Source organism: Pyxicephalus adspersus, chromosome 5 (genome assembly GCF_032062135.1).
Source record: "Pyxicephalus adspersus chromosome 5, UCB_Pads_2.0, whole genome shotgun sequence".
Taxonomy (NCBI): domain Eukaryota; kingdom Metazoa; phylum Chordata; class Amphibia; order Anura; family Pyxicephalidae; genus Pyxicephalus; species Pyxicephalus adspersus.
In genome coordinates this window covers 95,582,375-95,643,322 of record NC_092862.1, presented here as the reverse complement: position 1 = coordinate 95,643,322, position 60,948 = coordinate 95,582,375, and the positions used below count along the sequence as shown (strand labels likewise).

Here is a 60,948-nt window from a genome sequence, read left to right as displayed (position 1 = left end):
ATCAGTTTGTGAGTTATGAGGGTTTATATATGGGGATAATGACAGCTCCAGAGAAACAAACACAGCTCTCATGCTACTGCCACTAGACACGCCCACGCAAGGGTAGCATTATCTCACAGTACAAGTAGCACGATTTTGTGGGCGGAGAGCAGCAATACTTATTATAGACATCAATATTACACGCCCACTTCCAGCGCTAACACTGAGCATGCCCAGGAAGCTCTCTCTCCTTCTGGTTGCACAAGCTAATAAAGAAACAGAAGATGCGCGCGCAGACACAGCTGATCGTGAGTTCATTGTGCACGCCCCCAGCTGGTAGGAAAGATTTCAAAGGTAGGATTATCTCAAGACAACCTACGCCTGATATAGGGTGGGGATTAGGGTGACGTTATTCCGTTCTACAGCCCCTCCTTGTTTGTGCAGCTGTGTCCGGGGCAGAGACCCTCAGCTGACATTAGGAGGAGGCCGAGCAGTATTAGGAGACAATAAGAACAGCAGCCAGGTAACGGTGATGACGTAGTGGCACGAGCGCAGCACGGGAGGTCACATGACAGGTTTATTACCCAGACCCCAATACAAGATGTGAGGGGGTGGGGGCATTGTGTGTAAACAATAGGTGGGGGCTGATGGTAACACAGCCTGGGATCAGACCAATTATTTCACAATCCAGGCATTCAGTCTACAGATCACTTATCAATACACTGGGCAGCATTCCATTACATAGATCAGGTGATGGAGCTATACCTATATTAGGAAATGCCAAGTCTTGTATCAATGAACAATAGTGTGATCATAACCATTATTCAGATCCACATTTATAATATTTATTATTTAAATCATTCTATAATATTGATACCATGTTATACAAAAGCTCAGGTCATGTGTACTATTAAAGAGAACCTGTCATACAGCGGGAGTACTGTGACAAGCCTCAGATGTAACCTTCCATTCTCCATATCAGAAGTAGATAGTCCAGGTCAGTCTGAGATCTGTAGCTTCCACCCCCAAAAGGGTTCTTTTTTGCCTGATAAAAGGTTTCTAGTTAAATAAATAGACTCATAATAATCAAATAATAGACTGACTCATTTTTTTTAATGCTGTGGGTTCACCAAACACAAGAGACGTGTGAATTATTAGTTGAATAGTGGGGTTATTTTTGCAAATCTGTGCTGTAATTCAGCAGATGTAACTCAGCAGATGAGCTTCCTGTAATGAGGACCAGTCAGTGCTGCTCTCTTCTAGTGAATGCTTACTGGTCTTGTGTCTGCCCCTTTTAGTACTCGGGTCTGATGGGTCCCTCCCACTACTCTTCTCTCTGCTCAAGTTATAGGAGCACAGTGATGTTGTCACTGCTATTTTTATATGGTGATATCTGGGGCATTTGGTATAATGAAAGGGGATTTATATCCTTTGAGGTTTTGACGGACAGAATAGTTAAAACCTGCATCATTTTTTGTTATTAAGAGTGATTTCATTGTGTAGACAAAACAGGAGAGGAAAACTAAAGGTGCGTACACACTTCCAATTTTTATCGTTCCAATCGAACGACGAACGATCGATTGGGCAAAAAATCGTTCGTAAAAAAGTAACCAACGACGCCGACGAACGAGGAAAATTGTTGGAAACGAACGACCGGACCGGCGGATCGGATTGGGCGACGATCGTTGAACATCGTTCGTGTGTACGGTCGTTCATTGATCGTCCATGTTCAGAGCATGCGTGATGAACGAACGTCCGTTCACTTTCCTGTCGTGCACATAGTTCCTCTATCGTTCAAACGATCGTATCTATTGTGTGTACAATATCTACGAACGATCGTGTCGTTACCTATGTGCAGGATCGGTGCTATACGATCGTTCATATATATCGTGCAGGAACGTTCGTCGTTCGTTTTCCGACGATAATAATTGGAAGTGTGTACGTAGCTTAATTCCATCATTAGAATGGCGTCACTGTCTCATTGACAGCAATTCACATTCATTCTGGGGGACTGGTCATCAAGACAGAGTGAATCTTCATAACTTGAACAGTGGTAATAAAAACCTGACAATCCTCAGCGCTGTACCCAAAACAAACAAATCATGTTTTATCATCTTTAGATACATTTATTTTTTTTTTCATTATGAACGTTCATTATTCTCCAGTGAATGATGCTCTGCCCTTGGCCAATTTTTTTAAATCTTGTTGTTTGCCAAGAATCTGTTTATAAAACCTCCTCTGACTTTATGTATAACTTTAATATTATTGAGAGTGACAGGAGGAATGTGAGCCTCCAACACTGTACAAGGAGATGGCAGTTCGTGAAGTTTTGCTATCGCAATAGAAAATCAGTCCAAGTGAAACTAAATCAAAGAGAAGCACAGAAAAAGGTTTACATCATTATAGTAGTAATTGTTCTTTGCTTGATTATTCTCAACTGTTACAAGTTTCATATTTTAAGTGATATTGTTATAAATACAAAGCCACCCATCAGTTATTTCCCATTAGATCTGTCTGTTCCACATTATCATGAATAATAAATGTCCTTTGTAAGAAAGCTGTGTTTTCCTCTTACAAATGTGTTTCTCTGAATGTTTATTTACTTGACATTGAATATATAAGTAACCTGTATTTTATTCTTTTACAGGTCCACCAATATCGGTCTGAATGGGCAGCAATAAACTGCCCTGCTGTCACTTCAGAGCACTAACTGTGCTACATCGATCTGATTTTATTGCCGTTCATTGTGAGATGCATGGAACAACCACTGTGATGTGACAAAATCTGCTGAGCTCATACTATGCTGCCGGTTTGTTGAAGAACACGGCCGTTAATTTATAAGACTGGACTTGAAAGCTTTTTACTTTGTCATGGATCAAGCCATGATGGATAACCCTGTGACCTTGGTGATTAAAGCTCCAAATCAGAAATACGATGACCAAACCATTAACTGCTTTCTAGACTGGACAGTAGAGAAACTAAAGACACATCTCTCAAAGGTTTATCCAAGCAAACCAGTAAGTAGCCAGCAAAACTGTTATGTGTCATTACTATGACATCATAGTCAGTGTTCTCCCCAGCCCTCTTTTAACTGGGTGCACCACCCGACATTTTTCAGAAACCACCCAGCTGTTTTTGGGTGGCCACTAAAGCGCTAGGCCACAATACAGGGGCCACCACCTACCTATAGCTTTTTCCCACCCAGCTTAAAAATAATTCTGGGGAGATAACCGATCATAGCTATCATAAAGTAGAATTAAAGCGGATGTAAACCCAAAACAAAAAAAATCACACTTACCTTTAATCCAGCAGATCAGTCTATATGTCGGGAGGTTTCTTCCATCGGATACCGCGCTGTCCTGGTATCTTCTGCCTGGCGAAGAGGGAGGCAATTTTTTTCTATTAATGAAAGAGCAGCCAAGAGCCTCCTGGGATGCGTGACGTAGGTGTCCCCGAAGGCTCTGTGCCCCCATTCATTCTTGATCGCCTAGGTGATCAAGAATTAAGGGGCAGTGCTGCACCCCTGTTTTTGTTTTTTTAAAGGTGTTGTACTTGGCAAAAACCAAACAAAATTTTTACTTTGAGCTTACCCTTTGAGTATCGAAGACATATAAGCTAATTTTGGTGGACTGAACCGTGAATCCTTTAAATATGATTTTTTAAAAAATATTTTTGAGGTAGTCTTAATGCCTACAAATACCTGTTTTAGTTTTTGGATTAAATTACATGATCTTGGATCCTAGTCCAAAGCTGTACTTTGAACTTTGTTCAAGTCACTGTTATAGTAAATATATACTGCATTTTAAACCTTCAAAAGTAAAATTTCTCTATAATAACTAACAGGACAAGATGCCTTCAGCTACCTTTATTAGTTAGTAAAGCCTGTATTCCTTTCTGATTTACTTTGAGAGTGAGGCCAAATGTTCCCTGACAGCTTAGCTAAGGCTTGTCAATTTCCATTTAACATTCATAATAAAACAGGAAAGTGACAAGAAAAATTCCAAGGGGTCAATTTTGTTTGCCCACTATCGTGGTACATTGAGACTGCCCTAGTGGCTGGTAAAGAAAAAAAGATATCTGCCTATTTAGAGTTGAGTAAGGCAAAAAAAGTGTTAAATAATAAAAAAAAAAAAAACTTTCAGCTTTGGATTTACTGTAACTACAGCAGATTCTTCAAAATAAACCTAATCCCTGATTACAGGAACTTGTGTACAGGAACTTAAACATGTTGGTTGTCAGCTCTACTTACAGTTGAAGCTCCACTTCAAAAATTTGTAATAAGGCAGAGTTTTATTGCAGAAAGTGACAAGCTTGCCTGATATCTGATACCTGGCACATCCCGGGTTCCTCTGCAGCTGCTGGGACTAAATGTAAGAGTTCGATCAGCCTGGCTGGGCCAAACAATACGGTTTTATAAGATTTAAACAGGTAGAGAAGAGGGAAGATGGTGACATTCGGCACCGAAACAGGGACAAGTGACTATACACGTGGTTCAGTTCGCCTTTAAACACTTTTATTGTGACCAAAGGAAACGTATAACTGAATATATCGCTACAGCTTGGTTCTCTCTTAATTTTATGACATGTAAAGGCATTCAAACTTATAAAATAAAAAAATGGTAAATGCATGCTTTTACAGGTTAGGAACAATATTGTCATGCAGAATACTTTTTAATAGGAGGAAAGCAGATATGTCTCAAGTAAAACTATTTGGGTCAAGATTTTTTTCCAGTGTTGCTCAAGCCAACAGGCTGGCTTTGCTGTTGGCTTGTGGTGTTGGCACATTTTTTATGACTATGACTTTGGATGGAAAATGTTTAAAAAATGCCTACAACTGTTATAAACAGAAAACTGGTAAACTATATTGTTTTTGCATGTCATGTATTTGTGTAGTTTCAGCCCTTTATAAAGTTGATTTTATTTTTTTCTTAGTTAACCAAGGATCAGCGACTTGTATATTCTGGCAAACTCCTCCTCGATCACCTGCAATTGAAAGATGTTCTCAGGAAAGTAAGTATATGCTATGTGTGAGATCATTGCACAATGACTGTTTTTATTACTGTCTTGCTATAAATCTTTTGTGTATAGTACACTGCAGAAGCCTTGTGCTTGTGCCTTGTGTTTGGGCAGGTTGGACCTTGTTTCATGCAATCTCTTGCTTGAAGTGGAACTAAACCCGTTGGTGGGTGGTGAGATTCTGCCATAATCAGCAAGTATGTACAGCACACAACTGTGTAGTTCTGAGCTTTGACAAAAAGCCACCAGGAGCCAAGGAGTTGGTTATTTGACAAAGGAGGCATTGCATGTCTCTTTTGTTAAATAGTACGACTTCCTGGGTTTTTTTGTTTTTTCACTTTATGTCTGTTTAAGATAAGATTATTAGAAAAAACCCTGTGTTACTAATTATTGTACTCCATGCAGTAATGGGGAAAACTTCATAGAGCGCATAAAAAAATTCACAGCAATCCCAGGAAAACCTAGCCTGTTTGTGAAAATGTTTAAAAAAAAAAGCCCAGCCTGTGATTTTACCCTGTGAACCATACATTCCACTTTGTAAATTGTATGCTGCTTATGTTACCCTATTTTCCAGTTTCCTGAACAAGTCCATTACAAGTTCTTACAGCCTAAAGCTGATATGAAAGGCAGCAGAGTACTTTCACCCTTACCTTTCATCTCTGTGAAATCTTGCACATGAATATATTTTTCACCATGATTCCTTCCCTTTTCTTTATTTTTTCCAGCTTCATAGCTGTTAAAGTTGCGGTGGTTGCTGTCTGGTCACCATGATTAAAACAGAAACCCAGTTGAAACTTGTTCTGACACTGTGCCGCCATCTTCTTCCTACCCCCTGCCCATTCCAATCTTTAGCCTTTTGATTGGCTGAGTCATGATTATGTAAACCTGTGCAGGTGCATGGGGATTCACTCAGACCTGACACTTGCAAGTGAAGCCAGGTTTGCTGAGTATTCCTAGTAATAAATGCTGAGCTGGACATTAGTTCAGCAAAATATGACATCTGGATGGCGATCATCAGGTAAAAATAGTTATTGCAGAAAGAACATTACATTTCTGATCACCAGTTTTCAAAGTGGGAAGTAGTTCTACTTTAAAGCTGTGCTAGGCTGGCTGTCAGACAAACGTCTGTCTATTTTTTGTTGCAGGGGTGTCACAATTACCTTTTTTTTGTTAGTGTGACATCATGCCCCTATTTATTTTACAGTGCTGCATAAATTGTTTGTACTTGATAAATAAAATTCAACAACAACAATAATAATGGATGGAGGGTGGGGAGCTGGACTAAAATTACAGGAATGGCACCAGGTGCATCATTTCTGCTTGTGAGACTGATTTCCATTGGTGCTCATGAAATAGGGGGAGGAGCCAAATGTGTTCCTAGCATTTATTCAATATAAATGAACTTTAATACAAAATATAAATAGTTATCCTTCTATTATTTTGGTACTTATTTGCCATTGAAAGCATGTTAGAAGGTAGAGTATAAATCAGCTTTAATTATCGCAGGTATTAAAGCGAAACCCAGACACCACACACATTAGTCTGGTTGTAGATTTTTGTACAGTCTACTTTGTAACTAATACTAAATTTATGTGCGCACAATATGGTTTCAAACAGGCACCCAAAGGTGATGCTTTAATACCCTTTAAATCTCATCTAATCAGAATTAACTGTGAAGCATTGATCAAGAGGTATTCTTATCACTATGTTATGTGTAAATATTGTTTATGTATCTTTGTACACTATATGTGTGCGTTTGCACTCTCGTATGCGGGGAGAAGTTACTTAAAAAATATATATATATATTTTTTTTTCTAACTAAATTTTTATTTTACTTTATTGTTATCACAGATTGCTTGGGATGTCTGCTATATGAATAGTGTATATTGACATCTACTCTTTATGAAGGCATCATTTAGGAAATCTCTTGGACCCCCATGTCTTATCTATACTCCCCGCCACCAGAATGAGTACAGACTTGTGCATTTAGCTAAATATAATTGTACATGAAAACACCTCCCTAATTCATACAGTATATCCAAAAGCCTTGAGACTGCTGCTGATCACTGCTATCTTAGACATGGTGTCAGCATCACCAGCATACACAATAGTAATTCTCTAACCGGTAACCTCCAAGGCCTAGAGTCATCTCCAGATTATTTATGCTAATGTCCAAAAAAGGGAAGAATATGAACCACATATAAGACTTGATATTTTAATAAATATTCAGAGTCTTTCTAAAGCTCATTTCTTTAAAAAAACTAAATTTTACTTTTAAGTAATATGTGAGGGTATGACACAGATAATCCTATTAGAAGTCTTCTCAGGAGCAGGAAAGGATTATCTTTAGGTAATCTGGAGTGAAATAAAACATTGTCAGCTTGGTCTCCACCTTTTGTCACTTCTGTGTACATTTATGTCCTATATGTATTAGGAGTTGGTGGAAATTAATGGTTTACTGATTGATAAGTGCATCTACATTATACAGGTTTTAAGTACCTAAAAACTAAAGTCCCAGAAATAGGTATTGTGTAACAGATACAGATATTCTGTGCAATGTATTTTAATACTTTAAATCTAAAGTTTTACCTCCTCTTTTATGCTAAAGCAGAGTGTCTGAACATGACCAGAGTTTGACAATACTGCCCAATGTGCAATATAATATAACCAAACTAGTCAGACTCATTTATTTTCCTATGTACTACAAGGTAATGTAAGGTCTTAAAATCATGGATGTGGCTGTAATATATATATATATATATATATATATATATATATATATATATATATAGATAGATATATCGATATTTTATCTATACCAGCACAGGAAACTGAAGTGGACGCAAGAGGAAGGGAACACTAAATTATGAAGCATTTACAGTGAGAATAAGTTAAATATCATACCAGAACTTTAAAAAGAAAAAAAGAATGTGTGGGAGTTCCACGGGGCTTTTAATAAAGAATGTTACAAAGGTATATATTGGCTACTTTATTAAATGATTCTATTCAACTGCTTGTTAATGCAAATATCTGATCAGCCAATGACATGACAGCATTGTAATATAGACATTGTCAGGATGACCTGTTGAAGCTCAAACTGAGAATCACATCGGGGAAGAAAAGTAATTAGGAAGAAGAAAAGTAATTAATGAAACATGGCATGGTTGTTGGTGCCAAGAGTATTTCAGAATATTGCTATTTTGCTGGAGTTTACAGAGAATAGCTTGAAAAAGGGAAGATATCCGTAAGCAGTGGTTTTATGGGCAACCCCTTAGTATTGAGCATTGTTTAAATGCCACAGCCTAGTTTAGTATTGTTGCTGACTATGTCCATCTCTTTATGATCGCAATATATCAATTTTCTGATGGTTACTTCCAGCAGGATAACGCTGCATGTCACAAAGCTTAAATCATCTGAAACTTGTTTTTTGAATGTGACAAAACTGTACTCAAATGGCTTCCACAGAAACCAGATCTCAATCCAATAAAACAGGGATCTTATGGAACAGGGGATTTGCATTATGGATCTGCAGCAGACAAATCTGCTGAAACCGTGTAATACCGTCATGGGAGTTAATTAATTTCTGGCAACGGGGTATACAAGGATGCCCAGCATCATACACAGAGTTGTGAATGTGCAGTTCAGTGTACACTACAGAAAGGATTGTAAACAGGCAGCTAAATTTGTGTATTGAAGGACAAGTGTTATCTGCAAAAAAACAAACTGCAATTCTTCATTTTTTAATGTATACTTAAGCTTTGAGGTGATTAGCATAGTGTGTCTGTTCCCTGTTGATTTCTTTACTGTTAAAACCATTTTATTTATTATAATTAATGAATTATACTCCTGATTTTGAAGCAGCCTCACAGATCTGTTTTTCTTAAAAGAATATAAAGGTAAAATTGCAGTGTGCAGTTGTGGATTCTGTTCGAGACCAAACCACACAAGCTCATAGCTGTTATAGCACACAAAGGTGCATCTTCTAAATACTGACTTAAAAGGAATATGTGCCCATACAGTCTATTTTTCATTCTAATTAATTTATTTACTTTGCAAAAATATGTTTTGTTTTCTGTTGCTGTGTCTCCCAAAAACAAAATGAACTGTGGATCAGAATCTGTGTTCTATGGTAATGAAACACATCCAAAGGGTTCAATAGTTTTCTTTTTCAAGATGGAAATCAGTGGCATAGTATCAGATTGTTGTTTATGCATCCCCATACAAGCTGTTCTTTTGTTCTTTGTCTTGTAGCAAGATGAATATCACATGGTTCATTTAGTATGTGCCTCCCGGACGCCTCCTAACTCCCCTAAACCGAGCACCAGCAGAGAAAATGCTAGAGCTGCAAGCACCAGCAGTAAATCAGTAAGTATGGAGGTAGTGTGTATGATTTTACAGTATCTGTTGACATCACCCTAGTTTATCTAAAGTGCGTAATTTTGATGTATTCTAATTTTATCAATTTGTAAAGCCCTGAATTTTATTTTAGAGAGTTATTAACTAGACCTTGTTAACATTTGTTCACTTTAGGCTTCTGTATATACAGATTCTTAATCGCAGGGAAATGTAACTTTTTGTTATACATTATATTTGCACTGTACAGTTTGTTAAAAACTAGTAAATAATAAATAGTAAACAATAAATAATAATTTTTTGTGATTTCTGTACTGAGTTTTGCTTTGTGTGTATTGTGTGTGTGCACACCAATGTCCTAGTTAACAAGCTTTCCTGCAGGGACCATTTGTGGCTGTCTATATAAATTAGAGGTGGTCTATGTGCCACCAATTCAACAGTAACAGTTTCCTCACATGACTTTAGCCCAAAAGCCAGCAATAGAAAATGATACATATGGTTTTGGCCCACCTGTTGCATTTTCTTTTGCTGTCTTGTGGGGTAAGGGGGACAATTGCACACAAACAAGGTAAAAGCAGAACATTGCAAGTCCCTCAATTACATGAAAGATATTCGTCATTTTGCCTTTTGTCAAGATGTTTTGCATTTCTTTTTTAAATCTTGGAGAAAATGTACTTAGGTATGACTACTAACCCCACGTTTTCTTCTATGTTTGTTTCAGAGCTCCGAGCACTCAGGATCAACTTCCCCTGCATCTACAAGTCAGAATATGCCGTTCGCTTCATCAAACCATAGAAACGAGGAGAGCCTGAGACACCGTCCTGCCTCTCACACATCCACCAATACCATGAATGACTACTTTTCATATAACAGACAACAGTAAGTTAGGATTCGACAACTCATAGTTGACCATCATAGTCATAAAACTACACTTAAAGCTTTTGTTTTTCTTGTGTAATTTATTTTATAGTCCATCATAAACAGAAATATTTGATCATTGTGCCAGCAACTTCTCTATATTTAATTTCTCCGTTATATCATCTTCATACCATGTTTAGGTTTTTTATTGTGTATTCGAAATCAGAGTTAACCACTTTATTCAGTTAAGTTGCTAACATAAAAACTTGGTAATGCACACCCAGCACTACAAGCATGCTTTGGAATGCTTACATAGAGATCTCTAATCAGTTTATTCTTGTGTGAAGAAAATGCTAAGATGCACATTTCTGTAGCTGTTGAAATTTTCTGCTAGCAAATGGTATCTGTGACAAGGCCCTGAGGTTTACTAAGCTCTTTTTTCTTTTTTTGTTTCAATGTTTTTATTGAAATTTTCAAATGAAGTAAGCAATAACATTACACAACAAATTTGTATAGAATAACAGGAAGAGAAAAAAAGCCGGGTAAAGGGGCGAATAGGTGGTTCAAAACAAAAGAAGAAGAGTGCCAACCAGTAACCAGACATCAGTAAAATAAACATATGAGGTCAAACATAGTTCAACACCTCTTAGGTTACAAAGTCTAAATACAGCAGGTGATAAAGTAGTTTTCCAATATTGACAATAAAAAATATAATACAAGTAAGTGCAATGGTACAAAATAGCGTTATTCACAGATTTAAAACTTCTGAGGTATACAGGCATGTCAGGTTTAGATTGAGATCATAAAAGTTTGTGGGTAGAGGTACCTTTTAATCGTTCACCCCCTTTGTAAACATTTAAATTACTAAGATCTTTTCTAATCACAAAAAACATCAGCTTTTAGCAGATTTTCTATGACCCCTTGGGACCAGACATTTGCTAAATTGTATTTTTCTTTGATATCCTTTCTCTGTTTTATTATACTCTGCTTTAATATGATTTTTTTTTTTTTAGACATGTTGGGAATCCTATTCCTGGGCAGGGAGCTCCAGCAGTATTTCCAACATATCCAGTCTTCAGCCCTTTGCAGATGATGTGGTGGCAGCAGATGTATGCACGACAGTACTACATGCAGTAGTAAGTGTTTTTGACACTTGATCACAATGATTCATTTTTAAAGTGTACCTATATTGAACAGAATAAGCATAAGGGTTAAGGATTAAAAAAAATATAAAACCACAATAACAATGGTATGTATTTAAACTACAAGGTTACAAATATACAGTATACAAATCAGATTCAATGTGAAGTAATACATAACAGTTTACAATTTTCACCGTTTGATACGCTAGGCTAGTTAGACTGCTAAAATCTAAGTGCTATGGATGAGTGCTATCATTGCTTTTTGAAATGTAGAAAAAGGACCAGATACATTTCTTTGTACAATTTGAAGGATTAGTGTAAGAAATGTATTAATACTAATTACATTAGCGTTCTTCGGTTTTCCAGTCAAGCTGTGGCTTCCAACCAAAGTCCTGCTGCTGTTCCCGCCATTAATTCAGATCAACCGCCAATGAACCCTCCAAGAGCTGCCCCGAACATTGCTCCAGAGGTGAATCAAAACGTCCAAATGAATGTTCAGGGTGGTGCTGTAATGAATGAAGAAGACATTAACCGTGATTGGCTTGATTGGATATACACTGTGTCCCGTGCAGCTATTCTCCTTAGCATAGTATATTTCTATTCATCATTCAGTCGCTTTGTCATGGTCATGGGGGCTATGATACTTGTTTACATGTAAGTAGACAAAAAAAAAAAGATAAATTATTTTTTTTTTTAGAAGGTAATAAAAGTGTTTACTGTGTAATTATGCATTACATTTCTGCTTTTACCTGTTCTAAACAACTCGGATGTAATTAAGGAGATTAACTCCATAACAATATTAGCTGTTGGAGGATTGACAGATGTATTGTGCATCTCCTCAAATATTTACCTGCTCATAGCCACCTTATTTACATATATATATGTCTATACATATATATATATATATATATATATGTATAGACAATAGCAGCAGGTAGCTGTACAATATAAGGGTTTGGAAATACAGAATTCATATATAGGTAATGTATAGTATGCTGACATCCAGCAATACATGTTGATTTAATAGCACAAGTAGAGCAAAAACAAGAAACACTAGGGGAAAAAGTATCTAGAGGAGAGTCAGGTGGGAGAGACAAGGTAAGGTGACACAAAAAATCTAGTGGAGGCGGCAGCAAGTTCTTTGACAACTGGTGCAGAGTAAGGGGAGCCTAGAATGTTTCACATGCATAGCAAAGGTTGCTGTTGGGATGATATCTGGAAACATACAGATATGTATAAAGGGGGCAGGTACAGGAAGTTCCGGGGTTACATACGAGATAGGAAATGTAGGTTTGTTCTTAAATTGAAATTTATATGCAAGTCGGAACTGGTACATTATTTTAATAAATGCAATTAGGACAAATGTTTGTCTCAACATATTATTAGGCAGCATGGTGTCAGTTACTGTATAAAATTCTCACTGAGAGTTATTCACAAACAAAGCAAAAAAAGTCTTTATGGAGCCTAGACATTTATTAACTTCTAGAACAAGCTGTGCTTTGATATGCAAAAAGAAAAAACTGCAGAGTTTGTCTTGGTCATTAAAGAGTTACAAGAGGCTGCAGAAAGAGAAGGAGCTCACCCCCCTAAGATCACCCACAACCTCAGCTGTGTTGAGCAGAAGATTTCTTCTGCAAGTCATGCAAAGCCCCCCTCCCCCCTCAAAGCCTCCATCCTGCACACAGTGAGCAAGCCTGTTTGTATCTAGATGGCGTCCTATGTCAGGTGTCCTTAACCTGGGGACTACCTGTATTGGAGATATTTGTATGTGAGGGTAAGGGGTTTGAACTGGACTCTTTTGACAGTCATTGAACAGATTGGCAAAAAAGACAGAATCAGTGGAAAAGGAAAAGTGGATGATATGAGCAGAAGATTTGTCAGATCAGTAGGGATTGTAGAGGTTCCATTCTGATAGTGGAAACCAGAGAAGATGTTGTAATAGTCAAGACAGGATATGATGAGTACATTCACAATCTTTTTAGTAGCCTTGTATGTGAGGTTGGAGTGAATTCAGCATATAGTTTTTATTTTTGAGATTGAAATTGGAGGAGGTAGTTATAAGTAATTGTAAGGCTTATATGAAAGCATGAAGTCAAATTTGACCTTCAGTGGTTAATGAGGTTAATGAGGCGTTATTACATTTATTATGCCTACTGGAAAAGAAAGAGAGGGAGGTGGTGTTTTACTTGTATTAAGTTTGAGGAAACATACCATAAATGCAAAACAACAGTCAGGGACTGGAGATATTTACGTAGAGAGGTAAGGAATATATACTAAATATATTATAATAATACTAAAAATCAAATGAGCATATTGTCCTAGATTGTGAGTGTAGGCAGATAGGAGAATGGGGTCAAACACAAGCCTTATGGTATTGACAAGAAGAAATTAAGGAGTGAAATCCTTGACATGTAAGTGGAAATCTAAGAATGCACTAAGTTCCTGATGCAAAGTGATAAAAAAGTCTAGAGAAGCAGGGTATGTGCATGGAGACATTGCTTTTGGATTTTGCTGTTAGGAGGTCATTTTGGTGAACCGTATTCAGGGAGAGGAATACCCACCTCCATGTTTGCTGCCAGAGGTGGTAGTGTGGCTAAATTTAGGATCACCATTTGGGAAAGCAGTTGGAGAAACATTATCTGGTGGGGTTTTCCATGTTTATTGAATCCTAGAAAAGTAAACTTGTTAGAAAATACCAGCTTATGAATGTAGGCCAGTTTATTACATACTGAGTAAGTGTTCCAAAGTGCATAAGATAAAGGAGGAAGATAAATGGGAAGAAGGGGTTATTATTAGGTTTGCAGGTGTTTGGGTGAGATACACTGGTGGTAGTTAGGGCTGCAATTATGGGGCATTACAGAATTATGCAGATTGCAGCACTTTTTCCACATGTTCTTTTTTATCAATTATATTATTTTGACATGCAGGCACCAGGCTGGATGGTTTCCTTTTAGACAAGAAGAAGGTCAACCACAAGCAAGAGACAATGCAGCAGATGTAAATAGAGACAGAGTGAACAACAATGATCTTTTAGAAATGGTGAGTACTTGTGGAAACTCCATAATGGATGAATAATGGATTGTATGCATACAGGCCTCTGCTGATCCTCAAAGTCACTGAGCAGATATATGCATACTGATTTAAATCTTTAGTTCACCCAAAACAGTTTTTTTAAATTTTTGTTTGGAATCCAGTTAGGTTGATAAAGTACCAATGCCTTGTAATTCGTAATACTATAGCATTAAAAATTTGTCTTGATTTGTACACTACTGATTTTTGTCAAAAACATCTATAAAGCTCTTTAGAGTACTAATTATTTTAAACCAACCCTACACTTTAACCATCAGTACACGAACATAACTTGGAGCCCAAAGAACTACGGTAACTTTGCCATACAGTAAACTTACCATTTTAGAGCTGTCACAGAAACAGGAGGTAGGGGATCTTCCCTGTTCTGATAACTACGTAAGGATTGATCTTCCATTTCTTTAAAATGTTTTTCTTACTTTCTGTTTTTTTATCTGGGACAGAAACTAAAGTGAACAGTGACACGCCTTAGGCATTCCTCACTGTTTGCAAAATTAGGAAAAATGTTTTAGCTTTACATAGGTATCTATAGAATCCTCCCACCAATCTGGTCTTCCTGTGCTTCCCCTTTTTCCTCCCTATTTAGATAAGCTCATGTGTATTATAATAGCTATAGCTGCTGCCAGTGGCAAACCGATTCAGTTGTGCAATTTATTTCTGGAATTGGTAATGTAGTGTTACATTTGCTGCAACAGGTAACTATGGCTGTTATTCCACACTTCCCTGTGTTGTTCTGCATATGAAAGGAGAAAATGGGAAACAACAATTCCTGAAACAGGGAGGTGGGGCAGGCATGCTGGTGGCATCCTAGTTGACTGCTGACATGACTGCCTAGAAATGTCCCTGAGCTTTTTTCCACAAATTTCATTTATAGATAACCTACTGCTAGACATCTAACCCTGCTACTAAATAATCCAAACCTACTTTGTTTCAACAGCAGCAGTACTGGGGAAAACTTTGGTGAAAACCAAAAGGCTGGAACACTTTGGGCCTGATTTATTAAAGCTCCTCAAGGCTGGAGAGGATACACTTTCACCAGTGAAGCTGAGTGATCCATCAAACCATGAATGGATCTGGTCCATGATTTAAAACATTTGCTAGCAAATAGCAAATAACTTTAAACCCCCTAGCGTTCTAATTCTGTCCATATTTCCACGCAAAAAGCGTTACATTTTTTGCATGGACACTTGTTTTTTTCATTGTAGGCCTATAATTCTTAGACATAACTCACCGAAATATGTCCAATATTTAAAAAAATGAATAAATTTATTATTAAACATTAATGAAAAAAACTGTTAAAAAAATTAAAAAGTAGGTAAATATGTAATATAACTGTACAGTAGCATATATAATATAATTATATATATATATATATTATATAAAGATTTATTTGTATTGGACTCAATACAGCTATTTTGTATTGAATCCAATACAAAATCTTTGAATTTCTCGCCGGTCCGCCCGCCTGCAATGACGGATGCACCAACGTCACTGGTAAACCCCGGTTTACTGTCCCAAACAATCCCTATTGGCACTTTTTTCTTCACATGTGGGCAGCCAGACCTCATGAGAACACTCTACCTGAACCTTTTAGGGATGCACTGACTCAGCTGTCCCCTAATAAATCTGTACAGTATTATCTTAAATATATAGTTCTGATCTCAATTGTCCCCTGAAGAAGCCAAAAGGCGAAAGGCGTTGGGCACTGTGAGATATTTTTGATTTTAAACTAGAAACAACAGAATATTGTACAAAAACTAATCTATGCAAATAGATATTTTTATTGTTACTTTGTAATCACTAAGATTGTATATTTTGATTAAACTAGTTGGTCTCTGTTAGAATCAGGGCCATATGGAATTGTTCACTAAATAAACACAAATAATACATTTGCCTATAAAAGCCTGTCTGTCCCTATCTCCTCTTGATTATATTCATTAATTATCAGGCGAGACACATTAAAGTTTTAATCATACCTATTTAAAACTCTTCCTATATATTTATATTTGGATTAATTATTTGATATTTCATTATTTTCTAATAAAACTCAGTCTGTTCTATTCAGGAGCGTCGTATGGATGAAGGGATGCAAGAGGAGGGAGCTGAGGATGTGGCAGATGAAGCAGCTGTAGCTCCCCGTCCAGGAATCGTAGCATCGGCTTGGTCGTTTATAACCACGTTCTTCACCTCCCTTATACCTGAAGGACCCCCACAAGTAAACTAGATCTGAGACTGCTAACTACAGGTTCTTGCAGGAAAACAATGTTTCAAATTACACTTGTGCAATCTCAATCTGTGTCCTGTTTTGGAATTTTTTAAAACAGTATCTATTGCTTGATTTCCTCAGTATTAATTATTTTTTAAGCACAAACATTAACTTCTGTTCTTTACTCATTTTCTGTAGTCCCCTCCTCTGTCAAAGAGAAGTAAAAGTACGTCTTCCACTGTTTACTATTTAAATGATCCGAATTTTGAAGATTGAGTCGTTTTTTTGTGAAGGTATCCGCCCTAAACCTTTGTGATACATCTGCATATTGTTCCTCTAGAGAAATCACTTAACAATCATCTAATGGAATTCATTGGTAGTTGTTGTTCATTCAAAAAGGCGCCTTTAAATTGCCAAGATCTCTTCAGTAGAGACAGTTATTTTCTGAGAACAGGTGATTGGAGCAAGCTTTGTTGAATTGGTCATACTAAGTTTGTATGTAGAAATCAATCATTTCTTACATTGACTTCAGCTGTAAAAATTTGGTCATCTTATTTCAGTTTATATGGTTACAAATGGAAAAAACCATAAAGACGATGGAAAATGGAAAGGCAATACGTTTTGCCACTTCATCTTAAAAAAAAGTATTTATCGTTTTTATTTATTTATAATTTCTTTTGAAGGTTTGTGGAAGTGTGTTGGTCTGTGAGGAAAGTTATTTGATATATGGCCCATGTAAATTTTCAATTTAATTCTTTACTGCAACAATGTGTACAACATGCAGCCTTTTATTTGTTTGAAATGTTTTCTGCCAACTCGGGACTTTTGTGTCGATCTCTTCTTCATGTGGTGAATCCGTAGGTCCTTCTCTGAACTTTAACCCCTAAGGGGTTCCTGGGATCCCCTCCTTCTTCTGAAAGCCCAGGACCACAAAAAAACTGTTTCTGGATGGCTGGTGGGGAGAATGGAGAACATCACATACTTGATCTCTCTTTCATGCAACAAACCTGGAAGTACTCTTCTCTGATCACTTCCAGGATAGTGGCATTGCTAATTGTAAACATTGCAGGAGCTGATGAGGTACTTTCTTTACTCTGTAGTTCTGTACTCTGTAGTACTTCTGTAGTTAGCTTAGAAATAGTAAAGGCTGTACATTAGAGGTCTAAAAGACCTTTGATGTCTCCATAAAGAGAACTTGTCACAGCCTAATACACATTCTGGAGTGACAGGAATAAATTTTAAACCTATGGGTATAGTTAAATCTAAACTGATGAGCTGTAAAAATCCTTAAAAGGCTGCTATGAATAATATTGGGTATCCTAGATTGTAACGGTTTTGCAGGCACACATAATTGTTAAGCTTGACACATTTGGTATCAATTTATTTGATATACATCTCATCTTTTATAGAAATAGTAATAATGATTTATTGGGTTTTGCACTTTGAAATTAATTTCCATTTTTTTTTACCTAAAATATAGGTTTGATAAGAACGTGTACAAATATATGTGGAACATAACCATTTTTAACTGCCAGCCTTTTCATCTATAGTCCTTCTGCTATATAACGTTTTGGGAGCTTTTATTAACCCTGATGCTAAAAATGCCTTTTGTAATGTGCAGGAATGATATTCTCTGGTAGCAAAAAGGTTAAAGCATGTTAGTAAATTCTAAATTATGCACTGACTGAGGTCTGTTCCTACTGTTCTGTCTGTTCCTACTAGCGTGTTGTGCTAGTAGGAATGCATATACTAAATGTGTAAGTGCAACACATGACAACAAAGAAGACATTTGTTCAGTGGGTTGCAATATATTTTTAATGACACCTTGCCAATGCACTTCGGTATGCTGTTGTGCAGTTTTTTTTTAAAGTTGCAGCATGCACAAATGTTTGCGTTATTTGGTGTGTTTATTTGAATTGGTTACTTTAATACAACGCACACCGTTATGATTGGCATTGTCATGCATTTTCGAAAACACAGCGCGTTGCCATAGTGGAAACATGCTTTCAAAGGTTTGACCAAAGCAAGTTTCATTGGCTTATCAGCACCACTTAAAAGCTTGACAACATAGGCCCATAAAAATTTCAGTTTTTTAGATTCAGATTTGGATTTTTTTAATGTGACAGTAGTAGATCCAATGTTTTTTTTTTTCTTTTTGTGGGGCATTTGTTTCAGTTTGCTTTTCCATTGGAAGGATTACTTTTCACTTTCTGTTCCAATGGCAACAGTAGTAGTACAAATACAAAGTTACAAAGTTTTGGCTGGAGTTCAACTTAGAATTCTTTCTTGCAGAAACTAAAAAAAAGCATAATAAAGTCACATGATAAAGTATTCAGGAAAAGTATGATATTTTCAAAAAGATTGCTTGGTTACTTCTTTCCCTCACTTAATAGGATTTTATAAAGTATACAAAGTTTGTAATCTACAGGGAACATCGTCATTGTGCAATACATGCTGTTTGTTGCTTTACATTTAGGTAATGTACTTTGATATGGCAAATACAACAGCCATCTATTTTTAATAAATGCTTTAAATACAGTGTTCTCGTGCACACAGTCAACTGTGATGTTTCTGTTTGTGAGATGAAAGTAATGTGATAGGTAGCCTATATAAAGGGAGTCAGTTTAATCAAGAAAAGGTAAGTATGACTATCAGTGAATTCCAGTATTCAAAGAACATCCATGTATTTGAGGTACATTTTGTATTTGGGGTATACCTATATATTACTTAAAGCTGTAAATGTATATTCAGTTACTAATTGTTCATTGGTCACTTAAGCCAAGTTTTATTCCTTTCTAACAGTTGTTACTTTCTTTTGGATAGTCCACCTTGACACCTATTATGGCAGTATTAAAACTTTTGGTGGCCCCCACATGCAAACTTTAAACTCAATAGGTGAGTAGTGATTGGCATGGCTTCGCAGGGATATTACTAGGCTCATCGCATCCACCCAGTGTCACACCAGCCACAGGCAACTCGGGCTATGGGTCAGACAGTAAAGTGCCATGCTGGTAAACACACACACTATGTGTTGAATGGACAGATACTATGGGTAAAGTGCCAGAATAACAAATCGATCTTTAAAATTCGGCATTAGGTAAAAACCTTTGTAAACTGACATAAAAATGTTTTTTTTTGGCTGGTAGTAAAAAAATATGTCCAGTTAAAAAAATTGCACAATGTAAAAACATATTCTTTGCTCATTGAGACCTTTTTTCTTATTTGCAGTAGAAAATATGTGAGGTCACCAATCTTGCTGTGATGTTGGCAGAGGTGCTTGGATTTTTACCACTGACTGAATAGGATTACAAGTCCTCCCACATGTATTCCAATGGTCTTCTTGGCTAATTACCTGAAGCTGTCTGTTAATGTGTTAGTTTCTCATTTTTGATGTGTGCAGAAAGTGAAGTCATAACACCTGATCTCCATTCTTAAGATACCCACTTGTTACTGCAGCTGAAGGGTACAATTGTCATTCAGAAAATTAGGAATTACGGTCTTTCTCTTAATACAGTTTATTTTAAAGTGGAATTCTAACAAAGCTTTTGTTGCTCCAGATAGAGTAAAGAGGGGTTAAAAAACTTTGTTAGTTTTGTGTTTTTTATCTGTGCCTCTTTTTGAGGGAGTTTTACTGCTTGAAAATGAAGCACATAACCTCTCTGATAGAAATGCATATTTTAATAATGCCCTTACAAAAAATCTAACCTGTCCTTATCTTGCTTGAAACAGAGATTTCTCCCAATTTTATGTCCTGGAGACGTAGTAAGTGAGAGAAAATCTAGGGACCCCTAAGAGAACGTAGGGGTCTATTTATAAAGCAAAAAATCTGACATTTACCAAACGTTCTCTATTCTAGAATCAATCACTGCCATTAAACACGTGGACCAGGAATATTTGCCATAATGTTTGGTTAAGAAACTTTTGAAACCAATTTCTAAATACACAGTTTACTCCACACTGGTGTCAGACTTTTTATCATTGTTTTTTTTTTGTCTTCTGTAGTCAACAGAGGTAAACTGAACAGGGCGGATTACACTGTTTTAGAGACTTCATTGCAGCTCATAGAATTGCACTTATCCAACAAATAACAAAGGCTTTCAGTGGTATATTTTAAAGACCAAAAGGGAGGAAATCAATTAATGGTTGGAATTACTTAAAATTTCATTGATGTCCTGTATTTTATCACTGTATTGTAAAAATTTTCTTGTAAGCCTTAGCAACCATCATACTTGTTTTTAATGATTTACTTTTATTTTACATAATACATTGTTACAAAACCGACTAAACAAATTACATTAAAAGTCCACTTTAAATCATATTTTTTTACTTTACGGGGAAAAAGAGTATTCTGATGCAAATTTTCCTTTATGTAAATTTGCAATATGATACTTGTAGCAATTACCTTGTACAAATGAATCGATTATTCTTTATCAATGTAAGATTCATAATGTAATTCACAATTACATAACATCTGAAAAGGATTTTTTGATTTTATGAAAACATAACCTGTATCTTATGCACACAGTATGTTTTATGTAAATGATGATATGTAAGAAACAATCTGTAATTAAGCTGTTTTTTAATGAAACAAATCTGTTCTCATAAATTGCAGAGTGAAATCTGACTCGTGTGTGTTAGCATTTCTTTGTAGTGTCCTGTATGGTTAGCTCTCTGTATTTACAAGTACAAAATAGTATTAGCCTCTCTCCAGCGTAAAAACTTATAAAAGTCTGATCATGTGGTTAGGCACTCTGGAGTACTTGTATATACAGATCATTAACTGATCTTTACCAAAATGTCCAAGTAATCTTATTTGAGAATCATCTTACCGTTGTCCGAGATAAACATTTGTTCTCCTGGTTGCATTCAAGCCCAAGTAAACCTTCTTACGATATTACAGTATTTAAAAATAAATGATCCTCGTTTACAATTTTCTTGCCAGTTATTGCAACTAAGGTTTAAATATCCTGTGCTGGCAGTATGTTGGAGAGTTTCACCGCTGTTCCTATACGAAACAGTGGGCTGGGTCTCCAGCACTCTGACCCATCTCCGTCAATGCATACTGCTCCAATCAATAGTAACCAAGCTACCCAAGGTGCCTACATATTTTTTTAGCACCAGTGGCATGTGATTGTTGAAACATCTCCTCCCATTTCTTAGGTAACAACAGACATAAATTATTCTTACAGCTGTCTGAACTGAGGGATGTCTATCATGCTATCTTTGACCTTTTAGTGTAAGAGGAAATCTTTCCGACTTTCCACCAATGTAAGGGCGCTATCCACACTATCCACCCACTGTTGATCAATTAGGGGGGTCACATCCCAGTGTAAATGGGCACCTTTCCTACCAATTTAGGGGGCCATCCTCCTCCTGCTCACAAAAGCAGAACTTATTCTTCATAATAAAAACATTTAACCTGCAGGTAAGTTTATTTTAATTTACACTCGCCTGTCCCAGCTCCATCAGGGGCAACTCCATCTCCATCTGTTTCTTTCTTTCTGCTGCCTTAATTGGCCAGGCAAGGATGGTGTAACCTCATTCATTTATTCCCAGCTGGAATACCTGGCATCATACACTGACTATTGCATGCAGTGTATTTAGAAATCAAGATTGTGAACAGACGGGTTCATATTTTATTTATTTATTTTTTTTTTGCAGAAGTTACGTCTCCTGTCCTTTCTGCTGTATAATCCTGCCTGCTCCCAGGTTTTGAATGTGGAACTAATTCTGCTTTAATGTAAGGGACTCCATGCAAGACCTAAACTGTATTCACTCTTTACCCACTACTAAGCCCCCAAACTAGACAAATGGCAGTGTTCTCCCAGCAACTTTTAGCCAGGTTCCCCACCCGGCACTTTTCAGTAATCACGCGCCTTTTTTTGACTGCCACCCACCTACAATTTCTTCCGGCTTAATATAACGTCTAGGTTGAACACTTCATAGCATCAGTGCCAAATTTATTATATGTTGAGTCTTTGCTAGTGCTAAAATCTAAGCACTACAAATAGGGTAACAGCCATCTTTAGTGTGGAATGCATTTTCTGATTGTGTTTAAAGAGAACTAAGGATTAATGGAAAACTAAACTCAAAAAGCAATAAAAGTTAATCAACACATTGCTTTTCATGTTTTTATAAATGTTTTATATAGTGGCAAAACATCCCTTTAAAACATTCTTCCTAATCCAGCTTTCATAACCTGTTCTCAGGTGTCACTTCCTCCTCATCCCTGCATTGACTATTGTCACTGTAAAAAATGATGACATAATGTGATACAAGTAACAGAGACTTCTCTTTATACCAACCAAGTGTTATAAGTACACATCCCTGGGATCCAGTAATACCTGCATACTTCTTGTATTCGCTGATCAGACGCTTGATTAACAGAATAAAACAGGCAAGTTTGAATGCATTCTTTTCAAATATATTCATCCATGAGAGAAGAGAAAATCTAAAATTCCTTCCTGGGTTCTAAATTGCAGGAAAAATGCTGAATTATCTTTCTCGCTCTACTCTCTAGAATAAAAAAAAGGCAGATGGGATTTTAATGCAATTTATGAAGGTAAGAAGTTTTGGGTTATCTTTTTTTCATTGTTATGAACGATGCTGAGCTGTTGCAAATTCCCTGTGCCCTTCCTTTAAAAAATAGCTTTTGATGCAAAAATCAAACCTGCATATAAATATTACTTTTATAGGAGAAAGAGAAAAATGTGCTAAGCCAAAATCTGGTATCTCTTACAAAAACCTGCATGATTCTGCTACAAGTCTCATGTGATATTTAGGTTTTGCAACAAATTCCTTTTGAAAGTTATAGAAAATAGGACTTTATCTGTTGTACTGTGGATTGTGAACATGTAAATTTATGTAGTTCCACTAGGAGTCACTGCACACTTGGCCAAGAATGTTTATGATACTACCTGCAAAGAGTGAATTGTATTCTGCAGAAACATTGTTAAAGCAACAATAAACTACGCATTTAAACTTTGTTCCATATGAAAGTGCACTTTACTTACTGTCCAAGCGTACTTTCAAAAGACCTCCATACCACAATATCATTATTGGAGTTATTTCTTAATTTGTTTGGCTTACATGTGCATTCTTGTGGTGCCAGGATCCACACATACACTTTGCAAGTCTAATTTCAGGCAGTTCATCAAAGATAAGCACCAGCTTCTAAAAAGTCCTGCTGGCTTGCAGCTCCTATACAGGCCTTGTGACCCAGAGCCAAAATTGCTCCAAGGCTAATCGTAGCTCCATTGTGTAATGTTTTGTGACTCCCATGATAAGTGGAAGCAATAAATTTGGGAAGTCTGTGGTCCTGATTTATTACAGCTCTCCAACACTGGAGAAGATAGACTATGGTGGCAGAACCTGGGTGAACCAGCAAACCTGGATTGGATTTTGTAAAATAATTTGCTATTAGCACATGTTTTCATTGTGGACCAGATGCATTCTACATTTGCTGGATCTATCAAGTTTTCTCCCATGATAGTTTATCTTCTCCAGTCTTGGAGACCTTTAAAAAATGATTTTCTGAGTGAGGACCAATTCAAGATGGTACCCAAAGGCGAAAAAGCTTCACTTCAACCTTCCTTTTTTTAGACAAAAAAAAAGTATCCAAAACAGTGTAAAAATTCATATATACATTCAATAATACTTGACATACAAAACAGTGCCTTATTGTAGATCTATGGCCATCTGACCATTTACATATCCTTTGAATGCAATGAAGAAGCTTTAAAACGAGACTTCACTGACCTACAGGCACTGGAATGATTTATCCTCAAAGTTCAAATTTTAAATTACAACGGTGGCTGGTAACCAACTCACTGCTGATTGAAATGAAAGTGAATGTATTTAAAATTATTTTAACCTGAACTCCAGCTTTGCCTTTAATCTTGCATGGTTGTACATGATTCTATTTAAATCACTTTTACCGATTTGACTGCATAAATTTCTTACAGTGTCTATTAGAAGCTGCAGCAAATCTGCATCTAGCCCTTACAATCCCAGTCCTACTATCACTGAGCTAGCCCCTAATTTATTGCATTTTGATCCTTTTATTCATGGAGGCTCAGTCTGTCATATAGATGTTACCTGGAATGGTCTGCAAGAGACTGAGTGATGTTTTTACAGTGTACAGAATCCTTTACCTGCCATGAATTGCTTGCCTTTCACAAATTGATTATGTCTCTGGGTCTAAAATAAATGTTGTAGTGTAAACAGGTTTTATTTAAAATCTTCATAAGGTGGGGAAATAAAAACAGGGGGAGCCAAACTAAAAGATTTAACTTTAGCTTGAATTACGCCATGATGAAATCTTGTTTTAAAGCTTTTTTTTTATTGCTTGTTAGGAATATGCAAACAGTTGAATGGTCAAAGATGGATCATAGTCCTAATTTAAAAGTTTCTATACAAGACACAAGATATAAACGTTTGTGGTGCTTTCGTACAAAAGCTTTACTATACTGTATTTTGCTAGGAAAAATTGCATTAGGAGCTTTACCATCAACAGAAATGATCAGGAAGGTAATAAAACAATGGGATTCTCTGAATTTTTCTTTGGTGGAAACTAGGATAGTTAACCAACATGTTCTGATTACTTTGTATATGAGGGCTGGTTTTCGCATAACTGACATAAGGTATAGCCATTCTAAAAATCATGTGTGTGGCTACCTTTAACATCTGCCTAAAAGAGGACTATATATAGATATATTTATATCTAGCTTTCTAACATCTCCAAATCTCCAAAAAAGTATTCACTTAAAGAAGAATGACTATGGCTTCTTTGCGAAAATTCTTTAATCTAATGAGAATGGATTTTGTGAGGAAGACTGTAAAAGTGCAATTAATTATGCATGGCATCCACATCATTAGGATTTCATTTTGTTTAAAGGTCCCTAAGTGAGCAAGAAAATTGGGTTAACCCAAAGTGGAATTTCTGCGGAGAGGGAAAGCTTTTTATTATATTGGCTTTGTATAATATTTTTAAGATAAATATGAATATTATAAAAACAAATTGCTCTAAATTTCAAAGAGTGTCTACTGGAAATTCGAGACAACACTTTGCACTCAAGGCTTTATGTAGTAAAATGGTTCATGCGACTGAATTAATAGCTAAAGTGCATGGGACAATGGCTTTTGTTTCCTATTTATGCATGACATCACTTGGCCTGGTGACACGATATTATGAAAATTGTATCTTCTCCAGATCTTTAAAATCCCCATGTACTGTTTAATTGCGTTTCAAGAACAGCCACACCTTTGCTTCTGATCAGAGGAGTAAAGTGTTGTTTTATACTGTTACACACTAATAGGTTATACAGTCAGGTACAACATTGCATTTTAAATGCATGTTGACGTGTGTCCACCAGGTACATCTGTTCAACCGCAATTTAGGTATCTGTTGGTAGTCACTTTCAACTGAACATTTTTTTTTGTAATGTTAAAGATGTTTCACGGCCTATCCAAAGTGCTTCTTCAGTTTAAGTAAATACTGTATCTAATCAGCCAATCACATTGAAGAAACTCAAAGCATTTTGCCTGTATAATTAGTATTTATAGAGAAGTATAATTAGAGTTTATAGAGAATGGTCGGAAAATGGGAAAATATTCAGTGAAAGGCAATTCTTTTGGGGGATACTACTTTATTAATGACAGAGGTCAGAGGAGAATGGCCAAACTAATTGAAGCTGATAGAACTCAAGGTATGGAGAGGAGCATCTCGGAACAAACGGATCCAAATCTGTCAGCTAAGAACAGGCGCTGGAAGCTACAATTCACAATGCCTTACAAAAACTGTAAAAGAGAAAATTGCCTGGTCTGATGAGTCTTGATTTCTGCTGCAAAATTCAGGTGGTAGGGTCAGAATTTGGCGTCAAGAACATGAAAGTATGGATCCATTCTGCCCCCTTTCAGCGGGTGGTGGTGTAATAATGTAGGAGATATTTTTTAGCAGACTTTGGGTCCTCAGTACCAACTGAGCATTGTTTAGATGCCACATCTTACCTATATTGTTTCTGACCATTCCTCTATGTCCAGTACCCATCTTATGATGGTTATGTCTAGCAGAATAACACACCATGTCACAAATTTCGAATAATCTCAAACAGTTTTTATTATTTACAGTTTTTTTAACAGGACAGGGAGTTCACTGTACTTAAATGGCATCCATGGTCACCAGGTCTCAGACCAATCGAGCACCATAGTAATCTCTACTTCCTTCCACTGTCAATGTTGGGATCATTCTAGGAGACACAACCTGCAACATAATTTCATTTCATATAGTAAGACCTATAAACTATTACAACTCAGATATAATACATCTTCAGATATCAAAACCTATTAATCTGAACATAACAGCAGTCAATGAATTTCTTTCCTCACGTTTAACCAATATTTAGTTCTCTACATATATAACTGTGGTTAGGAGTTGTTCTAGTAGGTAGAGTTTAATCCACTGGGAGAGGATTTTTTTATGGGTTGATAAATCTAGCTATTAACAACCATCTTAATTACTGTTTGTACTTTTACTAACTGTATACTTTTATTTGGAAATTACAAACAGTAATTAAACTTGTTGTTTTTTTCTAGATTAACCAAACCAGAAGATGACCCTCATCCTTTAATGGGAAATATAGGAGGCATGCCCAGCTACATCAAATTTATACTTTTAAGGAAAAGTTTTACAAATGTTTTTTGAAAAGTCTACTAGGCCCAGAGTAAAATTCTTTCTTTTCCCAGTGATTATTTTTATAAATTAAAGATCAGACACATGTATCACTGTAGAAGCTGGATTCTATGACTTGCTGAAATATGACTTGCAGAGGACCACTGTCACTCACATAAGGTTAAAACAAATTAAATCAAACATATACACATAGGTTTTAGATAATAGCGCTGACAAGTGTGATTTTAGAGGTCATGTATTATCTGGTGGGAACCCAAATAAACACTTGTCAAAGCTCGCAGTCAAGAAAACATCTGTACATAATGATTTATCTAGCAAAAAATAGTCACAACTGAAGTTTAAAGAATGTTTATATCATTAGATGAATCTTGACCCATGTAAAATTCAATTAGACGTTCATATGTACAGAAAAAAATCACAATTAGTATTCCATTTGAAGTGGAGGGGAATAGCAGGACCTGTTGAAAAGATATAGCATCCTAAAAACAGCAACTAGAAGTACCAAATGCATAAATGTTAACCATGTGTAGGCCCAAGTGCAAAGTCAGTTTAGTCTCCTATTGTTTTAGTTGAGATTATGAGCCTGATTTAATAAAGCTCTCCAAGGCTGGAGAAGATACACTTCTCAGTGAAGCTGGGTGATCCAGAAAACCTGAAATGGACCTAGTCCAGGATTAAAAACATTTGCATAACAAATAGCAAATGACTTGAAGAAATCCATTCCAGGTTTGCTGGATCACCCAGCTTCACTGATAAAAGTCTATCTCTCCAGCCTTGGAGACCTTTAATAAGTCAGGCCCAATACCTCTATGAAAATTATTTTAATCAGCCGCCCCCCACCTCCACAATCAGGTTTTTTGCAACAAAATGTTTCCATGGACCAGAGGAAAGTTTTCGTGGTAAAACTACCTTTATTGTCAGCTGCAATAATCTTGCTTGTGACAGAAAGTATATGTGTCATCTCTCCTCTGATTTAATTTAGCCAATCATATAAGCAGGCTTTAGCACAGCACTTTACAAAGTTTATAGTCATGTCACTAGCTGTCCTTCAAAGGGGCTCACATAATGTCCCTATCTTAAGTCATTTGTTATTACCACAGTCTAAAGCTACGTACACACTTCCAATTATTATCGTCGGAAAACGGCGACGAACGTTCCTGCACGATATACACGAACGATCGTATAGCACCGATCCTGCACATAGAGATAACGACACGATCGTTCGTAGATATTGTACACACAATAGATACGATCGTTTAAGCGATAGAGGAACTATGTGCACGACAGGAAAGTGAACGGACGTTCGTTCATTACGCATGCTCAGCCCATGGACGATCAACGAACGACCGTACACACGAACGATGTTCAACGATCGTCGTCCAATCCGATCCGCCCGTCCGGTCGTTCGTTTCCAGCGACTTTCCTCGTTCGTCGGCGTCGTTGGTTACTTTTTTACGAACGATTTTTTGCCCAATCGATCGTTCGTCGTTCGATTGGAACGATAAAAATTGTAAGTGTGTACGCACCTTAAGGCCTATTTCAAGTGAAAGACAATTAACCTAACTGCATGTTTCTGGGTTGTGGGAGGAAACTGGAGTGCTCTGGGAAAACCCATGCAAACACGGGGAGAACCTGCAAACTTCATGCAGATAGTGTCCTGGCTGAGATTCCAACAGTCAGACCATTCAGTCTGTTTGGAATTAAAGCTAAAATTCAGGTATATTTTAAACCCAACCAGTCACATCTAAACCATTACATTTTAGATCCTCACTCATGGGGGAATTTAGAGGACAAAACAAATAATAATGGCAGTTTTCTTTAAAAAAGTTACTGGCAGCAATGTGTAGGAAAATCTCCCTTCACCTAAAACAAAATTTTTTACCTTACATAAAAAGGTAGACAACCCTGGTATATAAGGTAAAAATCCCCTTCTGTTTTGATCACCGCAGCAATCAAAACTGAATGGGAGTGCAGAGCCTCCATACATTCGTCATGGATCCCAGGAGGCTTGTGGCTGCCCCCTCTGTGCATGCCTGAGATTGGGCATGCACAGAAGGAGCTTTTTCTTCAATGGGGGAAAAAATACCGATCTCACGTATGTGCAGTGTGATCAACTTTTTTTCCCCATATATATCACCCCATCTTGCCCCTGTGCAGTGCAAGATCAGGTAACATAGGAAGAAGATGGAAGAAAGAGAAAGTAGATGGAGGCGCCTAGGGCATGAAGGGGGATAACCAGAACGATGCAGGACCCGATTCAGGAAACCTCCGGAAGGATCGACCGTTCTGCAAAGTTAAAGGTGAGGATTTTTTTTTCAGTTTACTTCCGTTTTTTAATATGCTCACTTCTGATTGATATATCTATGCATTATCTTGGAAATCCCCAGATTTAAAATTACAAGTAACAAACAAATAGCCCTCACATAACACACATTCTTCCCTGCTGGCTCTCTTGACATTGTCCATCTCTCTGTGCTTGATTTACTCTTTAATAGTGTGCACCCATGCCATCTTCTGGTTAAATTTCAATATTGTAACTCCGCACATTGCTAGTGTACATTTAATATTGTGTAACCGTTATGGCTAGAATGTGAAATCACTAGCTTAGCCAATTCAAGAAAGGCTCAGGTCGCAATGTCACTGCCTGATTAAAGATTTCTGCAAGCAACTGTAAGATTATTCTGATGAATGATTCCGGGGAAGACTAAATGTTCCCTAGTAATCACAGCCTAGATATTAAATTCTGAGATATTCAACCTATTCATTTGAATAGAACATTAGTCTATGTGTCATAATTTGACTTTGTTAATGTTTTCAAGATATGTATCCATGGTTAGGAGGGGGTTGTGAGAAACAGGGCTTAATCCACATGGTGATATTTTTTTTAATGAAAGCTTTTTAATGAAATGTAGGGTTTTATTCAGGTTTGTCAAATCTGGGTTTAAACCAGTGGGAGGGTAGTAAGGTGGGAGGTTGGGATGTCGGGACAAGGCGAGTGGCAAGTGGCATCACTGGTTAAAGATGAGCATTGTCAACTCTTGTGTAAGTAAGTATACAATATCAAGGTGTAATGTGTGTATCCTACTGGATTGAAGATGTACACATGCCTACATGCAAGAGGAATAGGTCAGCAAACACCAATGAAAACAATGGATACAACATACAGGTATACCTAAGCAAAAAATCATAAACTATTGCTGTGCTTTAAGCATATAACAATCATTTGCACAATTATGTGATATTTTGCATCATGGGCTTCAGTTCCAAATGTTTGCTTGCTTAGGACACAGCCATTTCTGTTTCTTCTCTGTAGTTTTGTGTGTCCTCTTTGTCTCTAATTGTTATGTTCCCATTGTTCTACCAGGTTTACCTGAACCCCATTTCCTGTTACACCTTGAAATAGTCTGGGAAGACCGGTCCATTTATATCACAACAAAGGGAGAATCTAAACTAAAAACTTTAAGTTCTGGGTGAAAGCCCTGGGGGCAACCTGGAGCTGTCATTAGGCTTAGTTTCAGCCCTCCTTTTCAGACAGTGTTGAAGACCATCTTTTTGTGCCCTGGTCATAGACTACATCTGATGCTGGTGGCATAGAAGATCTTTTTCTCTAGATTTAGAACTCTAAATCTAGATAAGTTTGACAAATGAGCTTTAAAAGTAAGAAATCATTTACTTCTGCAGCTGTAGGCACTCTGGAACAATTATTTCACAAGGATGAATGCAATATATATATATATATATATATATATATATATATATATTTATTTATTACTAAATAATGGAACAATACATTGTTTCACATCCTGTGTGGATGTATCTGGTGGTTTTCAACCCCTTAATGTTGGCAATACTATTGTATCTATCTTTAAAATCTCTTTAAATGTATTTGAGTGAGGAGATTTTGATTTAGATTTTTGAATCAAAGCATGGATACAGAGAGAAAAAAATAATCTGGAGCACAATCGGTTGTATACTAAAGGCCAGTACATATGTACATGTACTGTTTTTACAATTCTGATGCAACAGCTTGGGACCAATACCCTAAAAAAGTTGTGTCTCAGGGCAGGATGGTGGACCTCCATGTCACAAATCCCAATGTCAGAGAAGTGCACAGGGCGCAGAGTCTAAGCCTGTTTTTTTCCAGAGCCTCTAGAAATGAGGATATTGCCCTGCAGGCTGTTGCCATGTTTTAGCCTCAGTGCACTTTAGCCTGTATGCACTTCAGGTGGTGTTCCCATCCTCGCCAGCAGGTGGAGCCTGCGGAACACTGTAGCCCTCTAAGACGGGTGTCCAAACTTTTTGAAAAAAGGGCCAGATTTGGTGAGGTGAAAATGTGTGGAGGCCGACCATTCAGCACATACTCAGGGTTAGTGTGAGCGTGGTCTGCATGGGTCCCGCACGGCACACGCCCACTAGGGACACGTGAGTCCAATGTCAATGCGGGCTCCGTGCACAGCACGTTCTTGTAATCAAAGTTGTCAGTGTGCGTCCCGCACAGCACACGCCCACCATAATAATCCAATTCAAACATGGGGATTCCCGTCCTGCCGATTATGCCTGCCAGGTAGCGGGCTGATAATTGCAAGGCGGTTGATCAACTCTAATGAAATATAAAATAGCTTTATTGTACGTGTGTATTTTATACTGTGGTAAACAGTTCTGGCGGGCCGCGTATTATTGATTTTATGACAGAGGCCGGTGGAAATCTGAACATTGGCCTCCGGGTCAGACTTTGGACATGCCTGCTCTAAGGTAAAGGGGCAGCTGTCACAGAGTCACCTTACCTAGACGAGGAAGTGAGCAGAGAATAGGATCCCTGAGCAGAGGGTGACACTGAAGAGGGCACCGATGCCATTTTGGACAAAAAAAAGATTTTAAAAGTGACTCCTTTAACCTAATAGCAATATTATTACTAATATTATTAGTACTATTCATTGATTCACATCTGTCATTTTCCTTGCATGATATACTGTATATCAGATTATTTGGTCTGTTATCTGCTATATGTGTTTTTCCATAAATGTTGGTTTTAACAAATTAAAATACTATTTCAGATATGGATGTTCCATTCATTTAGGCCATTGTTGAGTGTCTCCAGGTGTCCCCCTGACCAATACTTACCTCTCCAGAATGTTTCCACTCTTTTTTCACTGCCATAGCCAGTAATAATATCCAGTGCTTTTGGGTGTGGTAAAGCATGAGGCCTGCTCTGACCCAACAGTGCTCAAGTCTAGCTGCCAAATTTGTAAGAGGATGCACTAGAGGAGCACAGGCACGTTTAAAAAGTGCGCTTCTTATTTATCAAGAAAAAACATCACACAAGTTATAACATTTTGTGGCTGTAAATTAAATTAAAAAGAAAAAACTGTATAAAATGTCATAGGAAATATTTCAGTATAAACAGATATTTTTTTTACATGACAATACCAGTTATAATAAAATATTGGTTTATATTCAGGTTACAGCAGTAGATGGTGCTGTGTCCTCATTTAAACTGGGTAACAAACTCTTGCTGTGCAGTTTATTCTTAAAACAGTTGGTTACACATTTTACAAGGAAACAGCGCCATCTACTTGTTTCCAACAACCATGCACAAAAGCTTTTAACCATGGTTAGGAGCATGTGACCTATAATAACCATCTCAAAACTACAAAACACATTAACCTAGTGTTTCTCCACCAGGGTTCCTCCAGAGGTTGCTAGCGGTTCTATGAGCAAAAAAACAGTTTGTGCCTTTCAGGTCAGTTTAACTGACACCAATGATCTTTTTGGCTATCATACAATAATAATTTATATTTTTTCTTGTTACTATCAGGGTCAATGCATTCTTTAAATTTAAATTATTTGTAATCACTCAAGTATTGCAATGAAAACACTACATCTTTTACATAATCCCAGGTATTACCCTTGGACTTTAGGGACATAAGAGTGTGTCAATGTTACCAATATTACATTATTTTATCACTTTAATATTTATCACTGCAACATTTTTATACCAGTAACTCAACTATTCATGTGTTTTACACAGAATAACACAGTTAACATAAAAGTATTTGCTGAGATAAGGATAAATACCAGATGAACTTTTAGATTTTTATTAATAATCAGGTTTGGAGGAATTCAAAGCTGTATTGAAAACTATTATAGGAATTTTAAACCTTTGTGTTTATCACATCGATTAAACAGGAACTTTCGTGCAAACAGAGTGTCTAAATCTGTGTGACCGTTATTTGTTTGAAAAGATCCTGTCTTCACACTCGTACTGGCCACAGACTAAGCAGACTAATAGGTTCTTTCATCACCTTGGAGAACTGCCTGCTGTGGCAATCATTTAACAAGCACTGTGTCTATGCAAACAGCAGCACTGAACTCCACTTTCAATTACTGGTTTATTATTACAAGATGCTCAGGGGCCTGAGTGATGAGTGCTACATGCCAAGGCAACTATGGGCTTCTTGTGAAGTTTTGCTGGTGGAGACATGGAGGGCAATGAAATATGACTTTGGCCCTCTCTAGTGATGACAAATGGACTTTTACAATGGTCTTAATTGACCACCTCTCTTGAAAACACATGTTCTTGTCCTCCGTATCAACTTTATGAAGGTGTAAATTTGCTAGTCATACGTAAAACACAAGTGAATACATTATAACTGCATTTACAGCCTTTAATGTTTATGATAGTAGCAAGTATATTAACCAACTATATTTATTAACACAACTAGTGAATTCCAAAAATCATTATACTGATATTAACCATGCACTTGTCATCATAATTTCCTAAGAGACTATTTATAAAGAATTCACTTTCACTGATATTGCATGTCATGGTAGGAAAGGAACAGTTGTTATCATTTACCAACACCTGTTTTTCTGTAGCAACATGGGTAAATGGGTTAATACTAAATTTTCTGTACCTTCTCTTGATACTCACTTGTCAAACCTAAAAAAGACATAAACTATATTTACCTATAGACTATAAATTATATATAAAAATAAGATTTTTAATAAAAATGCAATGATTGCTAATAATAATTTGTAGTCAGTATCTGCCTAGAATGCCTATCCAGGCTGGTGTACCAAGTATTAGGGACAGCCAACATGACCCTTCAGTTTAAAGGGCTTTTTCCCAACAAATGGGCACCCTACCAAAGTACAAGTGCCCAATGCTGATATGTACCAGTGTCATAGGGATCCCTGATGGGTACTTTGGACTATCTCACCATACCTAGCTGCCAAGAATTAACTCCTAAGCACACAAGCAGGAGTTATGCCATTCCAGCCTCGCCAGTCAGGATGGCTCAAGATCCCAAACCTGGAAGAGGACTGGGTGAAAATGTTGGAGCAAGGAGAGGTAAGTTTATATTTAAAAAAATTGCAGACAGGCAGGTAAGTTTGTTTATTTTCCAATGAGAAATATCATGCCCTTTTTTCTGGTAAAGACAGCATGATTATAAAAGGATATTATTTTAATTTATGGAATTAAAGAGTAATTTTTTGGTGTAATGAAATTTGCTGTTTAATACCTATTTTCTGTTTCTTCTCTAGTCTCCTGAGATTGCTTATCATTTTCAATACAATTACAAATGCATTGGCAATAACATAATTAGCCATTTCACGCCAACCCCTTTACTGAATGAAAAGTGTTCAATTAGCTTAACAGTTACTTGAGCTATAAACAAATATATTCCACTGCCTACTTACATAATTGCTGCTGTTATCTGGAACATGTGGCTGGGTGGGACTGGTGATTAAATAATCAGCAAAAATGGAACTGTAATGTCTATGTTTATCTGCCTGTTCCAAAGTACAATCCCTAGCTGGGCTTAGCCATAGCATACATTCAATCAGCATAATTAGTTTTATCTATATAGCTGTAACTCTACAGTAGTAAATCTAGACAATACAAACCAATGCCATGATCAGTGTCTAAACCAATCTTTCTCTACCTTTTTTTACATGGGGGATCCCTTTAAATTTCTTTCAAGTCTTCAGGGAACCCCTTCTATAATTACTATATCCACAGATCATAGTATATTAGGGTTGTGGTTAGTGGCCATTGGAAGAATATCTTCATTGCAGATAGCAAAAAAGATCATTGGTGTTAGCTTAAAGTGACCTGAGAGGGGCAAACTGCTTATTGCCCAAGAAACCCCCCAGGGATCTCTGGAGGTAACCTAGGGTCCCACAGGTACCAGGTTGAGAAAAACTGCTCTAAACAGATATATTTCAACACAGGAATATCACCAAGACCCCAGTGATCCATAAGCAGTCAAATCCACTGTATTATGTACTAAATTTTAGACCATTAGATAAATTCAGATCATTATTAGGTGGCCCTAATTGCCCCCCCCCCCCCATTCTTTTTTTTTTTCATTCTTTTTTTCCATTATTTCTTAACTGACTAGTCCCTACTCTACTCTGCAAAATTCCAAATACGTCCTTGCTCATAGCATACTTTAATTGGCATATACTATATAATATAATACATGCATAGTAAAATAGGAATTTTTCTGTTTCATTGCATAGTACAGGTCACTGACCAAAGAGTTCAAGCTACCCTCTAATTCTGTCAGTTTTCTGGCAAATTGTATTATACATAAAAACATTATAATATATATAATTATATTAAATATATGTAATCCAACGAAAGTAAGTAGAAAATAAGTACCGGTATTTGGTATTGTACACAGTAGAGTGGGACTTGCTAGAAAAGGTTCAATTTGATGCCAATGGCTAGCTGGAACACTGAATGTAATACATGCAAACCAAGATTCCCTGTTTTAATGTCAACATTTGCTAAGAAATTTTAAGCAATTATAGCAGTGTACAAGAAGTCAATTGAGCATTTTGTGGTCTGAAGCTTTAAAAACTCCCAATATAAATAATATATATATATATATATATATATATATATATATATATATATACTATCCTCAGCAAAAAATAAATACTTAGGTAGCATTAAAAAAATAAACTGAGGTTATAATGTATCTTTTCTGTATCTTAAGCCTAAATAAAGGTTGGGTATTAATGTTAACTTTAACTACAATATGAATTTGAAATTGCAGAAAGTATCTTTTTTCTGATAAAAAAAACAACCCTACCAATGTTAATGCAAATCTGAAAATAAAAGCAGGAAGAAGGTTGGATGCCAAAATACCAGAATTTGGCCCATTAGATATTTCTGCACTATTATAGCACGCTGAATTCTTGTACATGAGCGCAATATATCTGCATAAGCAAACCCTGTGCATAAAACACTCATAGAGATGTTTACCCCAAGTAACTGGAATCTGCAATTTTAATTCAATGCTGTTTACTTAACATCCTCTTGTTATGCAGCCAGCATTCACTCAACATAATGGTTCTTACCTGCCAATGTGCTTTGAGGGATATTGTTACCATTAAATTTGCCATTTACATTTTCATGTTTGACATAATTGAGGAATGGATGCTCTTATGAAAATTAAACTTGTGGTCCTTCTGGGCTACTGTAACCCTGTTAAAATGTAATGAGATTCTTGATGCATCTTCTTTGGGTTATTATTAAATAGAATATCAGTATGACTAATTTCTCTGGCCTAAATGCAGGCTGGGAAGGAGCATTATTGATAGGTCTGAGCACAAATGGTCTTCTTGACTCAGCCTCTAATGGCCTAATAATGCATTATACTTGAATCAGAAATACTTTGAGTTGTAGTGCTTATTGTCATTATTGGAAACACCTGGGTGCATCATTCATCAAGGCTACAAGAAAAACATCCCACTTGTTTATTATTCTGTCACTACACATCTCTATTTAGACTCATGTTCCTCTCATTTGGTTGGCTGCAACAAAGACCCAGCCAGACAGAAATTGCTCTGTGGTTTCTTCATTCTCTTGCTAAAGTATTCAATAAAGGTTTTCAAAATTTTAGGTAGCATTAATAAAGCTGCTAGAGTTTCAGTTTACATTTAGCTTATCTGTACAGAGAAAGATCTGATATCTTACCTACGTTTAGTCTCTACCTACGTTAAGTATCGAGCTACACTTTATTTTGCTTGAGGTATACATCCAAAAATTCCAAAATATGGCATGCAATAAAATCTGCAATAAAAACGTGAGCCAATGCGTTTATAAAAACGCCCAATTTATATATTTTTTATTTATGCTCCCCCATAGCTCTCTTGCTGAGTTTTGCCTGATGAACAGGTAGCTTTCAGACTTGATTTTGCCTTGCCAAAATTTATTCAAACTTAGCCCTAAGTTTTGCCATGTGGACTGCTTAAAAAAGAAAAAATATACACGTAAGACTTGTCGTTGGAAAGAATCTTTCACGATCCTTTCCAATGACAAAAGACTGTACATATAGTGCCATTCTGCTCTATTGAGAGGGGAGGGAAAATGAACGAGCCCTGCTGCGGTCTATCCCCTTCAATTCCATTGTGGTTGTTCGTTGACAGATTCATGAATGATGTTGGATGGCCACTGTACACAAAAAATAAAAATAAAAAAAACAAAAAAATAAATAACAGTAAAAAACAGTAATATATATATACATGTATATATATATGTCTTAAATATAAATATATATATATATATATATATATATATATATATATAGATATATATTATATATATATATATAATATTTTTTTACCTTTCCTTCTTTCTTCCTTCCTTCTTTTGATTTCTTCCCTTATTTGTTTCTTTCTCCTATTTTATGTAGCTTTACAATAGTCACTAGATGGCACCAATACAAAATAAATATTAACACTGGAATTACAATGGCTCAATATTAACTTATCTATATTACTAATACTTTATGTTGGACTAAAACTTTGACAAGTATTTGCAACGAATACTAGTAAATAAATCTAATTCAGTTAAAAGTGTTTTGTCTGGATAGTTTAGGTTTTTGTATAGCTTTAAATAACTAAAATGTGTAAATAGATATATACATTAATTCAAACGAATATTTTGGTGAACTAAATATAAAAATAAAATGATGGGGCTTGCATTGGCATGAAGGCAGGGAAATGATTTTGCATATCATGGATTAGGCATTTGTCTTAAAGTGCAAATTTATTTAATTATCTCTTCCATTTCCAGTCTTTTTAAAAATATAAATTGTTATTGCAATACTCACCTTATATTCTCCTTCAGCAACTTACCTCTACATAGGCACCCAGCCCACCAACATACATCTAATCTCCCAATAACCCCCCCCCCCCCCCATCGAGCTGCATGTCATGTGCTCGCATTGCTTGTACACAGACTACTGTGTACATTTACCGGCATCTCATACAAACTCCGCGGATGGTGGTTGGGTGCCGCTTCGTTTTTAATAATGGATCATGTACTCGCGGCCCACTGAAAACACCGCCGCGGACCGGTAGTGGGCCGCGGCCCGGTGGTTGGGGACCGCTGCCCTATAAGACATAGTTGGTCCAGGGGAAGGCAAAAAAAAAACCCTAGTACAAGTAGCTTCAACAGGGGAAAAAAATTCCTTCCTGATTCCATAAGGCAATCGGATGTTCCCTGGATCAACAGTCACTGTTATCTTTACTTTAAAGCCTTAATACCCAGTTATGTTCTGTGCTTCTAGAAAAACATCCAGCTTTTTCTTAAAGCAATCTATAGTAGTTTCTGAAACTACTTCCTGAGGGAGCCGATTCAACATTTTTTTACAGACCTTACAGTGAAGAATCCTTTCCTTATCCAGAGCTTAAACTTCTTTTCCTCCAGACGCAGAGAGTGCCCTCTTATTCCTTGTAATGATCTCAAAGTGAATATTTGGGAAGAGAGTTCTCTATATAGGCCGTTTATATATTTTTACAGGGTGATCATATCCCCCTTATACGTCTCTTCTCAAGGAAAAATAGATTCAGTTCAGCTAATCTCTCCTCATAGCTGAGCTCCTCCATTCCTTTTATTAGTTTATTTGCCCTTCTCTGCACTCTCTCCAATTCCACAATGTCCTTTTTGTGAACTGGTGCCCAAAACTGGACTGCATGTTCCAGATGTGGTCTGACCAATGCTTTGTACAGGGCCAGGATAACGTCTCCATCTCTGTAGTCTTTTCCTCTTTTAATACAAGAAAGTACTTTGCTAGCTTTAGATATTTCAGGTTGGCATTGCATGCTGTTATTAGGTCTTTGATCTACCAGAACCCCCAGATCCTTTTCCATTTCTGACTCCCCCAAATGTATTCCCCCTAGAGAGTATGAAGCATGCATGTTGTTAGCTGCCAAGTGTATAACTTTACATTTATCTATATGTCATATATAAATATATGTCTATATATAAATGTCATTTGCCACTTGGTTGCCCAATCAAACAGTACATCCGGGTCTGCTTGTAGATTATAGACATCCTGTATGGACTTATTTCCATTACATAGTTTGATGTCATCTGCAAACACAGAAATGGTACTTTTGACCTCAATCTCTATAACATTTTTAAATATGTTAAAAATTAGAGGTCCCAACACTGAACCCTGGGGTACACCACTACCGTGTTTCCCCGATAATAAGGCATCCCCATCAAATAAGCCACCCCCGATTTTTGCTAAAATAATTAAAATAAGGCACTTTCCCGCAAATAAGACATCCTGATACCTGATACTGTGTGTGTCTCCTCGATGGCTGTAGTGTGTATCTCCTCCTGGCTGCAGTGCAGAGCCAAACTGAAAGTAACAAGCCCGCACATGAGCCCCCGCGACTCCGCACCAGGAAGTACAAGCAAGCTGCTGATCCCTGCCCTAACGGAGTCTGTTACCCGGCCGTACCGTAGAAGCAAAAGAAAGGTAAGTCAGTGAACAGAAGGGGACAATCAATGGCACAGAGTGATCAGAAGGGGACAATCAATGGCACATGAGTGATCAGAAGGATTTTCAACAATAAATGTGTACTGTAGTCTTCTTCATGGAAAAATAAGACATCCCCCTGAAAATAAGACCTAAGGCATATTTTGGCATTTCAAAAAATATACGACAGTGCCTTATTATAGTGGAAACAGGGTAATAACCTTGGACCATTCGGAGTATGAATCATCAGTTACTACTCTCTGGATGCGATCTTTAAACCAGTTCTCTATCCATTTACAGATTGACTTTTCTAAACCTATTGACCCTAACTTGCATATTAACCATCTGTGGGGTACAGTGTCAAATGCTTTAGCAAAGTCCAAGTACACTATATCAACTGCTACGCCACTGTCTACCTGTTTACTTCCTCATAAAAAAAGAGTAAATTTGTTTGACAACTTCGGTCTTTCTTGAAGCCATGCTGACTATCACTTATAATATTATTTTCTAGCAGAAACTCCTCTATGTGGTTCTTTATCAAAATCCCTAGAACCTTTCCATCTATGGACGTTAAACTAATGGGTCTGTAGTTACCTGGTAATGACTTTGCTCCCTTTTTCAAGATAGGAACCACATTGGCCTTATGCCAATCCAATGGTACCATGCCAGTGACTAAAGAGTCTCTAAAAATTAGGAATAATGGCTTTGAAATACCTAAACTCAGCTCTTTGAGGACACTTGAATCCACCAGGTCCTGGTGCTTTGTCAACCTTAATTTTGCCCAGCTGTTTCTCAATCATATCAATTTTGAGCCATTGTGAACTGTTTCAGTGACATTGCTATTATGAATTTGCACTTGAGCTCCGCCATTTTCCTTTGTGTACACAGAGCTTAAAAAAAGTATTTAGTAAATCTGCATTTTCTTTATCCCCAGTAACCAACCCAAAGATTGTTCTTTTTGGATCTATTGAATGAGCCATTGAAAGTGCGATATCAGGTGATGTAAAAAGAAGAAGGAAGAAGATGGCAGCGCCCGCTGTCCAGTACGTACTGGAAAGAGGAAGGAAAAGTTTTTTTAGTGACAACACTATCCTTGCATACTAAGATATTTATTTACTAGTATGTGTCAAAACAGCTATTTAGAAAAAGTAAGATTTGCAAAATGTAATATCTGTTAAACCAGTGCTAAAACCAATACCAGAACACGTGTTAGTGTAAGTAAGGAAAACAGCTACAACAAAGTAGGCCAATAAATGAAATGAAATTGACAGTGTAAATTATTTGAGTGGCAGCCCTTCTGTATTCCACTATACTATCACACTATGGCAATACCTAAATTAGGAATAGAACATCTGGAGCAGTATGATAGAAGGTTGGAATACTAAAGAAGTAGAGAATGTTACCTAAGCACAACCAATAAATAAAAACTTATCATTTTTAGGCGTATTTAAAGCAGAACTTTTTTATTTAGCTTTTCTTTTTTTGAAAGTCTTCGATTAATGTACTTACCACACCCAGCCAATTCTGCACTGTCTTGATTTATTTCCCCATTCCTGGTATGTCCCACACTGCCATCTTTTTTCTAGTTTCCTGATGACAACTCTCAATCTCACTTTTCACGTGCGAAAGATTCAGTGACATGACTTCCGACAGGGCTTCTGAATGGTAACAACGGAGTGTCAATACCACTCTGCACATGCGTGACTTTGTGCACTGTTTAATTTACAATTGTCTCATGCCCCTAATGATGAAGTGCCCAATCTCAGGCATGCAAAAAAGAAGCAGCCTGAAGACTCCTGTAATATGTGACATAAGTATAAAAGGACAATGCAGCTCTCTCCTTCAGTCTTTATCGCTGTAGCGGTAAGGACAGAAAAGGTGAGCAAACAGAAATGCAAAACAAAAGGTAAATAGAAAAAAATGTTTTTATTTATGTAAAAGAGAAAATTAACAATTTACATAATGTTTGTATTTTGATGATAGATAGTACATGACTGAATGATTGAAGTAAGCAAAGCTTCTCTTTATTTGATAAACATTCTCTTATCCTGGGTTTAAAGGCTTCATGCTGAAGAGTTTATTTTTCAATGTCAAAAGAATACATTTTGAGTGCAAATTGGAATGTTACATTTTATCAGACCTGTATCTGGGTAACATAAGAACAAAATACATGCAGTACATTGGGTCTCTATTGGATCAACGGGTATTTTTCTGTACTCCTTTTACTTAATTTTCTTTTTTTAAATGTTCTTTATTATTTTTATGTATAATAATATGTTTATTATTTTTTTATTTTGTTCTTTTTATTACCCAAAATAAATGTTGTAACAGTATGTGAAATGTCAAGTTTACAAGAAAACAACCAAAATATACACTACATGCAACAATAAATCATAAATTTTAAGTTTACATATTAAAAGAACCAGTAATTGCTCATAGGACAGATTTTTTGGGGGAGTGAACAACATTCCTTGCTGTACTGTTTTTCCTAAAACGTGGGAAAATGTACATGTATCACAGGGATTTTTTTTGTTTAAATTGCCCTGACAATCTTTATTCTTTTAACTGTACCTTTAGTGTTAATGCATCTTAGGATAAAAGGCATTCACACAAAGTACCAGGTTGTATTTTAGGTATGGCCAGGAAATAGATTTCATCAACAGGAATAGGCATGTTGCCCAAAAACCTAATATCATCATGACATCATTTATGTCATGATATATGCCTTAATATCTATGACTCTCAGTTGACTCTCTGTCACACTTCTATGTACCCCAACACATTCCTAACAATCAATGCATTAAAACAGGGATTCTTTGTTCACATATAGTGCAATACATTCCCCACCTGGTATCTGCATCAAAGTGATGCTTGTCCAGTCAATCTCCTCCTCTTCAAGCTAACTGGCATATACTTATTTTTTTTTTAATGTGTTGGTCTACACATCTCTTCCTTTCTTTCTCTCTCTCTCTTCTCTCTCTTTCTCTTTCTCTCTCTCTCTCTCTATATATATATATGTATATATATATATATATATATATATATATATATATATACAGGTAGTCCCCGATTTAAGGGCATCCTTATCCGACATACGGATGACTCCTGTATACNNNGGGGGGGGGGGGGGGGGGGTCGGTTTGCTTGACTTGCAGAATAAAAATTTTGCTAAACATAGCTGAGGTTGTAGTTGATCTTAAGAACTGACCTCTTCTGCAACATCTTGTAACTCTTTAATGACCAAGACAAACTATGCAGTTGTTTCTATTTGCATATCAAAGTACAGCTTGCTCCAGAAGTTAATGAATGTCTAGCCTCCATAAAAATCTTTTTTTTTTCTTTTTTTGTGATTAACTTACAGTATCTGACCCACACTGCCTAATAATATCTTGAGACAAACCTCTGTCCTAATTTCATTTATTAAAATAATGTACCTGTTCCGACTTACATACAAATTCAACTTAAGACCAAACCTACAGTCCCTAACCCGGGGGCTACCTGTATATATTTTTATATATATATATATATATATATATATATATATATATACATGTACAGGTATATATATATATTTACATTGCCAGAGGATAACTATTCTTTTGAATTACTATCTTTATCAGATCTTCTGATTTGCCTAGTGTCATGTCACAGCTGTGCCCCATAGGAGCTTGTTAATGTTTCTGCCTTGGCACATAATTTTGGTATATTTTCTTAGTAATGTAAAATATGACAACTAAAATCTCCCTTAAGATTCATTTTTACAAACTTTAAATTTTTTTGTTTGTCTTTAGCATTCAGTTAAATCTGCCCCATAGCATTTCAGCATGTTTCCCAAGGATTCCTATGTACAAGCCTCAGAATACACATTTGTGAAATGTAATATAATGTAATTCAGTGCCCAAAACATTTTAAAACATACTTAGAGGAGGAGAATTATATAGGCAAATTGCAAGATTTATTAAAGCTCTCCAAGGCTGGAGAGGATATACTTTCACCAGTGAAGCTGGGTGATCCAGCAAACCTGGAATGGTCTAGGTAAATTGCTCAATGTTGGTTTCAAATTCAGTAACCAGTTGTAACCAGTCACCAACAAATCTGCTCCCCCAATCCGTCCTGTAATGTACTGTGATACTGTAATATTCCTTTCCAGTGTATTTTTACTTCTCCATAAACTGGGCTGCAGGTGAATAACAGGAAAAAATCTGTCTAGTGTAGGTGGACTCTACCACAACAAATGTGGTTTACAACTAACACTTATTTTATGATTGTAAAATGGATAGTTTGTTAAGTGTACACAACTGGAAAAGTATTTTGTATGTATGACGCAATAATCTTGAATACTTTGCAAACCTCATTGTGTGCCAGAATACCCCCTACGCTCTTTCTTGTTGTAAGTAATATTTGACCAATTCAATGGGCTTGCACTGCGTACAAATACTGCAAGGGAAGGAGGCTTTCTCTTAACGCATTGAAATTTTGTTTTACTTCAGTCTCACTTTAATTCATGCAGAATTCTGGAGGCTTCATTACTAAAATGTCTTACAGATTTAACTTCTGATTTAAATGTGACTTAAAGCAGCAGCAGCTCTTAAACAGACTTCATGATTTATGTTCACAATTTCTGTTAGGCTTTTTTACCATGTATAATAAGTTAACCATTTGACTGCTATTAATGTTGAACTGTCATAAAAATCTCTAATATTGTGTTGAAAATGATAAAACCTAATTTATGTCATTTGTTTGTATTTGCAAAGTGCCTTTGCTCTCATTTTAGGTTTTGCACTGTCAATTGCTTATTTATGGTGTTACAATCCTCTGTAGAATTTATAGGACATTGTCCCCAGACAGTAGGAAGTTGTTTAAGGCAACTCTAGATGGCTGGAATTTCACCCAGTAAAAATAACAACTTTTAGCATCTATTTTCTTTTCCATAATCAGTGTTTATCTCCTACATCTTATCTCTGATCATCCTTCCTAAACATTGAACTAAACTGGTAATGCATAGAGTATTGCAATTATAGAGAGGGTTGGATTTATTTTATTCATTCTTATTATATTCCTTCTTCATTGCATGCTATTCAGTTACATGATTTTTATAATAATAACTTTTTCCCACTTGAGTGTAAAAGAACTTGTTCCATATTTAAACCAGATTAAAATCCTCAGAGTTTACTATGTTTTTGGTTAAAATGAAGCGCCAACAGTATGATAATCTGATGTGCAATATTTTATTGCGTCTGGGCAGCAGTGATAAAGTAATGTTGGACACACATTGGAAGGGAATACCTCTCTTGATAAGCTTTAGATGCGGGCAAATACGCTCACATGCTGCAGCTCATATGGTCAGTACTGAACTGCTCTGGGATATCCCCACCCCAAAGGGGGCAATTAGCTCTTGAGACTCATCCTCATCTTGGACAAACCTGTGACACAAAACTTGTTATATCATGAGTAAGGCCCCTGTGATTCCCATAGGCATCACGTTAATCGTCTCAACGCCTTCCAATTGATGGACTATGGTTTAGTCATATTTTGCTAGAAATTGCTTTTTGGATGCATTAGTTGTGGTCCGCTTGAATTGTACACTGATGTTTGTAATCACTTTTTTTTTTCGATTAAGTAAACTCTCTAAGTTTGTGGTTTCCACTACGTTCACCGTAGAGGTGTATTTGAAACTAATCTTTCTTTTTTAAAGTTGGATTTACCCTGTAGCATTAGGCTCACACATGATGATGAAATGTATAAAGTGACTAAGTATTTACAAATTCTTAAAGCAGTAGAAGCCACCAGTCAACTACTGTATGTATCTAAAGGCATTCAAATGAAATGTATACTCAAGTTTCACAATACTGACTGGCATTACAGCATTTTCCCATTATTTTCTATGGCAGCAGAGACATTGCAGTAAAGAATATAAAATCCAGCACTACTTACCTTAATCAGCAGTGCAGTGACAGTTGGTTCCTAGGGGATGTAATGCACTGGTCCTACACCAATTATAATGAAATTCTAAAGACATCTGCTAAAAAGGCAGCAAAACGATCAGTCTGAGACCGGCATGAAGAATGCTTTTAGACTGGTGATCACATCAAGAATTGTCGAGAAGGAAGATTAAAGGACACTGGATAAAGGTGAGTATTACTGTGTGTTGAAACCTTCCGAGGGAGCTAAATATTCAAACTGTATATTTTTGGAGGTATCAGGGAAACTGTTGTACCAGAGGAAACCCATGCAAACACAGAAACAGGAATGTGCAAACTTCTTTCAAACATGCTTGTTTAATTTTTAAAATTCAAAGTTCATTGGCGATCACTGTCCATAGTATACTCTTTGCTGATCTTTACTGTTCTATAGAATAGTAATGCTGTTTGTGTCATTTCTAATTATAAGTATACAGTAGACCATTTTACAACAAATTTTAGCTGTCCAAAAAAGTACTATAGGTTGTTATATAGGCCTATTTTGGTAAAAAAAAAAAAAATAATAATTAGGTGCAGTGATTTATTATTTAAACATACTTGTGTCAGTCCCATTCACTGATTATACAGATTAGATGAAAATAAAAGATGGATTCCCACACCAGCTGCGGTTCTCTTTTCAGTGTGTCATCTACACATAATAAAAATAAACATAGACATGACTTCAATCAGTATTAGGCTTCCCCAAATGAGCTGCCATATGCTGAAATGGGTTCTAATGTCTTTCTCTGCCATTTGAACAGACACTGCAAACTAAATACTTCTGTTAATAAAATGTCTGATTAATTCTGAAGTTAGAAATGGAAAAGAGAAGATATAAAATGGCAGTTAACTCTTCATCCAAATATTTCAATATTACTCCTTTGTGTCCTTTACTTACACTTACTTTTTATTGTTTTTTTTATTTATTGTCTTTATGTAGGATGATATTTATTTTAAATGATTGGTATATTTAATTTATAGCTACAATGGGGAAATCTGATGTAAGTATTTATGTAAGCACTATGTGTCCCAAGAGAGCATTCATATGCTCAGTTATTTAGTATGGGTTTGTATATCTTTTTCAGTATAGGCTTAAGGCTTTTAATTTGCTTACACATGGGTGGAGTAGCCTGCATTGCGTGCATCACTAGATCAATGCAAATCTGTTTATTTGAAACTGGTTCAATTTTAAAAGAATTCCATTAACTAGCAATAAAAGAGCCGCCATAATGCGATTACTATTGAGTTCTTAGTAAGCAGGGAAAGAGGGAGTTTGGTTTGGTAACGATTCTTACTATAGATATCCATGTATATGTTTAGACAGGAATGTGGGTTAGATGTGAAGGGTGCACTATTTGTAGCCTTTTAGCTTCTTAATGAGCATTCTCATCTGACATCTGAAGGTCAGTACAGCTTATCAACTAAGTTGGGTGCTACTTATTGTACTGTGTATTATTATGTGCATAAGTTAACCACACATCTTTCTTTCTTGAGTGCCAGAAAGCATCATCAGTACGAAGGACACACCAGTATGACTATATAATGCTGCATTGCCCTATATACTTAATACCTTAATTTTTTCTATAAAGAATATATAATAATTTCATCAGATGCAATAATTAGGCATGGGGCTTATGTATATACTTCCAAAACTTGTGCTAAAGCTAAATTCTGACCACAATGTTTTTTATAGTTAGTTAGTTAGTTTTATAATTATTATTTACTAACACATGCAGCATGACTTTGCTTACTCCCTTTAATAAGCCATAAAAATAGCAATCTTACTGTGGAAGTCAAGGAGCTAGAGTTAACTATAGTGCCAGAAGTACCATGGCAATTTTACAGCTACAGGAGATTTTACAAGTCATTTTTGTGCTTATCAGGGGAAAGAAAACCGCTAAGGCTTTGTTGCATGAGTAAGTAAAAACTTTTTAATCAAAAGAAAAGCTTTGTCTGGAGCTCAGCTTTAAGAAATGCTACAACACTTGCTATACAGAAGTGCAAACACTATACTGCTAGTCTAAGCATAGGGTACATTGACATTTGTGCTTACAGTTACACGGATGTGCCAGCAATTGCATTTTTGTGCATTAAGGAGTGTATAATTTTGAAACAGTAATGTGCTTCAATGCACAAAAAACCTAACACCTGCACCAGTTTTGCCCACACAAACTATTGGGGCACACAACATATTCACATAATTATAAGCTGTATATGTATGTTGGGGAATCATTCAATAATATGGCAGTGAATCAAGATTTCCCTGTATGTTCACCCATACCTTATTGTGCATGTGGCTGCAGTGCCAGAGTAGAATATCTTGGAAGCATTGCAGATTTTCTACTTTTTTGTATGGTTCTGCAGGTGACAATTGAAGCATCCAAAAAAGTAGAAAATCTCCTTTACTAACACCTCTGGGAATTATTATTATAACAGCACCCTAAAGGCTGTTAACTCTCTAATAAAACTCCATCTGCAGTAAAACATTTTTTCCTCATCACCATCCCTTCAATTTTTGGGATCAAGTGATCCACTACTACAAGTCTCTAAGAGACCCCTGAGGAAGCCAATTGGCGAAACGCGTCAGGATTGGAGACAATGAGATCACGTGAATGACACTAAAAAAAAACAAATACTCCATAAATGGTTATTCCTGTAAACCAAAAACTGCTGAGAATAGCTATAAATACTTGCATTTTTTATAATATAGCTATAATTAGCTAAATTTTTTTTCTTGCATTTGTTATTGTCTTAACCTTAAGTAAACACAAATCAACTATTTTGCCAAAAAAAAACCCTGATTATTTCTTTCTTTGATTTCATAAAATTCAATACTGGTTTCACCTTTGTGTTGTCATAATGCATTGTGAAGCATACATTACTGTGCATTTCTTCTTGCATACATGTTTATGGCCAGTACCACGGACACTGTGTTCATTTAGAATTTCACAACACACCTTTTACATTGGACCACAGGGCACATACTGGCGCACCAAATCTTGGATAGAGCTATAGACAAAATGAACAGGATAAAAGACAGAATGAAAGAATAGCAATGAAAATATCATTGTAAGTGTCAGCACAAGTCATGGATATGTGGTTAGTATCATATAGGAGTATATTTTATGTGAGTTCCCAGACAGTATACACATGTCTTCAGATCCATCATTGTTGTTATGTCTGACGATCTATATATATTTGCACACCCTGACAAGCACAGTCTCCCATAGTATAAGTTTGTATTGGGACTTTCACTTTATTTATATTTTGTAAGTAAGAAAAACATACATCCAGGTCACATATTTCAGGGTAATTTCTGAAATTCCACAGGTAAACACATTCATCCTGAAATAGTGCAATTTTATATGGTATGTCAATTATACCATGTAAATTATCTATTTGAGGTTGTGATATTCACTTAAAAATATAAAAATCGAAAACAAAACGTATCAAATCTGTCTAACAGATAAGGTAAAATGTCCATAAAGATTCAGTTGTTTATACAATGAATTGCTTGAGAAAAATGCAGATTTTTTTCCATACATATAGGATGTAGGAAGCAAATCAAAACACTGTTGTCACACCGATTGTGTTGTGATGTATTTTAGGGCACAATTTAACCCCAGATGGTGTTACCTAGAAGCCCTATCATAAACCCAGCTAATCCCAGGGGCTTGCCTTCCCCAATAATGAGGGAGAGCCAGTTAAAGTTCATGTGTGTGCTAAAACACACCAGCATCGGTATAATTCTATCTTTTGGATCCAATACATATAAATAGGAGAAAGTGAGCACAAAACTTTTGGGAAAATATTTATTTTCCATATTGACCAGTCAGATTTTTTTGCTTTATATTTAGGTATTCCAGTGCACATTTTGTATACAATATTAGAATTTCTATTCATTATCTTAGTTTCAGGTCATTTTAGTTCTTAGTAATCCCAAACATATCAGGTTGGGTTGGACTTAAACTTTATCTTGATCATCTTTCTAATTAAACAAATGACAGTTCATAATCATGGCTGTGTTATTTTATTTAATTAATAACTTTTGGCTACTTAGTTTTGTTGCCTTTTAAAATGTGTAAGGTCCCCATCAGTTGGTTACATTTATTCTTTAAATGAAGTCTCTGAATGAGTAGGCATCTCCCATATTACCTACCTTTATGCTAAGGCTTTGTACACACGTTAGATTTTTGCCATTGGAAATGATCTTTCACAATCATTTCCAACGATAAAAGACTGAGAGATGAATGAACGAACCCTGTAAATACAGCACTGTTCTGTTCAATGGAGAGGGGAGGGGGGAGAACGAGCAAGTGGCACTCCTCTGTGCTCTTCTCTCTTCACTTCTATTGCAGACTTTTGTCTTCCATCGTTTGTGGGTCAACCTGGATGGATCCATGAGTGATATCAGACAGCCCCTGTACACATGAGCCCCGAGGCTCGTATCGGATGAGAATTATCTTACGTGTGTATACAGCCATATTCAACATATCCTTCATTTTGCTATATGTGTGAGCTGTTGTATACTCAGCAGCTCAGTCTCCAGTACTTCCTTTCTGTTCAATAGGAAAAAATCCCAGTAATGTGTATACATTCTACATTAGTCCTATTTATGTACTACAGTAGAAAAAGTACTGCTAATACACAAGCTTGAGTTTTATTACCCCAATCAATATAAGCAATGTTAATAGAAAAATTGACATGTAATAAATGTCAAAGCTAAATAATGCAGTGTGATAATATTGTGAATCATGTTGTAGGTAAATATGTTAAGTGATACAATCAGGATATTGGTGTATACCTTTCAGGGAAGAGTAGCAGGGGTTGCACTTCAGTTGAAAGTGGTCATATAAACAAAAGCAGCCGTTAGGACTGAACTGCACCCCAAGTAACTATATCTGTCCTGTCTATGGACATGACTCCATGGCTTCCTTAAGGTGGACAGATGCTTCTTCTATGAATGATAGCCATCGAGACATCTGTCTGCCCTTAGTCCTGGTCCCCAATACTGTTTCTTGTTCAACATACTTGATAGACCCGGATGCATAGAGATTTACCAAAATGGTTGGGTAAAACTCAACATCCCTAAAAATCCTGATCAATGCTAAGAGCTTTAAAGGACCATTGTAATGAGGACTGATTTGTTTTTTTTCACTACCCTTATTTAGAAACATAGCGGATAGAATATATTTGATAACTGAAACAGATCTAGTAGAATACTTATTAATGAGCAATGTAACCTTTTGTCAGGGACTCCTAAACCTGTGTAAATACCTGTTATCAATACATAATAATGATGTAGAAATAAAAACAGATTTTATGTAAGGTATTACAGAATATTTATAAGTAGGACAGAATAAGACACAGCCAGTGTCAATCTACTTTGTCAGAGGTGTTTTTTTTTCTAAAAGGACTAAAACATGTTTTACAATTTTTTTTATTCCTATAAATCTCTATTATTGATTTGTTTATCTGTTACAAGAAACAAAAATATTATACATATGACAGTTCTTTGGACATGTAATGTTCTTTCTGCATAACCCAGAGTTGATGGATCATTGAAACTTTACCCTTTGCTAAATTAGTTGGCCGCTGCCATTTTTAATAGTATTTCATATACTGTATCCATGATATACAATACACATAAAATATTGCAAAACAAGTTGGCTCACCAAAACCTTGCACGTTTCTCCAACAAAAACATCTTGATTTTCATGCTTTTAATAGCAGTAAAAAAACTGGTGGTATTGTTGGATGTGACACTGCAATATAAACAGCACACTAATTCACAATCCACTTCCAGGAAAATACTTTTCCTTTTCTATAGTGCTCTTTTCCTGGTGATATTCTCTATGGTCACAATATCCTCCTGTTGCAGGAAGTATGTCTGATAGGAAGTTGTTAAGTGTATTCATTGTGCCCTTAGGAAGTTAGTGTGGGAAGATGGTTAATGTAAATCACTGGCCATATAAAAGTGTCATGTAAGAGAGCTGCACATCATCATTTCAGAAGCAAATAGTAATTAAAAAATAACAGTCTAAAGAACAATATACAATAAAATCCTAAGGGCTATTGGTCTTAATTTCTAATGCAAACTGAAATATTGGTTCCTCTAATCTTAGAATTACATAAAAGACAACAATAACCAACATTATAAATTACAGCCTGAAACTCTTTCAGGGTAGGGAGGCAATTGTACCTAATTTACATTGGTATTACATTCATAGAACAAGTTGCTTCTGCCTGTGCTCATTTAAAAAGACAATCATCAATGCTTTTTCCAAAGGCGTTTAATTATGTTTTTGTTTTGGATGCAGTAGAGAAAAATTAGAACATCGTTGAGGTTTTTATTGCTTCTGTTTTTGGTGAATTTAACCCTGGTGACCACAGTTACTGAAACACAAAGCGATGAAAAAAACACATTTAAATCTTTCAAAGGGGACATCTGTTACAATAATAAACTTATTACCAGAAAGCAAATTGACACCTTTAACTTACAGTTATATTAAACATTTCAATTTATTATCTTTGATCCCAGAAAAAAAAACATATTTCTGAGTTACTAAACTACAAAACTGTGTAAAGAAATGCACTTTAGGGTATTAACTGGAAAATATCTGTGTGTTCATTGCAATTGCTCCTGCAAAATTTCACAAATACGTGTTGGCCCTGTCAATATTGTCCACTTAAATGATATTTTGATGGTGTGGCAACAATGCTAAACTATTTCTAAAATCAAAGCAGAGTTGCCACTCTCATATCGGCTGTGCTAGCTTTCACTACAATGGAATGAGATGAATGGGTGGTCATCAGCATTGTCACTACTAATTCACAAGTCTGCAACTGACCACACAAAATTCTGCTTCTGTATTTCATTCTGAATTTTCTCAGGAGCATCTCAAACCAATTGTCAAAAGTAGGTTGCATTTGCAGCGCAACACTTATTTCAAAATATACGCTGTCAAAAAATGTGCAAGATTTTAACTCTCACTACTGTAGTTATGCTCTTTACTTTATTGCTTGGCACAACTTAGGAAACAAAGGGCAATTTAAGAGTGACCATGTCTCAGTAAGGATAAGGAAGACAATTTTTCTTTTAAGGTGAACCTCTGACATTTACTAAAAAAAAAATTTGTTTTAATTTTTGTTAATTTTGTCAAATTATTGTACCCTATCCTTCTGACTTTACCGCCACAATAAAGACAAAAGGGAAAACTGCTTCTTACATCCCATATCCCGGGAGGCTTCAGGCTGCTACTTTTGAACATGCCCTGAGTTAAGGGATGCATCATCAGGGGCTTTCTTCTAATGTAAAAATAAAAATGCATGCACCGTGAGATCGACACTTTTGGAGGAAGACACATCACCTGATCTCTTTGCGTTGCAAAATCAGGAGACAACAGAAAAAATCCGCAAGAAAGGGAATGGGGGCATTGGACAGAATGGTAAGCCCCAGAAAGAGACAAGCCGAGACAGTGCAGGATTTGCTGAGCGCAGTATGTACATGGATCGAAAGCTTTTAACAAGCAAAGTAAATAGTTAATTTTTTATAAACGTTCTGCTTTAATCTCTGTTTGCTGGTTCTCTTTTTGTTTTTATGCACTGGTTGAGAAAGATTTCTGAAGTGTTACCACTATATATGAAATGCTTTTTATTTAATAGACATTTTTATTAGGTTTTTATTTTATTTTGGGTGTCTTATTTTGTGTGCAGCTGAAAAACTGTTTTAGATTTAATACAAAGTGCCTTTTCCGAGAAGTTGATTGCATTGGAAAGCTTGCATTACTTCGCGGATGAAAATGAACATGAATAGACAATGAAAAGTTAGAGAGTCAAAGCTGGTGTTTTTTAAAAGTTTATTTTTAAACATTGCTTCTCAAAATAGATTTCTAATGAAAACCTTAAGTGAAGATATGCAGCATGCAAGCAGGCGTACAGTAGTGATTATCAGTGGTGATTGATGACCATGCTCTTATACTGTTTTGGACGCTTAAGCTGTAATGTGAAACCATCAATCATATCAAATTAAAGACCAACTTCTACTAATCTGAGTGAGCATGTTGTGCCCTTGAGAGGCAGAAAACCCATTTCATGAAAAAAAGAGATAGTGTTAATTCCACAAATACTGAACACTGAACACTTTTGCAATAAATACAGACCTTGTCCTAATGGCTAATAAATTAACTGGAGATAAAATAGAAACCACCAATGCAATTTGGTTTAATTGTTCTAAAAGTTAAAATAGTCTTCTGTATATAATAGAGCCACAAAGTATAAAAATAGGCTTTGTACTGGGTAATACTTTTTATGTGCTGGTATATTGATGCAAGGTTTCCTTTCTGTTAATAAATCTTGCATTAATGGGTTCACAATGCATTACTAAAGCCCCATACAGATGTCAGATATACATCAGATAAATTTCGCTGAAATCAATCTTTCATGATCATTTCAGTGACACAACTGGCCCGATTTTAATAAAGTTCACCAAGACTGAAGAAGATAGACTATAATAGGTGAATCTGGGTGACCCAGCAAACCTGGAATGGATCTGGTCCAGAATTGGGGAAAAAATGCAAACTAATAGCAAATGATTTGGAAAACTGGGGCGTGGAGAGCTTTATAAATCAGGCTCAATAAATGCTGTACATACAATGCTGTTCTGTTCAATGGAAAGGAGATTGGGTAGGACAAGAGCACAACACTCCACTGTGCTCTGTTCCTTGAACATGAGTTGTTCTTGATCAACCATTCATCAACCCACAGTGGTTGAATGATGAACGATGTTGGTAGGCTGCTGGACACATGTCATTTTTTCACCTCAGACAAGCACAATTGGTCGTGACCATAATTTGATGTGTGTACAAAGCTTAAGACCTGGCAGCTATATACCATCACCAATTACTAAATGCTTTGCAAGAATCTGAATTTTCAGATATTTAGATTAATTGACAATTAGGAGGCTTCTGTATAAATAGGCTTCTGCTTAAAGACTGCGTTAACTAGACGTCTGATAGCTACTTTCCTAACAACTCCCAGACTTGACATGGGACTGTCTCATAGTAAGTATTACACCATTTTATTAGACTTGGATCTGGTGGATTTTTATTTTCCTAACTACATGACTAAACTATGTACATTATGCACAATTAGCTGAGGCACAGTTAGTGATCTATTACCTACCTAACTCTAGACACAGTCAAACTTGATAAAGAAAAGTGAATCTGGGTACCATTATTCCTAAAATAAAGACTCAAATTCAGTCACACTGGGTTTGGAAGGACCTCGATTGGGTATGTATAGCACCCAGTCTCCAGGAAATGTGTATTTGTCTGTTGGACAGTTGGCATGTGTGAAAGGACAGTTCTAAGGGTCCTGGAGCTGGCCCAGGAAGATTTGGGAGGGATTCCTATTCCACCTAGTCCATGTCCGGGTCTTTCCTCGTAATTGTGCCTACAGAAAGATGGGTTGGTGGAACGCTTCAACAAGACCCTGAAAGGGATGTTGAAGAAAGAAGTGAAGGATGGAAGGGACTGGGACCTCTTCCCTTACTTGATTTTTGCCATTAGAGACGTTCCAAAGGTTTTTCACCGTTTGAGCTGGTGTAGGCACCCCCGTGGCTTGTTAGGTATCACTAAAGAGATATGGGATCAAGAGGCCACCTCCTAGGAAAATGTGAGCACATTACCCTAATGCAGGGCCTTCCCAACCAAGCCATGGGGCACCCTGTCACAATATATTTATATCATTATCAATTCTTTTTATATATTTTATTTGAACTGATTATTCAGATTATTGCATAAACCCAGCCGTTACTATAATCCATAATATAGACCTCCATATTGTAAATATAAATTATTAATATTATATAATTATTATTATCTCAAGGAAAAGTATGCATATCCTAAAAGTCAGGGTTCTTGTTTGCATAATTTTTTGGTGTTACTGTCTCAGTAAAGTTCTACATTCCATTTGGAATTTGGAGAATAAGAAGTCACCAATCATAGCCTCAATGTTTTCTTAGGAAAGTTTGTTTATGTACACTGACCACTTTAAGGTGTTCTTTTGTGTAAGGAAAATAGTGCCAGCCCATATAGCTGGAATTGAGCTTGATTACTTGCCCATGCAGGTGTCTCTTCACATGTGAATGAAAAAAACTAGGAACTACTGTAAGACACAGCCTAATTTTCACTCGACTATCCTCATCCTTACTTTAGAGATAATAGAGGAAGTATTTAGATAAAATAGAATACCAACAAGAACAATAACCAAAAATAAATAAAAGGATTCCTTTGGATTGAATATTTATCCTCTGGTTGGGCTCATCTTCAAATGAACTCCTGAAGAAGCAGGCAACTAAGTCCGTGAAACGTGTTGAGTTTGGACATTGTATGAGCTTCAAATAATGAGATGTGTTTCAAATGGATGTTATCAACAACATGTTGTTTTTTCAAGAGGTTTTAAAGTTGTTAATACATTTTGCTGGCATTTTATTGTACCATTCACTATTGTATTGCTATCTTTGCCTTAAAAGTCCAACTTGGTTATTGTTTTCTGTTAAATCTAGGAACTACGGTAAGTTTAAGTAAATTCGACTGTCTTTATTGAACCCCATTACTGCTCATCACAAAGTGGTTTACAAAAGGTATATTTTGTAACAATCTATTTTTGTGCAGATAATACTAGGATAACCACCCACAAAATGCCTCACCATGTCATCAAAAATGCCAATGTTTTGGTCACATACCACTCAGTTCATATGCTTTGTTATTTCATTGCATAATCTCGTTTAATTTGACTTGCTTCAAATTTTTCCTGAGATATGTCTTTTTTTTTGCTTTGTCATTTACTGCTCTCCCTACCTTCAAACACAGCTTGTATTTGTTTTTTCTCAGATTCAGAATCATAAACTCAAGCACAATTACATTTTACCATTAAATATTGAGCACTTTCCTCATGAAAAATAGTATTTTCTGTTTGTGGGTTTTCTATACAGGAGAATATAAGGTTCAACACAATGTTCAACACACAATACGTAACTGATATCACAATGTATAAAGTGCAATGATTGTGAGTATGTAACATACAGCATAACATAAGATACAACAGGGTTTTCTATACAAGGGATTGTATAGTACAGCTGAATGTGTAAAGTATGGTGGTTTAAAATATGTAACTGACTGCACAGTGCCTAAACTGCAATTGTTGTTAGTGTGTAGCATGCAACACAGCAAAGGTACAGATGTCAGAAATATGGAAAATATACTACATAACGTAGCACTCAGTGGTTCGGCATATATCATTTCCAACATAGTATACTGGGTACATTGGTCAACATTATGTAAAGTACAGCACAGTTTACAGCAATTAGTGGTCAATTGCATCTATAATATTATTATTAGTCAGTATTTATATAGTGATGGCATATTACCCAGTGCTTTACAAAGTCCATTGTCATATCACTGTCCCTGAAAGGGGATCACAAATCTAATGTCCCTACTACAGTGTTATGTCATTAATGTAGTCTAATGACAATTTTTGAGGGAAAGCGGATTAACCTAACTGCATGTTTTTGAGATGTGGGAGGAAACTGGAGTACTTGGAGGAAACCCACACAGGGAGAACATACAAACTTCTTGAAGATAGTGTCCTGGGACAAAGTACAGATTACATATGTGAAAAATATAAAATATACATAGGAGCATGGAAACCACACCATAGATTACAGATTGCAGCATTTAGAAGTAAGTATCATACACCACAGCATACACAATGCAGTGCTCAGGAGCATGTATTACACAGCATAGTGTACAGAGTTCAGTAATCAGGACTATGTAATTTACAGCACACATCAGAGTGATGAAGAGTTTGTAATGTACTGCTCAGGTCAATGTAATGACTTCAAATGTAAGCTACACCAAATGAAAACCTGGCCCGTGAGAGTGTGCTAGCTGGCTGCCAATGTACACTCAGAGTTTCAAGCCTCAGAAAAAAAAACGAGGGTTAGAGAAAAGATTATTTTTTCACAAAGATAAAAGACAGTTAAACTTTAAACAAAGTTTAAAATGAATTAAATTGGGGGAGCTTTACATTCTAGGTCCGGTCTCATGGAAGCTCTGGATTGTTTCAATAGTTTTAATAATTTTCATTTAAGATAACAATATACAAATCCATCTTTAGTACACAAAAGTAAAAAGGAAAGCACCTTGACAAATTCAATAATATCCAATCCAGATATTCATCGAATATTATTAAACTCTGGATTAACAACACAATGAAAAATTGGCAAGCAAATTATTAATTTATAATCCAAGGAAAAATGGATGTTTGTGAAGCAATTTGTACAACTTAGTTTAACATATAAAACCCCATTACTGCCCCTTTTGGAACATACTTAACCAACAAAATATTCAGTGGTTTTAGTCAACTGTCATTGGTTGTGCGATAAATGTAAAAGTAGTCCGTAATATCTTGCCATGTTTTCAAGCTTTGCCTAAGCAAGTCAGAATTTCGGTAAGGGTGTGTAGACATTTGTTATCTACCAAATATACGTGGCGGAAATAGGTGGCAGCACAGGATTATAAATCTTTTTTATTCACTCTTTCACTGCCTAAGTGTCTTCAACAGGAACTAATTAGATATATTTAGGAAAACATTTTAACAATGAAATAGGGGGGAAAAAAAATCATCACTTCAATATCTTACCCCTATCACCAGCTGCAGAATTAACAAATTGAATGTCGTCAGCAAACAGGAGTTGTAGATGATATGAAGTTCATTACTAGCAGCCCTGGGCTGTCTTCAAAGCTCAGTTTAAACAACTCTGCTGATTAAATTCCTTGCTGAAACCCCTGCCAGAGACGGTTACAAAATACTATCATCTAACAAGTTTTTTTTCTTGCTTACATGTTCCAATTATTTGCCTCCTATTTGCAGGTGCTGGCAAATATCAGAGTTTTAGGCCCCACTGTCTACAGTCTTATCCACTTGGCGCCTGATCCAGGCCTCTCACATTACCAGCATAAGGCTCTGGTTGAACTGTGAAAATATAAGAGCATTACTCTCTCACTTTCTCCTCTGTCTTCTTGCCTCCACCCCCTTCCTTTGCTGTTCTTTCAAATAACTTAAAAGTGCCAAAGTGCAGTGTTCTCTAGGCTGTACTCAGACACATTGTTAGATGGAGACATTAATAATCTTGGCGGCTGCTGCTCTGAACGAGCTCCATGCTCTGTTTGGAGAGTGATAATTTGATGATGGTTTTCTGGTTCACAGAGACAATACATTTTAACAGTTCCCTAAGAAATACTGTTTCAGGTGAAAGGTTAGGTTGAAAAAAAGTATAATTTTAGTACACCCATATTTTCTGACCTCTAAACTTCTAAAGAAGAGAATTTGCCAACATCTGAAAATGATTTCCAGAGGTACTTTGCTGGTAAACCAAAAACATCAACCTGACGACAATATTTCAGTGATATTTGTGTGCCCTTTGCATAGTCTTTATTTCATTTTTTATGTTTTTTATAAAAATGTAATTATTTACCAATTGCTATTACAATATTAGCTGCAGAAATTATTAGACTGGCAATATGCTCATTTACCTATGAATTGCCTATGTTTAAGGATATTGGCTGTTCAGATGTTGTTTTTACACTTCACAGATAACTTTTGATTGTTTTTCAGATCAATTTTTATTTGTTTTTATTTTGTATTGCTTTGTCTGAAAACAGAGAAAGCGGGGTTGGATTCCACAGCAAGGCTAAAATGGTTTATGGCAGTTGGCAGTAGGGGATGCCAAAGATTTCTGATGTATAGATAGAATCCAAAGATTAGGTTAAATACAATTTATCTATATAAAGAGCACAAAAACATTATTTGGAATTAAAAGGTAATAGTAAAAATGGCATAATCTTTTACCTGTACATGATTTATTTTCAATAGACCATACCCTAAAAGGTGAAAAGTAAAGCCAAACACTTTGTCATAAAAATGTAGTCATGCATACTAAACTGACCTAATAAGATTTCTTGTTACAGGTCACAGAGCATTAACACAATTATCTTACAGGTTAAGGTGTCTAAAAGTGGCCATACACCTGACTCAAATCATCCCACTTCACCCATCCATCAATCTGTTTCTGATTCCATTAACAATAATGTTTGGCCTGTTTGTGTTTATGCCTACTGAGTAAGTAGGGACTAAATGGCCCACTCAGTATTTAGGATAACTTTTCTAAAAGCATAAGGGTAGGGACACAGAGAAAAAGTTTTAAAGTTTAAACTGAAGATGCTCAGATCATACCATAAAAGTAAATGGCTCACTTTGCTGGTTGTGATAGTGATGCAGATGACCTTGGCTGTGGAATGTAGAGATTTAAATATACATATGTCCTACTATACCTTGGGAGTGGGGGTGTACTTTGCCCAAAAATACACAAATTAGAAAAAAAGAACAGACACTTACTGAAATTGACAGGGGTGGCTCCCTAAAATTCCATACTTGAATACTGTACCTAATATTGGACACTGGCTCATTAGGGAGGTCTCTGAAGGGCATTGAAGATGTTGCTCCTACATCTTAAAGTGTAAACTTCTGTAGAGGACTGCCTAAGACAGTGTCTCCTCGATTCCAAGATGATCATTTGTGATTTTTTAGGTAAAATCTAGGACCTGCATGCAATCCCTGTACATCATTTAGCATCCCTCATGTCCACTTAAAGAAGTGTCACAAATGACAAATTTTAACATTACATTTATTATTTTATTTATTTAACTATGTAGCATAAGTATTATGTCTATATCTGCATAGGTCTCATTCTCATTTTAGCACCCTTGTTGGACACATGTCTTTCAAGAGAAACTGTGTCCTTTAAT

General features: G+C 36.2%; 1 protein-coding gene across 2 annotated transcripts; it reads left to right on the top strand.

Moving 5' to 3' along the window:
* The first annotated feature begins 277 nt into the window (after positions 1-277).
* HERPUD2 (HERPUD family member 2) lies at positions 278-21,264 on the top strand. 2 transcript variants are annotated; one of them, XM_072412181.1, is made up of 9 exons: positions 278-333; positions 2,627-2,996; positions 4,911-4,988; positions 9,246-9,359; positions 10,069-10,226; positions 11,219-11,341; positions 11,714-12,001; positions 14,275-14,386; positions 16,500-21,264. In XM_072412181.1, the coding sequence occupies exons 2-9, from the start codon at positions 2,850-2,852 to the stop codon at positions 16,656-16,658; spliced, it is 1,179 nt and encodes a 392-aa protein (XP_072268282.1). In that variant the 5' UTR covers positions 278-333; positions 2,627-2,849; the 3' UTR covers positions 16,659-21,264. The 2 variants fall into 2 exon arrangements, with proteins under 2 accessions (XP_072268282.1, XP_072268281.1); XM_072412180.1 differs by lacking the exon at positions 278-333 and adding an exon at positions 386-502.
* Positions 21,265-60,948: the final 39,684 nt, after the last annotated feature.

Coding starts and splice junctions, on each gene's coding strand:
- HERPUD2 (XM_072412181.1), top strand. CDS start 2,850: ATGGATCAAGCCATGATGGATAACCCTGTGACCTTGGTGATTAAAGCT. Junction 4,989..9,245: donor TGAAAGATGTTCTCAGGAAA/GTAAGTATATGC, acceptor TTTGTCTTGTAG/CAAGATGAATATCACATGGT. Junction 11,342..11,713: donor CGACAGTACTACATGCAGTA/GTAAGTGTTTTT, acceptor TCGGTTTTCCAG/TCAAGCTGTGGCTTCCAACC.